Source organism: Humulus lupulus, chromosome 3 (assembly GCF_963169125.1).
Source record: "Humulus lupulus chromosome 3, drHumLupu1.1, whole genome shotgun sequence".
Classification (NCBI taxonomy): domain Eukaryota; kingdom Viridiplantae; phylum Streptophyta; class Magnoliopsida; order Rosales; family Cannabaceae; genus Humulus; species Humulus lupulus.
Genome location: NC_084795.1, coordinates 20,214,101 through 20,286,189, shown reverse-complemented (window position 1 = coordinate 20,286,189; position 72,089 = coordinate 20,214,101). Strand labels below are relative to the sequence as shown.

At 40.3% G+C, this 72,089-nt stretch overlaps 1 protein-coding gene across 1 annotated transcript; it reads right to left on the bottom strand.

Annotated features, from left to right (window-relative positions):
- Window positions 1–24,605: 24,605 nt before the first annotated feature.
- On the bottom strand, window positions 24,606–32,774 carry LOC133823751 (uncharacterized). Its single transcript, XM_062256602.1, has 5 exons — window positions 32,637–32,774; window positions 32,451–32,526; window positions 26,832–27,148; window positions 26,608–26,747; window positions 24,606–26,403 (listed from the first exon to the last, which is right to left on the bottom strand). Exons 1-5 carry the CDS (start codon window positions 32,772–32,774, stop codon window positions 24,606–24,608), a joined length of 2,469 nt encoding a protein of 822 aa, XP_062112586.1.
- Window positions 32,775–72,089: the final 39,315 nt, after the last annotated feature.

Below are 72,089 nucleotides of genomic sequence, written 5' to 3'. Positions count from 1 at the left end.
TTTCTCAGGAGAAAGGCTGGCCCCAACAGGGTCAATTAGACTCCCAATTACAGCAGGCACCGCACCTGCTAATAGGACATTACTCACTACTTTTATAGTAGTTGATTGTCCTTCGGCATACAACGCTGTAATTGGGAGACCAATTTTGGTCGACCTACGAGCTGTCACTTCGATATGGCACCTCGCCATGAAATTCCCAACGGACGCAGGGATAGGTTGCGTATTGGGAAACCAGAGGGAAGCGAGGGAGTGCTACAACACCTCGATCACCAAGGCGAAGAAGGGTGTATCGAGAGACGCTACCGGAAAGGAATTGCAAATGGCGACTGATGTTCAGGCCCACTCGGGTGATGATGTCACCAATTAGGGCATTGCCCAAAGTGAGGATAGGGACTTAGATCCTCTCTTTGGGGAGTTTTAAGAAGAAGTGGGACCGATCGAGGACCTTAAAGAGGTCCAACTCGATGAAGAAAACCTGACTAGAGTTGTGAAAGTCGGTAAAAACTTAGAGACAACAACAATTGGTGGAGTTTTTGAGGAACCAGGAGGTCTTTTCCTGGTCGCACAAAGACATGGTCAGCATAGATCCTACAGTCATCAGCCATGTCCTAAACATTGACAAGAGCTTTCCACCAGTGCAACAAAAAAGAAGGTTGCTCGACAAAGATAGATCAAAGGCTTTAAAAGAGGAAGTTGAGAAGCTGAAAGAGAATGGGTTCATCAGGGTGGCATTTTATCCATCGTGGGTTTCTAATCCCGTACTAGTGCCTAAGCCGAATGGCAAGTGGCGTACATGCGTGGATTTTACAGACCTGAATAAAGCCTACCCCAAAGATTGTTTCCCACTCCCAAGGATCGACCAGCTGGTCGATGCCACTGCAGGACATGAGATCCTCTCATTCATGGATGCATACTCCGGATATAATCAAATTAGTATGCACCCCCTGATGAAGATCACACTAGCTTTCGGACTGATATAGGGCTCTACTGTTACAAAGTGATGCCCTTCGGTTTGAAAAACACTGGTGCGACTTACCAGCGACTCGTCAACCACATGTTTAAGGAATTGGTTGGCACAAACATGGAGGTCTACGTCGACGGCATGCTGGTCAAGTTGAAGAAAGTAGAAGGGCATGTAAGGGATTTGCAGGAGTGCTTCAACGTCTTGAATAAATATCAGATGAAGCTAAATCCCCTTAAATGTTCCTTCGGAGTGGGATCAGGAAAGTTCTTGGGATTTATAGTTAACTCGAGGGGAATTGAAGCCAATCCTGAGAAAATTAAAGCTCTGATCGACATGAAATCGCCAGTAAAGATTAAGGATGTTCAAAGCTTAACCGGAAGAATTTCTGCTCTAAGTAGATTCATTTCAAAGTCAACAGATAAGTGCGTCCCATTTTTTTAATTTACTTAGAGGCAGTAAAAAGTTTGAATGGACAGGGGAGTGCGGACAGACATTTCAAGCACTAAAAACACATATGGCGCAACCACTCATCCTTTCAAATCCGGTCGATAAAGAAACTTTGTTCATCTACCTGGCGATCACGGAATACGCTGCTAGTGTCGTTTTAGTAAGGGAGGAAGAAGGCGTGCAAAAGGTTGTTTACTATGTAAGCAAAAGGCTTATTGGAGAAGAACAGTGGTACCCGCCCATCGAGAAGCTAGCCTATTGCCTAGTTTTGGCCTCCAGGAAGCTGCAGCCTTACTTTCAAGCTCATCCAATTACGGTCATGACCGACCAGCCTCTTCGACAAGTCCTGTAAAAACCAGAGGCTGCAGGTAAATTGTTCAAATGGGCAGTCGAACTTGGGCAGTTTGACATATCTTACTTGCCACGAGCAGCGGTAAAAGGACAAGCCCTGGCGGACTTCATTGTAGAATTCACTGAACTTACGAGTGGTGAGCAGATTGAAGAACCTAGGGAGCCTGAGTGTCAAAGCCATGCCCCCACATGGAAATTATTTACAGACGGTTCTTCTAACAAGTGCCACACTGGGGCAGCGGTGATATTGATAACGCCAGAGGGGCATCGATTTCACTGCGCAATCATATTTGACTTCACTGCTTCTAACAATGAGTCCGAGTATGAAGCACTGCTCGCTGGATTGTGGTTAGCCAGAGACATGAATATAAAAATGCTTGACATCTATAGTGATTCTCAGCTGGTGGTTAATCAGGTCCTGGGAGAATACTAGGTGCGAGGTTTAAAGATGGGTTCCTCTCTCAATAAAACAAAGGATTTATTGGCTTAGTTCGACAGATACAGTCTCCAGCAAGTACCTTGCGATCAGAATTCCAATGTAGACACTTTAGCCAAATTAGCAAGTGCGAAGGATGCCGATACTCTGAATATAGTGCCGGTTGAGCGGCTAACAATGCCAAGCATCCAAGCGGAGGAAACCACTCTAGTGATTCAGAGGGTGGATACGTGGATGGCTCCATATGTAGAGTATCTGATGCAAGGCGCATTACCAACAGACAAAAACAAAGCCAGGACCCTTCAGCGGTAAGCTGCTAGGTATATCCTGGTCGATGGAATCTTGTACCGAAGGGGATATTCAATGCCACTCCTCAGATGTATTACAAAGGAGAAAGCCAAATAATTGATGAAAGAGGTGCACGAAGGTTTTTGTGGAGACCATGCTGGGGGGCAGAGTTTGTCAAAAAAGATACTGAGGCAAGGATATTTCTGGCCCACAATGAATGAAGATTCGATGGAGTTTGTGCGAAAGTGTGACAAATGTCAGAGATACTCCAAAATCCCACTGGCAGCCCCTAATGAGCTTAAACAGATGCAAAGCCCATGGCCATTTGCAGTTTGGGGTATTGACCTAATCAGATCTTTGCCAGCGGGAAAAGGCGGTGTCAAATATGTTGTGGTTGTCGTCAACTATTTCACCAAGTGGGCCGAGACTGAACCGCTTGCAACCATAACAACCAAGAAAGTGTTGGATTTCGTGATAAAAAACATCATTTGTCGCTATGGATTGCCAAGGAAGATCGTCTCGGATAACGGCACCCAGTTTGACAGTGATTTATTCACGAACTTCTACGAGCGACATGGTATTATTAAGAGCTTCTCTTCAGTCGCTCATCCCCAAGAAAATGGACAAGTTGAAGCAGTCAACAAAACGTTGAAGGATACACTGAAGAAAAGACTAGAAGAAGCTAAGGGGGCATGGCCAAAACAATTGCCTGAAGTACTTTGGTCGTACAAAACTTCCCACCGAACAGCAACGGGTCATACTCCGTTCTCAGTGGCTTATGGATATGAAGCTATGGTACCTGTTGAGTTAGATCCGCCTTCACATCGTAGAATAATGTACGATCAAGGTTCGAATAGCCAGCTATTAATGGAATCCCTGGACTTGATCGATGAGAAATGTGAACAAGCCCAACTCTGAGTAGCTGCGTACCAGCAAAAAGTCGCCCGGTATTTCAACTCTAAAGTGCGAGAAAGAAAGTTCAGTGTTGGAGATATTGTACTCAGAAGAGTTTTTCTAAACACCCGTGACCAAGCTGCTGGAGTACTCGGACCTAATTGGGAAGGATCATACCAGATTGAAGAAGTCCTTCACCCAGGCACCTATGAACTTGCTCGCTTAAACGAAGATCTCATTGCTCACTATTAGAATGGAGAACACCTGCATAAGTACTACCAATAAACAATTCTTCTTAAAGAATTGGCTTGTATTAATTTTACTTTTTATAAGTTTTGAAAAAGGGTTGGTCATTTTATGTGACCGATCGCTTATAAGTGTAAGATCTTATTGATCACTCATACAGACATGTTTCGTCCATTTGTTACGAGAAATATAAGGGACTGTGCGCAGCCAATCATTTCTTGCCAATTATTGTATTTATTACAAGTATTTGATCATTACGTGTGTTGTTTTGCTGTATTACAATTTCAATTATTTTGCTCAGAGTAGCATTGTTCAAACAGGTTTTGGTCAAGGCAAGTGACCAAGGACCTAAAGCTCCTCGATGACTTGGGGGGCATATAAGGTACAAGTAAGCAAAGCATATCATTAAAAGGTATGTAAACACATGAGCAAAATAAGTGAAAGCATGCTAGGGTACTTAGAGTATTTTTCAAAAATTTTGTATTTTGTTAAATCAAACCAAAGTGCTATGCTAAGTTCGGTCATGCGAACAGATGTTATAATAAAATGAAAATGCATTATAATATCAAAAACGGATTACTTTACACCGCGAGTAGTACTGCTCGGATGTAATTGTCTGATTAAAAGGAAAATAGCTACCCGCGCAGCAATAAAAAATTAGTATCTTTACATCACGACCAGTAGGTCGTGTAATTAAAATATCAAAAGAAAAAAGGAAAAAGACTAAGGGGCTGGAGGTTCTTGAGGAATGTCCTGGTCAACATCTATGCCGGCTTCGTTGTCTGCACCATCTATCCCTGTTGCCAGAGAGATCTCCGAGGAAGCAGGTACTTTAGCTCTCTCTTCTTCCTCCAGGCGAATGGCACACTGAGCCATTATAGTCCGCCTCAGGCGTTCAGACAGATAGTTGAAGTTAGCGTCCCGGTTGTGCTTCCAGAACTCGTAGAAGCAAAGATGAGTGGCTTCCTTGTACTTCTCCAAGTTCTTGGCTTCACTTCCTCAAGCTCCTTCACGCGCTTTTCCAGCTCCTCCGTCTCCTACCTGCTCGCGATCAAATCAAGCTTAAGCTGTGCAGCTTGTTGGTAGTTGAGTTTGGCACTTTCCCTGAACTTTTATTTGTCTTCGTTGGATTTCTTCAAGCCGTCCCGAACTTCCAACAGCTCCTCGGTCAGAGTGGCTTTTTCCTCAAGTAGTTCCTCTTTATGCTTAAACAGCTCCGTACTCTTCTCAAGCAACTCGCCGTTCTGTTTGGTTAGCTCATTTTTCTTCTCGAGCAACTCGGCATTTTTCTCTTCGAGTGCTTTCTTAGCCTCAGTAAGCCTGATGTCGAAATTTTTGGCCCGGGACACCATCGCCCTAGCACGGCGCCAGCTAGCGGTCATGGTCAGTAATCCCTGTAATTAGATAAAAAAGGATAAAGCGATGGTAGAGAATCAAAAATAAATTATTCAGCATCAGGAGGTAGCTTACGCTAACTATTTCGTTCAGCCCTCGATTGAGTATTTGGTCAGGCTCCATGGAAATGGTTTCGGTAATAGACTATTGACTACGTTTTTATTTGGAGAGCTTGTATATCCTCTCCCTGGCTGAGCTGACCACGATGCTAGACACGAAGCCTTTGGGCTGAGTGCACTGTGTTTGGCTAGAAGGGACCTGAGGAGTAGGCTGCTGGTCGACGAGTGTTGAAGGAGTGGAATGTTGGTCGACCAAAGGAGTTAAGGCTGGCTGCTCAAGTTGTGATGGAGGTGGTGTGTTCTCCTTCGAAAGGACATTGGCTGGAGGGTCCTCGGTTCGAGCCTTCTTTGAGGCAGTTTTACTGCTCTCCCCTTAAGACCTCTGGCTATCCTTCTTCTTGCCAGAAGATGTAGCAGCAACCTTGTAATGCGAACACGTCTTCAGATGACATATCTGCACAAAAGGAAACAACACGAGCAGTGAGACAAGATATTTATACTGGGCTAAACATGAAAGTGAAGAGATTATAAGTAGAGTACCCGCGCTACAACTACTGGTCGCTACATTACTTACTGAACTACTTACTGCTTGGAAGAAATCTGAACTTAAGATTTGAGTATACTTAAAGTTGCTGTCCCCGTCAAAAAAGTGACAGGGAATTGGAAAACTATCTAAGAACGAAAGATCAGTACCATTCTCATCTGAAGATTCGTCGATGGGAGCGGGGGGTTCAGTGGCCTTCTTTTTTCCTTTTCCCTTTGGGGCAGGGGGAGCAGTAGCCCGCGGAGTGCCGGAAGGTTCCTTGATTTTTACTCTAGTGGCCCTCCTCGGAAGAGGCTGTTCCACGGCTGGGTGCTGCTCGGGAACCTCTCTGCCAGTAGCACTCCCTGCTGTTGACTCCCTCACATCCTCATGAGGGGCCAAAAGGCCGACCAACCTAAGGTTAGCCTCTGTGACCAGATGCTTGACGCTTTTCTCCACGTCGGTCATACTGGCCAAGAGTGCGGATCTTAACTCCATGTCTGGAGTGGGGTTTGGTCGCAACCATGGGCTTGAAAGGCACTAAAAATCTAAGAAAATGTAGAGAAAAAATTAGAGAAAGATTAATGATCAATGGTACAAAGGCATTACCTCCTTGAGTGAAGGCCAGGTTGTTCACGACCATGTCAATCGTGAGGAAGTATTCCTGGTAGTACCTCCCCACGTTCAATATGTGGGTGGTATCGGTCAAGAAGGTGCGCCCTGTTTCCTGATGACAAAAATGAAAGAACCCCATACCTTCTTGGTTGGGGTTAGACTTAAGGTCGAACAAGTAATTTACCTCATGGGGTGTTGGTACAGGCCATTTTTTGTGGCTATATAGGATATAGAGTGCTGTGAGCATTCTATACCCGTTGGGGGTTATTTGGAAAATAGCGACCCCGAAGTAGTTGGCCACCCCTTGGAAGAATGGATGAAGAGGCAAGGTAGCCCCTGCCTCAATATGGTATCTCGACCAGGCACTGAAAGCGCCTCCGGACAAGTTCGCCATTGGTCTTGGTTGGGTCGAACTAATGTCACCTCCGGGAGTCCATATTTCCTAATGTAGTTAGCGATCATCCTGATCGTCACCCGGCTTTCAGAGACAACATACCGTTCAACATCTGGTTGAATGGCATTTCAGGGTTGAGCATGAGTTTGGATATTGGGGTAAGGAGTATTTTCTGCTCGACCACTGGTCGAGGGAATTTCAGCCTGAGGAGCAGGCTGATTTGAAGGATTGGGAGTTTCTTTTTCTGGGATATAGTTTTTGCTCGAGCCATATTTTGAATAAGGATAGACGGAGTGTTTGAAGTGGCACATGAAAAGGGAATGTCAGGTATTAGCGATGACGGTTGCTTCTCGTCCTCAAGCAGCTGAGCCAATAATTCATCGTCGATGGGTCTTTCTCCTCCCACGGATCTTACATGAAAACTGCGAACAAAGAAAGGGGGAGATAAGACGTAAAGCTTCAAAGCTTGTGTTGAAAGTTGGAATAACGTTGCTCGCGTATACGACCAGCAGCATTCTAATAGAAACACTAAGTTCTATACGAGCAGTTTGAAAAACAGATTGAAAAGCGGAAGTAAAATTTTTTTAGAAAAAAGCTTTTTCGACTCCGGAGGGGCGGGAAAAACCCAGTTTTTCACCTAGCTTAAAAATCAAATTTTTACGTCGATTTTACGCCCTAGATCTACAATCTCGACTACCAAACTGGCTCTTAACTCATACGGAACAATATTTCACTACCCTATCAATCATCTGTCAACATGCAAACAATCCCCGTACATTTTCAGCCAAGAACATGAAAGGGTTCAGAGATGAAAGCAAGCATAATACAGTTTCGTATGATAACCCAAAAGACAAGAAAGTTCGTGAAACTTACTCAGATAAAGATTGAAGTCCAAAGGTGAAAGCTTTTGAACGTCCACGTGTAGATGTTTGAAAAGTTCTGGGCTCTGGAACACGAGTTCTTCAATGTTCTTCAGAAAGGCAAAAGTATGTAGAATGTGAAAAATGATTCTGAAGGGTCATTTATACTAGCGAGGAGCGGTTACCAAAGTAATCATTAAGAGTAATTTTTCAAGGAGTGGGAAAGCGTGATAGCCGTTGGACACATTCTTGGGAAACTGAAAGGACCTATTTAGACATGATTGGTCACCTTTTTCAAGAAAGCATGGGCGGTTCTAACAGATTTCGTGGGGTATTCGAAGAGTCAATTTCCTTAGTTTACTTATTGTTGGTCGCAATAAGTAAACTTGGGGGGCAAATGTTTACCCAAAAATGGTATTTGATGACGTGGCAAAGATTTCTTACACGTGGATTGACACGTGGCAAAATTGAAGGACAAAGGTGTTGTTCGGCCATCGACCAGGAGCAAATCTCATCATCAGCATTAATTTTTTGATACGACCAGGCTAATCGTGAAGCCTCATTTATTTCCTTCTTAAGTTGTAATCTAATATTAACTTCATTTGAATATTTCTTCATAATTATCCTTGATATGCGATTATTAAGGAAAGATAGGACACGTTAGCATGTGTAACCCTCCTTGAGCCTATAAATAAGCATGAAATAGCTCCAAGAATGGATCTTTGGGGGATTCATTAGCTTTTTTGCTTGATATTGAGAGAGAAAGAGCTATAGGGATTGTTCGTCATTCTATTGTAATCCTTTCAAGGTTTGTGAAACTCAAAGAACCCTAGTTTTTTTATCATGACTTTGAAGTTCAATAATAACAATACACTAAGTGGACGTAGGTTGTTACCAATCTTTGGGGCCGAACCACTATAATTCCTTGGTATTTTTTCCCTTTCCATTAGATTATCTTTTCAAGTGTCATTCCATATTTTGTCGTATGTTAGACTCCGTGTCGTTGGCTAATTCGAGGGTCAACAAGTAGGTATTTCATTAGAAATACTAAAAGGTCCAAAGGTTACATATTCTACTGTCCATCTTATAGCACTAGGATTGTTGAATCAAGAAGTGCAAAATTTCTTGAAAAATAACTTGATTAGTGGGAATGATCAATCAAAGGACTTAAATTATGAGAAATATCATTTAGAACCTTCCACCTTGGGAATAAGATTGATAGTGGTTCAAAACATCTCTCACGTTCAAACAGATGTTGAACAACCACAACAAGTCATTGAAAATCCACAAGTCGATGATGAAGTTCCAATAGATTAAGTTGTTCACGAATTACCTATAGTTGATGAACAACCAGTTGAACCACCTACTCCCTAAGAGCTTGCTTGTGTAGCCTTAAGAAGATCCACTAAAACGACAAAATTGGCAATTCATAGTGACTACAAGACTCTGACTACAATATTGGAGCCAGAAATGATTTAGAAATATTTTCACAAACCATGGATAGTCAAGAATTGAAATTGTGGTATAATGCCATGAATGAATAAATGACTTCTATAAAGAGCAACGAAGTCTGGGATCTTGTTGAGTTGCCTAATAGGGCGAGGATTATTGGGTTAGTGGGTCTTTGAAAAAAGAAAGATTCATTAGGCAACATTGAGAGACATAACGCGAGACTTGTTGCTAAGGTATTCACTCAGAAAGAAGGAATTGATTACACAGCGATCTTTTCTCATGTTTCTAAGATAGATTCCCTTAGAGTAATCATGGCATTAGTTGCTCATTTCAATTTAGAGCTATGGGAAAAGGATGTGAAATTTACTTTCCTAAATGGTGACCTAGAAGAAGAGGTATACATGAAAAAACCAGCAAGATTCTCCCCTAGTGATGGTGAGCACTTGGTATGCAAGCTTAAGAAGTCCATCTATGGATTAAAACAAGCGTTCCGTGAATGGTATTTAAGATTCCATGATGTCCTCTCTTCCTTTGGACTTGAAGAGAATGTCATGGATTAATGAATATACCAGAAGATTAGTAGAGTAAGAGTTGTTTTCTTATTTTATATATGGATGATATTTTTCTTGCAAGCAATGATAGGGGTTTCCTCCATGAGGTGAAAAAGTTCTTCTCAAATAACTTTGAGATGAAGGATATGTGTAACGCCCCAACTCCAGGGACCGCTACAGTGCACATTGCAAACAGTGCTAAACTCGCTAATCGAGTCGTTTAGCCATAAACGTGTAACTAAGCATGATTAGCGGTTTAGGGATTAAAAACTTTGGTTAAGATATAACGTTTCACTAGAACGTCTAATATATACATTGGAATCCCAAAAATATAATTTTAGAGTTTATTACAAGAAAGTGTTTACAACAAGCCGTTCTAAGCGGCAAAACAGGGTTCAGCCCTAGTTCCACTTTCAAACCTCGCCCAAGTATTGGTCGAGCAGCTGTATATGTACACGTCATCACCTAAGCTCTCCAACTCAAGGATGGTCCAGCTTTCATTTGCCTTTACTTGCACCACAAAGCACCCGTGAGCCGAAGCCCAACAAGAAAACTCATATGCTCATAAACAATCATATCATGATATCAAATCATATCTGGCATGCCTAGCAATCATAGCTCTATTCAGCATGCAAAAGAATTCCAACAAATGATGAGGAATCCAGGATAAGAAATCCTGGCCTTCTGACTAGAGGACTATCAAGTCAATCCTAATCAGATGAGTGTCGCAACACTTGAGGTTCCGATGGACCATGCTGAGTGACCAACAAGCGAGTCACTAATTCAAGTGGAAGGGTGGCTGTTGGGTAAGCTTCTAACCTTCAACAGGTTCTGGTAAACCATACTGAGTGACTGACAAGCAAGTCACTAATTCAAATGGAAGGGTGGCTGTTGGGTAAGCCTCTATCCTTCAATAAGTTCTGGTAAACCATGCTGAGTGACCAACAAGCAAGTCACTGGGGCCTCAGTGCCCAAAGCCATGCATATGATGATCAAGATGATCATACAGAGCTCATAGCTCTGATCAGATGAGTGAATATCACTTTGAGGTCCTGGTAAACCATATTGAGTGACTGACAACCAAGTCACTAGGGGCCCAGTGCCCATAGCCGTGTAACAACACCGTTACCTAGGCTTTCCTGCAATGGCTCTTATCAAATGAGTGACTGACAAGCATGTCACTAAGGGGCCAGTACCCATATCCATGTGACCTAATAGTCACGGGGCTCGCTGGCCCTGGCTCTAAATGATTAGCCTTTGGCTAGATAAACGCTTGTTTATATTCATCGAACTTGAGGTCGGTCCTGCATTAATGCTCTTTGAGTCATTCAATGCAGAGGGTCGATTAGGTCTAATCGACATAGCTTGCACTAAACACACTAGGGTTGTCATGACTAGTGAGTTAGCACAATGTGACCAGTGCCCAGTACCACTGCCGAACCTGACTAGTGAGTCACAGCTTCACAGTTGATACTAACACCTTTGCCAAATCTGACTAATTAGTCAGTACCATGCACAAGTAAGCAATGCTATCAATGTGTATCATATGCCAATTATCCAAAGTAGGGCATTCAGCATGCTTACCTAACAGTTGCCAACAAAACCATGATTGTGCACAAACACAGAGACTTAAGCTCTGACCAATCCCATATTCATCATTCATGGCATGCCCTAACCACATGGTTCTCGTGCATCACATGCATCACACTTAATCATCCAGCATGCCTCAATAACAATCATATACAAATGGGCAAGATTACCAAGCATTCATTATGCTATCAATGTTTACATTTAAACATCCAACATACATCAATCATAGCCATGCATGTCACACATGGGGTGCAGTTTTCTTACCTTGGGTTCGAGCAAGAATTAGTAAAATAACGACCCTTGAGAACGATCAATCCTTTGGTCCTTTAGTGGTCACCTAGTCATAACCAAATATGGAATCCCATCAATAAAATAAATCATAAAAAGGTTTACAATCTAAAACCTCACTCCTGGGATCCATCCCACACTCTCGGGGCTCTCAATCTACCCAAACGGGGTAAAGGAACCAACCCCCGAGCCTTAAAAGTCCTCCCGAGCCCTAAAATATGCTTGCTGGAAAGTGCACTAGCGTTGGGGCGCTGCCTAATGGCGCTGGGGCGCTGCCCCAAAGTCAGAGAGCTCCAGAAACAGCTCTGCCTAGCGCTGGGGCGCCATCAGCAGACCAGAAACTTTTCTGGTCTTCTCCCCTGCGATTTCCCTTGAAAAAAAAACCTCCAAATCAATCCCAAACATCATCAAAACATCAAACTCAACCCCCAAACCTCATCTACACCACACCCTCAACAAAACCCAAGCAACCACACTCAAGAACTTCAATTAATTCTCATAACTAACATCTCAAATTCCCAACTGAAAACTAACTTGAAAAACAGAGTAAAGCTTAAGTTCTTGGATGAAACCTTACCTCAAGTTGGATTTGAGTCCTCTTCAATGTTTGAACTAAGTTCCTAAGCTCCCACCTTTGATCTCCTAGCTTGGTTCTTCAAGTTGGCTTCAAAAATTCCAAAGGATGGAAGAGGAGAAATGGTGTACGGGAAAGAGAAATGGACTGAAGATGAGGATGCTCTGTTTTAAAATTTTCCACAGCCTTCTAAACTAAATGAGCTGATATATATCTTAGGGGTGAAATGACCATTTTGCCCCTAGGTCAAATAAAGCTTCTAAACACTCCCAAGGGTAAAACCATCCTTTCCCGCCTATCTCGTTAATTATAATTAACACCCTCCATTTCCCGTTATTCTCAAAATTATCAAATACCAATAAATCATATCCCATTACCCTTTTATTCTCGGTAATGTTCTAATCATCAAAATGACCCCGAGACTCACCCCGAGCCTCGAACTTAATCCCGTTATGACCAGACCGAAAACTTGCATTCCCATGATCGTCTCATGTCGAATGGCTCGAACCAATCCACATATGATGTGGTAAAATTATAATTCACCCATATGCATAAAATTACTCAATCACGCCCCCAACCGCCAAATTACCAAAATGCCCTTGCAATTAAAATATGAGCCCATATGCATGCATTCACCATCATATAATAATATAATTCACATAAACATGCATATAATCATTAAATACCATAATAAATCAATTATGGCCCTCCCAGCCTCCTAATCAAGGTCCTAAACCATATTAGGAAATTTGGGGCATTACAATATGGGTGATGCATCTTATGTCATTGGCATTAAGATCTATCGAGACAGATATCGCCTTTTAGGTTTATCTCAGGAAGCCTACATCAACAAAGTTTTACAGAGATTTTAGATGAAAGATTATTCACCAAGTGTTTCTCCTTTTATTAAGGGTGATAAATTAAATTTGATCCATTATTCAGATAGTGATCTTAAAAGGGAAGAAATGAAAAAACGTTCCTTATGTCAGATGCTAAGCTCAAAACATGACATTGCATTTGCTGATAGATTGATGGGATGATATTAGAATAACTTAGGTATAGACCACTTAAGAGCTACATATAAAGTGATGAGGTATCTTTATGATACCATGGATTACATGCAATTTTAGACGAACTAACAATGTGGAAATAGTTAATTAACATAATTTCATTATGTTTTATATTTACTGGTAGAGTTGTGTCATGGAAAACCCTAATTGCTACTTCCACTTTAGAAGTCGTATTCATTACTGTTTTGAGGATACATTGTATGGTGTATAATTTTAGAGTTCCAGGTCTTAGAAATTTAGAATATATTTCTAAAGCCATTAGGAAAAAAACTTGCAACAAATTCAGCTGCAGTATTTATGGCGTGAAAAATAACAATAATTGTAGTCGAAGCTAGCTTATCGACATTAAGTATTTAGCCATAAAGGAGCGTGTTAAAGAAAATGAAAGTGGTCACTAAGCACGCAAGCACTGAAATGAATGATCGCAAATCCCTTGACTAAAGACATGCCACTACATAAATTCAAGGATCATAAAGTGAATATATGGGATTTTGTTTCCCTTATGTAATTTTTCATTAAAATTATTAATGAAACTCTTATTTAGATATTTTCTCATATTCATGTGCATCTTAATTTCAATTGACAAAATTTATCTTCATTGGACCTGAATAAAAATAAGGTTTATTCATTAAGTTGTATTGCCACATAAAGTTTATTGTTGAGTAATAAATGCATTGTAATACATGGAAGATAATACTTGTCATAAAAAGAGGACCTATCACTATGATTCATGTGTTTGTTGCCTAACAAGGATAATCATTGGGCTTAAGTGGTACTTTAGTTTAAATGCAGATCAAGTGGGAGAATGTTATAATATATTATTATATTAATTAGATTTACCAAAAACCATTAATTCTAATTGAAATTGATTAAAGTCAATATTTGGATTAATTGACAAATATTCTCAATATGGTCAGCGTTTAAGGTAGTTACTCAATATTGAGTTACCCAATATTTCATATCCTATTGAATTTCAAATATTATGACATTAATTGTGGCAGAGATCTTGATGGAAGGTCTCACCTATATAAATATAGGGTTCTGGTCCCCAAACTCAACGCTTATTCTAATACTTCGTCTAAAGAGATAGTGAGAGCTTGGAAGTCCATTACTCTCTCTAATTCTCTTTTGTTTTTCTTTTGCAGATCTAAAGACTTTATATCGAGGTTATCAAATCAATGGTTGAAGGTATATTTAATCGATCTTCTTTATTTTTGTAACAATCCTATACAAGTTTATTTTGCACATTAGGATTGCCAATGCATCTAGATTTATATTAATCTTACAACTTTTATTTTTTTATTAATTAATTCTCCAATTAGATGCATAAAGGATATGTATATTTATATAATTATAGGGAAATGGTAGTAATTGCTACGTATATATTATATTACAAGAAGTGTTATGCGTTCCGCTTGAAGCTTCAACACAATCCAAATTGCAATTTGTGGTAGGTCCACCTTTCAAGCTTCCACCACATGGCACATTATTAAAAGAAAATCTCGTATCTCGATTTTAAAGTAAAGGGAAGGAAACATGTCACGACCCGAGCCCTAGGCTGTGGCAGATTTATAATATCCATAACTTCAGTGGTCAAAGGTCAAACTTTGACCCTTGGTGGAAAGTAGTCTTTATAAATGATCCTTTAGTTTATACTAGATAGTACTATAATTATAAGTCAAAAAAATGGAATAACTCATATAATTATATATAAAAATATTAGTGATAAAAGCATGATCATTTATCATTATACATAGAACAATAATATCCCCACAGTTATGAAGTCACCAAATAGATAAATTTAATAAGTCATAAAACACTCAAAATAATACTTATCATCTACTATTCCTCATTCCTAACTATTACATAGCTAATTTAGATATACAGACCATTAGGTTCTAAATTAAATACATATATAATGTTCAAAAGATAGGACTATGGCACAAAATACATTGGCTTCATCAATAATTCACCTTATCCACATTCGCGTCACTAGGCTCCTGGAATGGGAGAGATATAGGGGTGAGCTTATAAAGCCCAGTAGGAAAGTAACTAATATCATAGGACCCAAAAAGTTAAATAAAACCCCTCCATGGTTAGCTTTGAAAACAAAACATATATCATCATGTATAAACCAAAATAGAGAGAAACCACAAGTAATCATAAGAGCATTGCTACAAGTGCACATCACACCGTCCACTAGATCCCTAGTTCCCGTTACCCACCATAGAAAAACCAACATCCTAAACCGAGTAGCCGGACCTGATAACCACCACAAGGGGAGGCTCAGAACACTTCCTATATACAAATGCTAGGTCTTTACACCTACAAGTGAGTAGACACCTGATCTACCTATGATGACACAGAGACTAGGTCGTGAAACAACAACATGCACAAATCATGATCACTATGGCTCTCATCAGTATAACCAAATGCAGGTACACATGAAAAGAAAGAAACATATTCCCTTTATATTTTAGAAATTTGGGCAGCATAACACCTGCATTTGAATAAAACCCTAAAATCATAACTTGCATAAATAAATGAACAAAAATATATTTGGCACTCAGTGCCCTCAGAACAGAACAGAAAACATGCAAATTAAGTTTTCAATTTTCAAACATTTTATAAATATCAAAATTGGAATATGTTTAATGCAATTCAATACGAGTAAAATAAGTTCCATAGTCAAGTTGAGTCCCTACCTCCTTAGAATTTTCAATCCGAGCCCAAAGTGACACTCCAAGCTTAACGATGATCCTAGAGTGATTTAGTCCGATTTTTATATCATATTTTTCCTACATGCATCAAATGAGCAAACGATTATCATCATTTCATTCCTTATTCAAAATCGTGTCCAACGACATATAATATGACCATATTTAAAATTTCAAGTTCTTGAACCTCACCCAAGCGGTGCACAACAATAGTTGGTGGCGGCAATGAGCGGTGTACCAGAAACGTCAACGAATATATGCAATGCATATATCAAAATGATCCTCTCGATGAGTACAACACGGAAGTACAACTTCTTTGCCCAAATGACCTCCGATGTCGCCGGAAAATGCTTCCAAAGAGGTGGAGATACCCAAAATCTTGCAGGAGAAAAATGGCGACTTGACCGGAATGAATTAGTGGGAGATGTTCCTCTCACGATGTTGATTCCAACGGTGCCACCCACTCGCCAAATGGTAGTCAGAGTTCGCCGGAAAGTCACCTAAAATTTTTTACGGCAAAACTTCGGAGTGGCCGTACGGGATGCGCTCTTGCTCTGATGGTCACCAAACTTTGGGATTGCTGTGGTCGCTAGTCGGGGAAGCTACAGCACCGACGAGTGTTGAAAGTGGTGGCCGGTGGTGGTTGGGTTTGGTGCCCTTGTCATGGCTTGCCGAGAGAAAAGCAAGGAAGAAGAAGAAGAAAGAAGAAAAGTCGGGGAGGGAGAAGAAAAAGGGAAAAAAATCTGAATATTAATAAAAAAATAAATGGGTCCCACCACTTACATTTATAATTTATTTATTATTTTTTTTTTACTTTTCAACCTGAGAAGCCCTCAGGTTTCACATTCCTCCCTCCTTAAAGAAATTTCGTCCCGAAATTTTCATAGTACAACCTCAAGCAGAAAATTAAACAAATGATGATACTTCTCATACATCTCCGACTCTAACTCCCAAGTAGCTTTGTCTTCTCTATGGTTTCGCCATAAGACCTTGACTACGGGAATCTCTCTATTCCTCAGCACCTTTAACTCTCTCGCCAAGATTCTAATAGGTTATATTCTTCACATGTCACGTCCTCTTGAAGAGGGGTAGCCTCATACTCAATAATGTGCGATGGGTCTGGAGTATACTTCCTCAACATCGACACATGGAACACATTGTGAACATACCCTAACCGTGCTGGTAAGTTCAATTGATAAGCAACCTCCCCAACCCTCTCGATAACCTCGAAAGGTCCAATATGCCTTGGGGCTATCTTACCCTTCACTCTGAATCTCATCACACCACAAATGGGAGTAACTTTCAAGAAGACGTAGTCACCAACCTCAAACTCAACTTCTCGTCGGTGGAGATCGGCATAACTCTTCTAACGACTTTGAACAACCTTAAGTCTCTCTTAGATGTCTTTGATCTTCTCAGTGGGACTAGCAATAATTTGGGGTCTAATTGCGACATGTTAATCTGGTTTCTCCCAACACAAGGGTGATATGCATGGTCTCCCATATAAGGCCTCATGAGGAGCCATGCCTATACTGGCCTGGTAGCTATTATTATAAGTGAATTCCACCAATGACAAGTGTTCTCCCACTTACCTCCAAAATCCAAAATACAAGAACGAATCATGTCCTCAAAGGTTTGGATGGTCCTCTTAGACTGTCCATCTGTCTGAGGGTAGTGAGCGGTGCTCAAGTTAATTTCAGTTCCTAAAGCTTTTTGTAATGCTCGCCAAAACCTTGATGTAAATCAAGGATCTCTATCAGAAACAATGCTGTAAGGCAACCCATGCAGTTGAAGTATATTACCCACATAAAGTTGTGCTAGTTTAGAAACCTTATAATCCTTCCTAATTGGAATGAAATGAGCAGATTTGGTCAAACAATCGACAATCACCCGGACAGTGTCATGCTTTAATGGTGTTAATGCTAATCTTGCCACAAAGTCCATCATGATTTTATCCCACTTCCATCTTGGTATAGGTAAAGTTTGAAGCAACCCTGAAGGTCTCTCGTGCTCATCCTTAACCTGTTGACAAACCATGCACTTAGCTACAAAGCTAGCCATATCTCTCTTCATACTTTCCCACCAGAATTGTCTTTTCAAGTTTTGGTACATCTTTGTACTTCCAGGATGTACAGTAAATTTAGACCTATGAGCCTCGATCATAACATACGCTAAGATCAAGGATATTTGCAACGACCAATCTTCCCTTATGTTATAAGAATCCATCGCCATTTACTGTCCATCCATCTAACTGATCACCGTTTCAGATTCGATTCTAGATAAATCTCACTTTCTCATATTGCCATTGCCATTGCTTAACTTGCTGAAGTAGCACTGGTGTAACCACTACGTTTGAAACACAAACAATCGCTTTTCCTTCATAGTACTCTAATTCATAATCACCCACCATGGCCGTTCTCTTCCAATCCTCAAGAGCCAAACAAGCCAAAGTGCCATGAGGTTTTATACTTAATGCATCCGCGACCACATTTGCTTTTCTAGGATGATATTGCAAAGTGAAATCATAATCTTCCATGTACTTGACCCATCTTCTTTGCCTCAAAGTCAAGTCTCTTTGAGTAAAGAGATACTTTAAACTCTTATGATCATAATATAATTCAAACTTTGCCCCATATAAGTAACATCTCCAAATTTTCAAGGCAAAAATCACTGTTGCAAGTTCCAAGTTTTGTGTAGGGTAGTTCTTCTCATGTAGCTTCAATTGGAATTATATTGAATTAAAAAATTTACACTTTTTTCTACAAACCGGTATCATTATACATTCTACAATACAATAGAGAAAATATGATGATAAGTGAAGTAATTTTTGCTTCGAAAAAAGGATAAATATGTACAGTGATTAATTATATAATATGTTTAGATTTTAAAAAAAAAACTTTCTAATATCAGACCATGACGTTAATTCTTCTCTTCCACGAAAAGAAATCAAATCCCCCTACTGGTATCTTTTGTAACTTTACTGCTTGGATCTATTTCTAATGTGTATACAAAAATATATATATTTTTAAAAAAGCCAAGCTTGTGTACATTTATAAGGGAAGAAATTTATACAAATATTTTTTTCTTTTTTTTTTCCTGAAGATCAGTGCCCCATCAAACACAGGGAACCCGACGATAGATTAGTAAACGAAAAGTGGTACTAAAACAACAATCAAGCTAGCTAGATTAGTACAATCCGAACATAGAAACACTTAAGAAAACAGAGATTATGAGAAGCAGCAAACTAATAACACACAAAGCAACTACTAGACTACTCACTTGCAAGACCCACGAAGAGATAGGAAATATTCGTGATGCCTCGTTATTATTGACGCACACCCTCTTTCCTCAAGCACAACAGCCCGTTGACTCCACACTCATCCTCGTGCGGCCTCCTCCCTCACGACTTTACTACCCGACCAACGAAGGCCTCCTCCCCCATGACCCCAACTGGCAAAGGCCTACGGTGGTCGGTGGCTGGACCTGAACGTTTCCCAATAAAAACTATGGAGTCTTTCCTTTCGAAATTGTGGAAACTAGTTTTAGTTTTGGGCATTTTTTTTCAATAGAAAAAAAAAATTATTCTGTTAATTTTCACAAAGAAAGAAATAAGATGCAAAAAATTTCACATGGGCCCACGTAATAGTAGATTTTTATTTTAAAATAAACTAGTATTTTTTATTGTTATAAATTAGTAGGACCCACCGAAAATAATAGCCACCTAAGCTCGTGATTTTTTTCAATCGGGATTAATAGCATTTTTCATGGGAAATTTGATATAATATGCTAAAAAATTAAACAAGGTAACAAAAAATAAACATAGGAAAGTTATCCTACTTTTTCAATTTCTTCCCCAAATTACCCCTCACTTTTCAACTTCCCCCCATTTTCTCTAACTCCCTTCTCTCTCCTCCTTCTCGCCATCTCTCTATTCTACTCTTAGTTATAGTTGTGCATGGAACCCAGCCACCGAGCCGAACCCACCCACCCAGTCGAACCCAGCCATCAAGCCGAACCCAGCCACCCAGTCGAACCCAGCCACCCCGCAACGCCACACCGAACCCAGCCACCCCGCAACCCACACGAACACACCGAATCAAGCAACGAACCCACACGAACCCAGTGACCCACGCGGACCAAGGAACCTAGTGACCCACACCGAACCTACACGAACCCAGTGACCCACGCGGACCAAGGAACCCAGTGACCCACGCGGACCAAGGAACCCAGTGACCCACACGGAACCCAGCGACGAACCCACACGAACCCAGTGACCCACGCGGACCAAGGAACGAAAGGCCAGACCTCCGAGAACCGCACCAGTCTCCGATCACCGCCGCCACCACCATTTGAACCCACGGGAACCAAGGTTTGTTTTTTATATTTTTCTTTTAATTTCACTTTTTAATTTGAACCAAATTGGTGTATTTGAGGTTAGTTTGTTTTTTTAGAACTGAATTCTGTGATTAATGTTTAGATTTCTAATATTTTGTGTTTGGGGAAGAATCTTGGTATCGGGACATTGCTTTTTCTTTGGTTTCTTATAAATTTACGATATTAAGCAATGTTGTGCGATTTTGTGCGACTTATCATGACAAGTATGGTTGCTTGGCATTGTTTGTGTTTGCTTTGCGATTTTTGAACGACATTTGGGCGATATTGTGCGATTATTTAGGGAAAATAATGATAGTTTATGGCATTTGTGTTGTTTTGCGATATTGAGCGATATTGAGCTATTTGAGCGACAGTCAAGGTACTCATAGTTTTAGCGATCTGTGTGCGATGTTTGTGCGATTATATTGGATAGGTTTTGTGATTTTAATTTAAAAACCTTATACATTTTTTCTGTGATTCATTGCGATGTTTGTGCGATTCATAATTGTAGTTTTGCGAGTTTTTGCGAGTTCTTTTGCGACATTTGTGCGATTAATAATAATTCCTATTTTTAAAAATGCAGATGGCTCCAGAGTTCGTTCTCCCATTGTCCGAGCATTTTCTAGGGCGTATCAACCATAGAGGGAATGGGTACTTCATTGCTATAAAGGATAAGTTCGAAGCCTTTAAGTTGACTGATAAGGTGAAGGAAAGTCCCTTCGGATCTTTTTGGAATGCCAGTGTTCTTCAATTCTCCGGGGTGATTGTGCATCAACTGTTATTGAGGAAAAAGAAAGTCAGTGAAGTTAAAAACGATGAAGTGTGGTTTTACGTGGGTAAAACGGAAGCCAGATTTGGGAGGTCTAAGTTCGGTTTGATCACAGGCCTAAAGATGAGCGGTGGCCCCAAGACAGCAGAATTGAATACACAATGTGATTCTGATCGGATACTACGGGACTATTTCAACAATGCGAAAAGGGTGGCCTTCAAAACCCTTTTGGCTAGCTTTTGAGGCATGTGATGTTGAAGATGATGTTTACAAGCTGGGTTTATGTGCTTTTGTTGAAGGCGTTTTGTTGGCATGGTCCGAGGGTGTGTATATTTGGACTAATATGCTGAAGTTAGTTGAAAATGTAGATAACTTCTTCGAGTATCCTTGGGGCCTCCTTTCTTATCAGAAGCTGTTGTCTTCCACAGCTAAAAATATGCAACAACTACGGCAAAACTACCTGGATAAGTTGTCGAGCAAGAAAGATAAGAAGAAGAAGAAATCCAAGAAGGAGAAAAAAGTTACTCAACTAGAAGCGAAGTACAATGTGTACGGATATGCACCGGCCTTACAATATTGGGCGTTTGAGGTCATGCTAGATGTGGGGAAGAAGTATGGGCAGTGCAAAGGGAGCAGATTCCCTAGAATGTTGAACTGGAGCACCCCCGTTACTGTTACGAAACACGATGTGAAGCAAACTGATGTGGCACTGCTGTTTGAGAAAATGGTATGTAAATCTTTCTCTATTTCTCATTGTTGTTCTGATATATTTTGCTTTCAGTATTATTTGCGATATATGTGCGAGTTTTATGCGACATTTGTGCGATAACATTTTTCTTTATGCGATTTACATTATCTGTTTTGCGACATATTTGCGACATTATGCAATTTTTTTATTTTGTGATTTATATTTGATTTTGCGACATTGTGCGATGTTTATTCGATTATGTACGATATGTTCTCGATTTCTTTTAAAAAAAATTAGCGACATAATTGTGATTTCTTGCGACACAAATGCGATTTTTATTACTTTGTTGATATTATAATTTTGCGACATTATGCGATGTTTCTTCGAGTTTCTGCGATATTGATTGTTTTCTAATTTTTTGGTTATGCAGATGGTTGTTCTTCAAATCTTGTACCCTCGGAATTGGGAGGTTGAATACTGGAAGTCCAATTGTGAGGGTGAAGTCCCCACGGTGGATATGGGCTCAGATGAGATGGAAGAAATAGAAGCTGGAACACAAGATTCCACTCAATTCGAGACCCAAGCAAAACGGGTGGCGGAATATGTTCAAACTGCGAAAATCATTCCACTATCACCACCGAAAGAACAAACAGAGCCGTCCACATCAGGCACTGTGCCTCCAACCTTAACTCCTGCAGCCAATGACACCGACTACCTTGGGTTGGTGAAGAGATTGGAGAAGGTCGAAGCCCAACAAATAGCAATTCTAGCTGCACAGAATGAGATGAAGACTACGTTTGAGAGTAGTCAGGCTGAGATGAAGAAGCTTATCATGGATCAACTTGCGACCATGATAAGTTTGTTACAGAAGCAACCATCACAGCCAGCAAAGGATGAACGTCGTCAGTATAATTCTGGTTCTGAAGACGACGTGTACCCTGAAGATTGGGAACCCAACTTATGTCCATCGGAGATATGCAGTCTCAGGATGTGCAACAGTTGGATGGGCCACCAGCTGGAGTGGAATTTGTGAGGAGGGCAAAACAGAAGCTAGTGTATTTGAAGGACTACACTGCGGGGAAGAAGAAACAATGAACTGGTCCAGTTGAGGTTGATACTTTGAGGCCAGTAGACCCACGACTCTACAAATTTTTCAAAAGGTGGATTACTTACTCGAGGGACAACCGCCGTCCTAGAGAAGTGCACACTGGCATTGCCGATCGGAGTTGGTTTGTGAAGTTGGTGGTGGAGCACGAATGGATCGACGATGCTGTAAGTACTTGTTTCTTAACTGTTTAATTTAACTATTTTCTCATTTTGAACAATACATCATTTTATTTGCGATATTTAGTGATGTATAAGTTGATTGTTTGTTTAAATCGCAATTAAATCGCTTTAAGTCACTCATAAAATCGCGAAAATGGTACATTGGGATATGCGCGACGTTTTGCGATGTCTGTGCGACATAAAGCAATTTAATTACAGAAATTGTGTTTTATGCGACCTATATGCGACATGTTTGCGATATTAGCCTAGAAAATTTGTGTTTTGCAACTTATTTGCGACATTTGTGCGACTCTTTTGCGATACGATTCTAACCATTTTTATTTCAAATGCAGCAAATTGATGCCATATTCCACTTGTTGAGAAGAAGGAGGAAGCTCTTCCTTGAGGTGTACACTACGAATTGTGTGGTTCTGGACACATTTGCTCCACAAATATTTTCAATGTACTGGAATTGTCATGATGGTGACAGAAGCACATTTACCTGGGATGAGTCAGTTATTCATTATGTGAGGGGGATGGAGCATCGGTACTTGCCTTGTTGGGAGAACCAGGAGTACATCTACTTCACATTGAACCTTCCTGCTGAGAAGCATTGGGTGGCTGTTGAGGTAGATATTGAGAATTGGCATATTGTTGTATATGACTGTGATATCGGCGCCACGACTGAGGACAATATGAAGTCATTTTTGAAGCCTTATACCGAGATATTTGCATCCTTATTGCGGGCTTCTGGTTATTTTAAGACCAACAGTTATGTATTTCCGGTTGAAACAGGTGATCTCAACCAGCTCCCACCAATGCATTATAAACGAGCTACTCCGGAAGTTGTACCGCAAGTGGAAAGCAGGTAAATGTCTCTTTTTGTATTTATTTTATTTTGTACTCCATTACGAATTACTTTACTAAATTGTTACTAATAATTACCAATATCTTTTTATTTGCAGTGGCGATTGTGGAATGTATGCCATTGAATATGTGGAGCACCGAATGTTGGATCGGTCGTTTGAGAAAGTTAACGATGATAACATGCTCACCTTTAGACATAGGTTGTGTGTTGACTTATTTTACCATAATCTATAATATTTACGACACTATTATATTTTGTCAGATTAGTAAAATATGTTAGAAATCGTCTTTAATCGCTAATTTCGCTTTGAAAATCGCACATTGTCGCACAATTACATTGTCTGAAATCGCATTTATCGCACAAAAATCGCATACAAATCGCATAATTAATCTCCATAGTTTCTGGTGTAAATGTAAAAAAATCGCAAATATATCGCAAAAGAATCGCATAAAAATCACATAATTAATCTTCATAGATTCCTGGCGTGCAATAACTGAGCATCGGAAATATATCGCACAAAATCGCATACTAATCGCGTAATTAAACTTCATAGATTTCTGGTGTACATTAACTAAGCATCGCGAAAATATCGCTAATAATCGCAAATCATCGCTTTAAACGAAACAAGGATCTTGTAAATATTTATGTTCTAAATTGCCCAAAAATCGCGAACAAATCGCAAGAACTCTCACAAACATATCGCAGAAATATCGTTTGCTATCGCAAATAATCACGTATAATCGCAAAAACATCGCCAGATATTGCAAAATTGGAAAAAAAATCTACTTTGACCCTATTAAAAATTCTACATGGTTCACACATTCCTGTATAAAAAAAAAGGTTAAAAAACTGTAACAACAACCAGGAATACAACACAAAAATCCAGTCAAAAAATAAGTGCATTACAACTAATATAGATAAGTATACTAATAGAGAAAAGCTTCAAACTCGAGCTTTGCATGTAGCTCTGTTGTGCCCCGAACCACCGCAGTTAGTACAATGGCGAGGTTCCACAACCACTTGACCATTAGATGGGCGACGCTTCGTCGGTCTTCTACCTGCATTGCTCTTCCTAGGCCGACCCACCGGTTTTTATCCACTGGTACCCCGACTCTCATGTTCTTGATGTGTTCCGGTAGTACCCAATCATCCTCCTCGCCGACAACATTAATTGTTGCATCATAGGTCTTCTTCCACGTGTCTTTTGTGTAGTATGGGGAGCTAAGTGCGTACAGGCTAGCATTCTGACTAATTACTGCGGCACATGCATGAGGACAAGGGATTTTTAGCAATTGGAACATTCCGCATGTGCATGTTCTCTCGACTAAGTCCACATCACCACCTATCTGACCTTCAGGACTCGTACCAACATTAAATAATTGAGCACCATTACGATAGACACTCCTGAACCTACCATCTTCATGTTGTGCTTTTAAATCCTTCTCAAAAGTAGTTGCCAAAGGGGTAGTGCACTTACTTGCATTTTCGAGATGATCAACAAACCAATTTTGTAGTGTGAACCTGGTGAATTCAACCAAAGTAGTTATTGGATATTTCCTGAATTCTTCTGTCACGTTGTTGAAGCTTTCAGCGGCGTTGCTTGTCATTATGTTGTACCGATCGCCTGGACAATAAGGACGAGCCCACTTTTCAAGCCCTATTTGCTCGACGTATGTAGCAATGGGAGGATCCATCCGTTTGAGCACCTCAAAATGTCTATCACATTCAGTCTTCGACCATGCGTAGGCTGCCAGCCATATTTGCGTGTTACATACATCAGTCTTGAACTTGTGCGCGACATTCATAGTAATATGTTTAAAGCAAAAACATTTGCATGCTACGGGGAAAACGACCTCGAAAGCATGTTCAATGCTCTGATGCCTATCCGATACGAACACAAGGTTTTCAACCTCCCCAATGGCTTCCCTTAACTTCTGCAAGAAATACTTCCAAGAGTCGTGGTTCTCACTGTCGACAATTGCAAAGGCCATCAGAAACAATTGGTTGTTTGCACTGTATGCAACAGCAAGTAACATTGTGCCCCCATACTTTGTCTTCAAGAATGTTCCGTCAATACTAATCACAGGATGACAAAACTTAAATCCCCTCCTACAAGCATCCAGTGACCAAAAATAGTACTTGAACCGGTCGTCCTCTCTCACAATGTCAGTAATAGTACCCGAATTCTTCTGTTCCAGCATGTACAAGTAACCATATAACTTTGTATAAGATTCTGCTGGCGTACCACTCACATACGTAAGTGCCTTCTCTCTGCACCTCCAAGCCTTCTCATAACTAATCTTGATGCCATATTCCTTAAACATATCCCTCTGTATGTCTTTTTCCATGTACTTAGTTCCATCTGATGTGTACTTTTCCTTAATAATGTGGCCAATAACCCACAGTGCTGCTTGACGGTGATCAGAATTTCTAGAATCCAAGTTACATGTGTGTTCGTTGTGGAACACAGTAACCTCGAACATGTCACAACGTGCCTTCTTCCTCCCCCTTAATCTCCATTTACAATTTTGATCCTTGCAAGTAACATACAGCACATCAGTGCCAGACTTCCTCACCATCCACTCAAAATTCTTTTTCAGTGCATACCTTCCCACTACATTCTTAAATTCTTCCTTGTTTGTGTACAACTTGCCAAGATGTATCTCCCCTGAAGGCGTACCACTAAGAGATGTCGTATAGACATGATTTTCCTCTATGTCTTCCCTATTTTACATAAGAGGTTTGAATTTGGTACAAACTTCAAATTCAGAAGCAGGAGTACTAATGGAAGGACCTGGCCGACTGCTACTAGTTCCTAGTGTTTGGTGATTCTCACTACAGGGGGGTCTTCTTTGTCGCTCTGCTTGGTTGCTTGGAGTTAGTTCCAACCTCAAGGGAGGTACCTATACAGCTCCATCAACTTCCAACTCCACATCATCATCCTCATCCAAATCTACCACAGGATCATCGTTGTAATAGGGACCATCGAACTCATCTAAATGATCAAATGCGATATCGGCTCTGTGGTCATCTATATTAATAGGTAGTTGCTCATTCAAACCAACCCCCTGATCAGTTTCTGGGACAAAGGTCCCAACCACACTTCGAGGGGTTACACTTCAAGTAGGCTCCAAATTCACATTCTTCTTCACCTTAGTCACAAATAGTGGCAGCAAGTTGTCCACACTCATCTTTGCTTTCATGCTCAAAAACACTCGTAGTTGACTATCTTTCACTAAAACCTCCGGCGGAAACTTGGTGCCTTTCATGTACATGTAACAGACTTCTAATTTCAGTTCATACACCAAAGGATCCACATCCAACTCTTCATACAAAACTTCACTCAACTTTTCCAGAGTAGTGTCAATGTCAAACATCAACGTCTTACTTGTTGGGGAATTGAATACCCAGTTGAAACCCTCGACAGTCCAAACACCATCATACAATACAGGCACTAATACAGTTGAATCTGTCACAAACAAAAAAATTTAAAATTAGAAAAAAGTACAAATAAAGTCGTACAAATTTAAAATCGCACACATATCGTTCAATATCGCAAAAACATCGCACAAAGTCGCACAACTATCGCAAGAAATTTTGGACAAAATTAATACAGACAAAATCGCAATGATATCGCATAGGCATCGCACAAGTATCGTACACAGATAAAGTCGCCCACAATCGGAATGGCATCGTTCAAATGTCGCAGAGTTTCAACCCTAACCTCTGACTTTGGTAGAAATCGCACAAAATCGCAATTTATCGTTCAAAAATCGCAAAAAAACGAAAAACCCAGAAAAAAAACGCAGAAAATGGAGCATAGTCTACTTTCATTTCAGAACACAAAATGGACAAAATACAACCAACAATGTACAGATCCATACAACTTACACTAAATATAACAAAAGCCAACAATATTTTGCATAAAAAAACACTTACCCATTGCTTTTGGGTGAGAAAAATGAATGTGGAGGTCGGTTGAGTGTGTGGGAGGTCCGGCTGAGGTGGTGGTGGGTGGAGGTCCGGCTGACTGCAAGCCGTGGTGGTTTTTTTTGGTCTGAGAGAGAGAGAGAGCGAGAGATGGTGAGAAGGAGGAGAGAGAAGGGAGTTAGAGAAAATGGGGGGAAGTTGAAAAGTGAGGGGTAATTTGGGGAAGAAATTGAAAAAATAAGATAACTTTCCTATGTTTATTTTTTGGGTTTAATTTTTTAGCATATGATATCAAATTTCCCTCTTTCATTATCTTACTGTAGTAACAATTCAAAGTTATAAAAAAATGTGATTATTACAATTAAGTCATGCGACAATACTAACTGTTATTATAAGGTAATTATTTATTAACTATTTAATGGCCGGATAAAACGATATTCTTGAAAACATTAAAAATATTCTTATTTTTAAAATTCAATAATCGAGCGATCAATAAATATTATTTTGCTAAAAAGACACTTTATTTATTTTTACTTTGTTTTACATTGTAAATTAAGGTATTATATTCTCATTATTTGTAGTTATTGAAAAAGACACTAAATGTTGAATTGTGTTTAGCTAGCTAGCACTAAAATTTAAGCTCAGATTTATTATTATTAAAAAAAATAATAATATATGAGGTGATGATTTTATTATTTTCAAAATTCTAATAATTAAAACCTAGCCCAGCCCGCCTTCCCTATTAACTCGCTTATTTACATTCATAGTCGTCCTACGTAGTGTTACATCCACGAGGGCCGGCATACTCTTAATATATAAAGTATTGCTATATGGCATCGTGTTGACCAACATCACTTGGCACAATTTTTTTAGGGTTGGTACAATTAAATATCATGTTTTACTTTTTCTATTTTAAATTAAAATATATAAGATCTAATACTAAATTGCACCAATAATTATATATCATGATAGATAGTGTTGAGCATCATTGGTGCCAATTAACAATACTCTAATATATATTATAAATTTTGATAATACTATCATTTAAAGGCGAATATGAGGATTTCTGAAGTCGATTTAATTTTTTAGAAAAAAAATAAGGACTAAAGACAATTAAAAAAAATAAAAGGATTTAGATACTCTAGATATATATAATATAAATTTACTATCATTTATATTTAAAGATAGATAAATAGATATTTGGGATGACAAACTAGTGAAGCACAATGAGATGTACTGTCCTCCTTTCATCAAAATATTTAGTGCATGTTCCTTTAGATGTTTCAAGTGCGGATCTTCTCCTTGTTGGACCTTTCTCAAATAGTCCACCTCCACCATTCTCACCGCTTTCCGCATTTGCGTCACCATCTCATAACCGCACTCTTCCCATGGCGCACTACTTAATATTATGATGACATACCAGTTAATGTTCCAGACTAATGTTCTGGAAGCAGCAGATTATATTTGGGACAAATATTCACCAGAAGAACTATCAAGTTGCCTTTCTCGGCTGATACGACAGAACCTTTTATGGTTGCGAGCGCGAAACGATTGAATATGAAAGCTGATAAAGCCTCAACTCATGAGGACTGACATTTCTGGGCATCACAGAGGTGTCGAACACAAACCTCTTTGCTATGATCTTGTTCGTGACCATGACTGTTGGGTCGTACATGGGCTCATTAATGAGCGGGAATAGTCTCCACTACAAGAAAAAGTACCATTAGTGTAACGCCATACTACCCTAGAATCGTTACCATGTTATTTTAAAATGTGTCATTAGCTCGCTAATTAAGGTTTTAGACCGTAAAGTATAATTAAATAAAGTAAAGACTCATTTAAATAAGAGTTCAATATAAAAGTTTGGATATTCATTAAAATTATAAAAGTGTTTTATTGGGATCCCAAAATATTTTTCTAAAACATATTCACAACTCAAAAGCTAGTTATAGTCGACCTAGGCAACAAAATCGATCATTTACACAACGTTCCTCAAAACTACCCTAGTCGCGGCGGCCAAGTAGGCCAAACATGTACGCACCGCTCCATTCCCTCCAACTCCCGTGAGCCGAGGCACAACAAGAAAACAGCACAACATATAATAATTTATTTGAATAATGCATAACTAATCAAACATAATAGACAAACTACAAGTTTCTACTAAAATTCACCACAGTGCCCTACGTCGGTCAGGTTGCGTTACTAGGCACCAAGTTCATGGTCTTAACCGAGCGGGTGAGTACGGTACCCTTAGAGGGTCTCGCCCTGACGGCCTGCATTTAGCATGCTTAATGCTGATCCCGACCTTTGTCGTTCCCGATCTTTGTCATCCAGTCATAAACACATGTATGGCGTAATAGTTACAAACAACTTACACATAAATATAGGCACAATGTAAGGACACATAATCGGGTTATGCCCTACTCTACGGGAAAAATAATTTTCTTACCTTGAGTCCCGAGCTGACAGCACAAGGCAACCCCGAGCCTTAGAAGTAAAACCTAGTTACAATGTAATAATAAATAACCATCACAACCTAAATCAATTAAACACTTCGGAATAATATACTAGCATCTATGACCTCGAATTCTACTAAACCGGGTAGTAGAATCCTTCCCGAGCCTTTAGATTTGAGTTCTCGAGCTTAAAACCCTTAATCAGCCAATATTCTCTATTTGAGTCATAATCTCGAGGCTCTCATCTGAGGGGAAATAGGTCGCGGTGCGCCCTAACCTGTGCCGCGGGACCTGTGCGATTTTAGGGACCCCTAATGCCTCTAGGTTAATGCAGGCCGCAATGCCCCAGAATAATGCTGTTGCGCGACCCCGCGAACCCAGAAACTTCAGCATTTTTCCGAGCTAAACTCACCAAAATTCAGTATAAGACACACACTAAAGTCATAATTGCGTCTAGGACCCTCAATAACACATCCTAGACAGCATAAGCAACCAGAAATCTAGATCAAATCCCTAACCCCACTCAAAAACAAAACCAGAACAAAACACAGTCAAATCCTAAACTAACTAAAGAATTCATAGAAAAAAACCACGTTGTAAAGCTTACCTTAGAAAGGATTTCAACTCTTGAGCTAAGTCCTCAATCAGGTTAGCCTCAATCTTCAATTTCCTAAGCCTAGTTTCTCAAGAATTCCAAAATCTTCCAAAACACCAAGAAGGGAAGAGATAAACGAGAGAGAGAGAGAGAGAGAGAGAACTGAGAGATTGTTTTGGTTTTCTTTGGTTTCTAGTTGTTTCTTATGTCTCCTAAGTCTATCCTAAGCCTAGGGAATGACCAAAATGTCACTAGACTTACCTTAGCCTCTTAATGCCTTTAAGGGAAATCCCATCATTTAACACACTTCTCGCTAATTCCTCGAGTAGTCCTATAAGTCCCCACCCGGCATACCCAAATAATCGCTAAATAGCTACCCGTTACCCGGTAAATCCCGAACACACACCAAGTTCCCAAAATATCCCTAGGCTCACCCTGAGCTAGGTATTGGACCCCGTTGTGACTATTTCGCTAATACGCTCACTAGGATCGTCTCGGACCACACATCTCAAATATATCCCCATAACACATACATAATGCAAATATACCCTCAACGTGTCAAAAATTACAGATATGCCCCACTTTACAGAAATAGGCCCACATGAATATTTAATACACATGAACATGCATATCTAGTCACATTACCACACAAATTATTTATACCGCATAATCACACATATATTAAATTAAATCCACATATAAACTCGATTATGTCCTCCTGGCACAGTAACCAAGGCACTCAGCCTTAATAGAAAATTTTGAACGTTACAAATATCCCCTCCTTATTGAAATTTTGCCCTCGAAATTTATTGAAACATCTCGGGATACTAATCCCGCACATCTGACTCTAAATTCGGAGTCATGTTATTTGCCCTGTAACTTCCTTGTAACACCCTCACTATAGTGACAGTCTTATTCCGTAAGATTTTATCTCATTTGTCCAAAATTCCACTGACTTTTCCTTGCACAATAATTCCACTTAAATTCTAGGGTCTCTTCGCCCAATCAGGGGTAGTACTCAATACCCTTCCCTTAACATTGGCACTGGTAACACCTTATGAACCTCTACCTATGCTGGGGGTAAGGCTAATATGTAGGCCCCTTGCCTAATCCTTATTAGGATCTCACAAGTCTATCAAATCTAGAGTCAAATCTCCTCTTTCTTTCCCAAACTATCTTACCCCTTTTTTTGTCCACAATACTCGAAGAAATACAAAGTCTCCAATCTGGGAACTCACGTTCCCATGTTCAAATTTGTGAATTCTTATGTCCTTTCAAATAAGCAGACACCCATTCCCTAACAATCCTTAGTAACTTCATTAGTCATTCGAACTAATTCTGAACAAGAATACTTCTTGTCCCTCATTTCATTTCCCTGAATGAGTACTTCTCATTTCCTTTCTCACAATATCTTATTCAGAGTCACACTAGATGTCGACCAATATTCATCACCGTGACAATCCAATCAAGGGACCGTATTTGCCTCAATGTCCTGAAAACTTATATATTCGAGGTAAAGTACTTAAAGTATGAGTCGTTCCTTCAGGTTATCATTCTGTCTTAAGGTAACCAATAATTCCAAATTCCAATCTTATGCTCATCACCCTCTATGACCCTTTTCAGAACATAGGAAATAAAAGGTCTCACTCTAACGCTATCGACTTCGGTGTCCCACGGAGACGTACGGTCTCCCTTCGCACATACTCATTCCTATGATAACTTGTTCACGCAAACCAGAGTGTGCTAATCTAATATGTCAAATAATCACTTCTATCATCCACTCATCTCACCAGCAATCTGAGGTGATCCACCCTTACGGTCCATAACTATATTTCTCCATACTGGAGGATTAGGCAGTGCACCTCCCTAGAGTCATGACAGCCCTTCTAGCTTATGTTTATCATTTCTCACTTACTGGAGGATTAGGCAGTGCACCTCCCCGTATACAAATTTTAGGTCTTAACGCCCATTCAAACTTCCTGGATACGACAATCATAAGGGATAGTATAAGATTCATCCAGAATTTCTACCTCGACACCAGAAACCATTGGATCTTTCATCTGATCCTCATATCTTAACCTATCCATGCCAAAAGTGTTAGGATTCTTAACCATTCCTACAAGATCCTTCTTTTGTATTTCATTCTTCAAAGAGGTATATCTGCTAATTATCAATCACAGGTTCTATATCAATTCTGGTCGTTACCTCACCCTAACCGAGGCTAACTAGCATTACTATCAACTTAAACTCCCATGTAGAGCATCTATGTTCTTCTTCCTTTATCCACCGTGAAGCACGAACAATCACCTTTTCAGTCTACACATGGGCGCACCCTAATCCTTGACGCACCGCACTAATACTCCATGTTTAAGCAAGGACAATGTCTTTTGAACTGTCCTCCTATGCCAGTCCATCACATGCGTATTCTAATACCATGGCATGTGAATCAACCCTTATTTCAATTTCTGAGAATTTGATACACAACTATCCATTCAGACAAACTTTACATTTCTACGTTGCTTCAGTCAAGCGTACGACGATCCTCGAATACGCTTCAAGTAAAATCCAATGTGTCTCACCAATCTCACTGTGCTTCTAACCCGTAAGGCGTTCTTTTAACAATTGCCTTATGACTTCTATCTTAATTGAATCATATGAAATCCTATCACTTCCCATAATGTGCCCATGAATATCATTTGAAGAAATTGGAACTTATCCCTTCTGGAACCTTACCTGTAATCCTCACTTCTCCAGCCTTAGTAGTATTAGTGGAAGTGTTATTTGTGTTCTGTTCTTGACTGGAAGTAGTCCAAAATATTCTCGATAGACCCAAATACGACTTGTAACGACCCAAAAATGCTAATAGGGTTTAGTGCCTTAACTAGTGTGTCGAGAGGGCATAATTGGATGTATGTGTGATTAATTGATTAAATGCGTAACTATGTGGCATGCATGATTTATATGATTATATGAATGTATATTTATATGCTTGTTTATGAGTATTAAATATGCATGTGGGCCCGTTCTTGTTTATAAAGGCATATCTGTAATTTTGGTCCGTTAAGGGCATAAATGTGAATATATGTGTTTAATGATTGCGAGCACATTATTATGTGGATATATTTGCATTATACGGCTCAAGGCGATCTTAGTGAGCGGATTAGCGAAATAGTCACAGTAGGGTTCAATACCCGGCTCGGGGTGAGCCTAGGGGTATTTTGGGAAATATAACATATATTTGGGATTTATCGAGTAACGAGTAAATGTTTGGTGATTAGTTGGGCATGTCAGGATTAATTGGGAATTTGTAGGATGATTCGAGGAATTAGCAGGAATTGGGGTTAATGACCATTTTTCCCATAAGGGTAATTAGGAGGCTGGGTTAGTACAAGGGGCATTTTGGTCATTCTAATTATAGTGATATAGTTAGGAAATATCAGAACTTAGTAGAACAAGTTAGAAATCTCTGAAGCACTCTCTCCCTCTCCCTCTTACACGTTCACTATCTCTCCCTCTCTTGTGCTTTGAAGCTGAAGGAAAAATTTGAAGAGAGGCTTGGATTTGGGTTGGGAAATCTCAAGAATTGAGGCTAGGAGTAGACAAGAAATAGTTGGGGGATTCGAGCCACTAATAGATTTAAAGTTTCAAGTCTTAAATTATTGAATTCTGATTAAGTTTCAATATGCTTGGGGATAATTGGGTTAGCTATTGAGTTTAGGATTTATGGGAATTTGAGTTGGTATTTTAGGTTATATGGTTTTTCTTTGAAGTAGTACTGAGAATTCTGAACCTGGTTTTGATTGGGGTGTGTATTAAGGTGGGATTTTGGGACTGAGAGTTGGGAAAAAACATTGGAAACCCATGGATTTTTGGGTTCACGGGGGCGCGCCGCGGCCCACGTGCCCAGAAGGCCTTGGGAGGGCTTACTGATTTGTGGGCGCACCGCGACCCTAGGGGCAAGTCACGGCCCGCTCCCCCCTGAACAAAAGGCTGATGCATCTAACTTGAGGCATACCATGACCCTTAAGGTCAGTTCGCGGCGTGCCTAAGTAGCCATAGCCTAGGTTGGTTTGTTTTAGGCTCCAAGATTCAAACCTAAGAGCTCGAGACGAATTCTACTACCCGGTTTAGTAGAATTCGAGGTCCCAGAGGCTGGTATTTTTTTCCAAAACATTTAGTTGGATTAAAATTTGATAGATATCCATTGTTGCTTGTAACTAGGGTTACCATTAAGGCTCAGGACTGAGGTTCGTGCTCATGACCGCTCTTTATCCTTTGCTCGGGACGTGAGGTAAGAAAACTGTACCCAAGTGGTTATGAATGAGACTGAGGTTTCCTGTAATTGAACATATGTCTTCTGTAATTTATATATTTGTTATGTGTGATGTAAAAGTACAACCTAAGGGAGCCAGGGCTGATGATAAATGTACTGAATGCGACTCGGCCTAAGCAAGTCGTGATCAACTAAATAACTAGAAGGCTCGGCCTAAGGGCGCCGACACCTACATATTGTTTTAAAGGTTGAATTATATGTTTAGAAGTATATGTGTTTATCGTTGCCTAGCTTAGTACTTGTATTCTTCTGATTAATTGAATTGATTGGACTAAAGTTTGTTATATGCACTTGTTGCTGTCTATGCTTGTTGATTATGGTTTTCTTGCTGAGCCTTGGCTCACGGGTGCTATGTGGTGCAGGTAAAGGCAAGGAAAATATGGACCAACCATGAGTTGGAGAGCTTTGGGGCGGAGTGTACATCGACAGCTACTCGACCGCCATGGCCAAGGGAATTACAGGAACTAGAGCTCAAACTCGTATTTTTCCATTTAGACTACCTACTGCTTGTTGACGTCGTTTTTCGTCAACAGTGAAAGAAGAGCAGGAAACAATAATCAGTAATGGCCAATAGAAATACGATAATACAAATGAGATTTTTACGTGGTTCAGCAGTTAAGTCTGCCTAGTCCACGAGTCTTTGTTATTAAACTTGAGATGATCTCTAAAAATTCTCCAAGGATGAATTCTCCAGAGTTTTCCCTCAAGATCACAAAAATTCGGGTCCTTTACAATGGTACATGACCTATCTATTTATAGAGAAGATTTCAGAATACTATCCCACATATTTCAGGAAGTTATTCTGTATATGCAAATAAATTAAATGGAATTTATCACAAAAATGCCTGCAATCCGATATACAAGGAAACTTCCCCTGAAGATCAGGGGGCGTATAACTGAACAAATAATATCCCTTGATTGTAGGGGATTTATAGTAATCAATGTAGACCGTGTCTCTTATAGATGACTCATTAGGATATTCAAAGTTATTATCCTGCATCACCAAGGCCCTATTTACCCAGGTTTCTTGTTGACTTTCGAGCTATAGCATCTTCCCGAGGCCACATGACTTCGAGCTCATACGCGCGTCAAGCTCGGAGCCCTGATCTGAGGCCATCCCGAGAACAGATGTACGTTGGGGTCTATCTTTCGAGCTTGTGAGGATTTCGAGGCTATCATCTTCGAAGTCGTCTCTGCTCCGCAGGCTCGACGCTTAGATTTCAGACATATTCCAGACTTTACGAGTTCATTCATTATGAATCCAGCTTTCGAGGTCACAATTCTCATGGCTCGAAATCTGGGTGTAACATCTTGCCCCCTCAAAAGTATTTGTTCGAATCCTATGAGAAGGAAACTTTTGAACTACTTTCTTCGGGAACCGCACCGTCACATTCTTGAGAATGGACACGTGTCAGTTGGGTATTGCCCATTCAGGGTACTCAAGTACCTTGGAAATCTGCCCACGATCGTTCGTCTGCCACCTTTCTGGTACCATCATATCATTAATCCCTATCCATTGGATTTTGCAAGGGTTTTATTCACTGGCTCAGATTAACCCCCTTTTTCCATCTATATATAAGACCCCATTCATCGTCTTCCTTTTTATTTTTCGCTCATCAGAAGAAAGAAAAGAAGAAGAACCAGAAACTATCCCTGAGAACTTCTTGCTTGTGCATGTTTTCTCAACCGAAGAAACAGAGGACCACCAGTTTGTTCGAGACTGTATGCTCATATCTGCAGCCTCTCCTTCACTCGACGATTTTTCTGCAATCACCATCATTGTGTAAGTGTCCGATTGCCTTTTTGTTTGCCTTTATACTAGTTTCTGTCTATATTGTTCTTGTTATTTCTGGGAATGCGCAGACATATTTTCTTAGTATGATACGCTAGGAAATTTTTTACCGATAGACTTTCACGTTTAAGTCTCCATACTAGGTTTTAAGTTACTGGTTCCAAATTCAGTTTTGGTGTAGAACAAGGTATCTTTTTTCTGGGTTTCAAAATTTGAAAGACATATCTTGCACACCAAGATATCGGGTACTAAATCTTGGTTTTAAAGAACACACGATACCCAAGATTACCCTTTCTGAATAACCGCCACCTTTTTTCCCTGATATTTCGGGATTTTCAAAAAATTATATCCACTCTCCTCCTTTCTCTCGTAGAATACACATTCCGACTCTTTAATAAGGGTCTTAGTTTCAAGCTCATTTCGTTCTTAAGTTCCGAGCTTGTCTTGTCAAGCTCGCAATTATTGAACTCTTGCATGCATGGCCCTCACCATTTTTTCTTTCTCGCTAAATGTCACAGAATCTGGAAAGATGGTGGGGGTTGCTGCTGGCAATCCCTTACTCACCCAAAACCCCGAGCCTGGAGTCGCTGTTTGCTCGGAATCAACGTCGAATTCACGAGTACGATCTCGCGCGCGAACAAGAGGAGATTCGAGCTCATTATCGCCGCCAAATTGACAAGGTCATAGAGAGGAAGAGGAGAACCCTTCAGGAGGCTCTTTATCCAGAACCTGATTCTGGACCTAGGTCGATTCCCCTCGACCCTAAATGAAAAGTGACCGTTGCGTATAGCCCGGGAGAGCTCCAATTCTCGCTCATGTGGGGGCCATCTACCTCGCAACCGAGGAGGGAGTTCTTCGAAGCCGAACACTACTGGAGCTCGATTACCTCACTAGGCCAGATAGCTGATATCCTGGCTTTCCATGGCCTTAGGCTGTCAAGCACCCTAAGGTGTCGAGCTCCTACCCCCAGTGAGCGAAGCTGCCGCGCCCCGGGAGATGGAAATCCCAAGCTGAGGTATGCGGCCTGGAGCCAAGAGCATATGAAGGCAGGAGCGTTACTGCCTTTGAAGTCGTTTTTCAAGGACTTCACGGATTTTGTTCGGCTGGCTCCATTCCAGCTCAACACCAATTCTTACAGGGTTCTATCTGCCTTGAGGTCGCTATACCACGAGCTGAAGTGGGAAGGACCTTCACCACAGGAGATCTTATACCTCTTCTGTTTGAAAAGTAACCGCTCCCGAGCTCGGGGAGGAGATGTCTTTTACTATCTTTCGAGCTACCCCAAAGAGAAAGAGGTGTTTGAGGATCTTCCTAATCATCCACCTGATTTTAAGAAAGCCTTCTTCTGGACAGATGGCTTGTCCTCGTCTCGATGCTACTCATTCAGACGGATTCGTAAGTATTCCAACCTTCTTTATCTCTGTGCTCGGGATTTTATTTGTAAATCTGTACTTAGTCGAAATGTGTCTTATTTTCCAGCCAATTTTCACCTTCCTACTCCCGACGACGCAATGAAGGAGCATAGAGAGACTCTGCTCCAACTCCCATACGGCAGGAGGTCTCTCTCATACCTTTTACATGAGAGCAAGCTCCGAGCTTGCGGGCTTTTGGGAGATGGCCAGTCCACCTCGGATTGGTTCAATAAAAAGTACGACCGTTGGGAGCAGGTGCCTTTTCCCACAGGCATCCTCCCTCCAAGGAGAGAGGTGAGGCCTCCACCCCCAGCTCACCGAAGAAGCCCGCCATCGGGGAATGAGGCTAACGATGAAGCCTCGAGTTCAAACTCGGATGATCGAGGTAAAGTCATCCTTAGCTCGAGAATGTGGTCCCCCACCTTATTTAAGCACCAACCCAATAGGTTAGTCTTGTGCCCATATGATAGGGATCACTTCTATATATGGACTTGGGTAGACGACCGAGTTCATAGGTTCGATAGTTGGCTCGGGAAGTATGATACCATGTACAATCTGAACGAGGTGTGGGACGGGATAGCCGTCCAATATGGGACCAATGATTATAGGGACCTTTCGAGGTTGACGTCCACGTATAGGGAAGGTACTCCCCCCGCCTTTTCTGAAGATGGGGGAATTTCATGGTCCCCGAGCTCGAGCTCGGGGGAGAGTTCCAGTTAGGTTTCTTCTATCATTACTTTGTATATCAATGTGATACTGAATAACCTTATATACTATTCCCTCTTTTTGTTATGACTCACAATGTGGCGTGACTGTGCAGGCAAGATGGATTCCGACCTTGAAAACATCATCAAGAGTGTCGGTGCCAAGAGGAGCAAGCATCCCAGGGCAGGGTCGCGAAAGGCTGATCGGCCCACCAAGGTCCCCAGGAGGTCCGAGAAAACTCCTCCCCCGACTCCGCCTGTTACGAGCTCCGTCGTGGGGACGACTTCGCAGCTTGGTGCTTCCACCGTGGCGCCGACTTCACAAGTCGATGTCTCTACTATGGCCGAGCCCCAACTTCCTGTAGTGGTCCAGCCATCACTTGGTCCACCTCCTAGAAAGCCTTCTGCTTCTCGAGCTCAGAAGCTGTCAGTTTCTACTCACGTCGAGGAGTATGTAATTGACAACGCGGCTGGTCCCCATGGGTCTATGTTGTGTTCAGATGTTATGTCCCGAATCGGCCAGAGCTTTAGCAGTCTCGAGGCTCCTCAATGGCAATACTTGAAAAATGCCCGAGACTACACTGCCCTCTATGAGAAGAGTATCGAGCTCGCTACGGCGGTAAGCTTTCTTCTACTTCTTAGTTATATTTACACAGTCCTGGTGTTAATGGCGATTTTTTCTTTTTAGTCTCTTGCCTTTACTGCCCAGCTCAACTAGAGGTTGAATAACGAGATCCACTCGAGCAAGTCTTATGCTCAGGAGGCAAAGGATCTTCAACTCAAGGCGAGTGACGACCTGAAGGCGGCGAATAAAAAGCTTGAGGCAGGAGCTGAGGAGCTTAAGGCCAAAGCGTCCGAGCTTGAGAAGCTGAATACAAGGCTTGCGGAGCTCGAGAAAGAGAATGCCAGGCTCGCGGAGCTTGAGAAGGAGAATGATCGGCTCCAAGAGGCTAACAAAAAGCTCGAAGAAGATCAGGCCGCTACCTTTAACATAATTGAGGGCGAGAAGGCTCGTCTCCTTGATGAGTATAAGGAGAAGAAGGACCAGGCGGTTGATTCGGCCATGTATAGAATGTGGGCCAACAATGAAGACCTAGATACTAGCTTCTTAGGTCCTCATGAGGCGAAGCTTCGGGATAAGTGGAATGCTCAGCTCGAGGCGGAAGAGGCTGCTCGAGAGGCCGCCTCCGAAGGTGCTCAGGAGGATAGTCATGCTATTCGTCCTGAGGGGTCCAGTGCTGCTGATGCTGAGAAGGCCAAGGAGACTCCTCCTTCTTGAATCTGATCTCGGGGAAATCTTATCTTGGGGCTGCGTCCCCTTATTTTTGTAATAGTTTTAATTTATGCCCGTAGGGCTGATACAATTTTTTATATTAATACATATGTTTTACATTTCTTGGTTCGAAATATTTTGCATATATTATATTAATGAATCATTTATGTTTATTTATTCATACAAACATAGTTTGGATTTAGGCTCGAAACTCAACGCATTCGTGCGTCGTTTGCTCAAATTATCCGCTTCTGATCTCGTTATTTATCAAGGTCGGATATTACTTTAACCATGAACCTGAAAGTATTTCCCAAATGGCGCTTCTAGCATCTAGTGCACTCTGGATAGCTCCTCCATGTCTCACCGCCTCCCAGGGTGGCCGCCAGGGAGGCGGTGAGACATGGAGGAGCTATCCAGAGTGCACTAGATGCTAGAAGCGCCATTTGGGAAAATTCCTGGAAAAGGCTTGTTACTTGTGCGAGGTGGTTGGATACCTCAAGAAAGATTGCCCGACATTGAAGAATGAGGAACTAGGGAAGGCAGACATCTTGACTCCAGCTCGAGTGTTCGCCTTGACACAGGAAGAGGCTGAGGTTAGTCCCTCGGTAGTGATAGGTCAAATTTCTAGCGCTAGCTCTTCATATACTGCATTGATTGACTCTAGTGATACACATTCATTTGTTTATAGTAAAGTGATTAATAGATTATGTATGCCTAGTGAGTATTATACTGCGGGTTTTGGACTATACTTCCTACAGGGGAACTGGTAGTTTCTAGGATATGGATTAGAGCACTGCTAGTGATGGTGGATAGTAGGGAACTATCAGTGGATTTTATTGAGTTGGGTATGGATGATTTTGATATGATTTTGGGGATGGATTGGCTAGTCAGATATGGGGCCTCTATAGATTGTAGGAAGAAGATGGTGACTTTTGAGCCTGCGGGTGAGGACCCCTTTGTTTTTGTGGGTGCTATGGATGGACCTCACATCCCTATGATATCGATGTTAAAGGCTAGGGACCTATTACAAGGACATTGTATAGGTTTTCTAGCTAGTGTGGTGGACACCACTAGAGTTACACTAGTAAAGCTGGGAGAGACTTCTATGTGAGTTCTTAGACGTGTTTCCTGAGGACTTACCGAGACTATCGTCACACAGGGAAATTTAGTTTGTCATTGAGTTAGCGCTAGGTACAAAGCCAGTGTCGAGGGCACCATATATGATGGCTCCATTAGTGCTAAAGGAGTTGAAGATACAGTTGCAAGAGCTTCTAGATTTGGGGTTTATCAGACCTAGCTTCTCATCATGAAGTGCTTCGGTTTTATTTGTGAAGAAAAAGGATGGGACTCTGAGAATGTGTATAGATGTTTAACGCCCAAAATGTGCATCCACTAAGCGGTGGTTGTAGTATAGATCGGGCGGTCGATTCCACAAGGAGGCAAAGAAATAAAGTTAATCAATAAATAAATGTTAGAGATAAATAATATGAAGAAAATAGAACAAGTGATATTTTTTCTTGTTTTTGAGATTTAAAGATTAAAAATAAAGATAGAATAAAGTGTAATGTAACAATAGGTAACAAGTAGGAAGGATAAAGAGTCACCAATATGCATACTTATTTATTTGGATCTTTGATTCACAAAAATTACACAAATGGATAGTTCACATCCCAACTATTCATTTGGAAGATTTAACATTAAAACACAAATATATTTCACAAAAATGTATTCAAGTGATTATTATTCTTTACCATGGAAGGATGAGATAAATCTTATGAGATATCTAAAAAATACATTATACCATTGGCCATAATGCAATTAAAGATTGGACATAAAACCTAACACAAATATTACTTTTACTATTTATAAAATACATAGAAAGAGCATGACTAATTCTATATAGATTTTAGCAAAAGTACATATATATGAGTGAGATGGAGAAAATGATAAAGATATTATCTATATTATTTTTACTAATTTGATAATACATAGAAAGTGCTTGAAAAAATCTATATACTATTAGTAAACATAAATAAAGATAATAAGATGAAGGAATAGAGATGAAAGAAAATAAATCACTCAAATATTTAAGCTTTAAGTACATGGTGAATCAAAAATACCAAACAAAGTCATAGTGCATATAGGATCATCCTAACCTTCCTAAGAAGGTTAGCCTATTATGCTAGATATTCTCATGAAATTCTAGAGAGAAAATATGAGAAATGAGACTAAAATTTGGTAGAGTTTTGCTACCTAAAAATTGCATAGAAAATGTGAAGAAAGAGTCCCTATTTATAGAGGGAGAAAGGACTAAAAAGAAATTAAACAACAATTTGGGGTTTACAAAATAAATCTGAAATATTAATAATAAAATATGATTTTTAAAAATCAAATCTTATTATAAATATTAACCTAGTTATTTTGGTGTATGGTCAATATGCCCTTTTTCAAAAACACCAAAAAAAATGAGCTTTAAATTTCAAAATGGAAATTTGCATGGCCCAAGGTGCATAAAAGGTTGGGCCAAATGTTGCTGGTGGCAGCTGGGCCATTGACCAATCCCAGCCAATCAGAGGAGGCCACGTAGGCAGATGGAGCTAAAGGAAGAAGGCTGGTTGACTGGGTGTTGGGCAGTTGGGGAGTTGGGCCTTCGTTGGGGTGCACTGGGCAGCTGGGGAGTTGGGCCTTTGTTGGGGTGCACTGGGCTTGGAGGCTACGTTGAAGGAGATGGCTGAAGCTACGTTGGATGGATTGAAGACTAACAGCTGAAGGAGGCTGGTCACGTTGGAGGAAAAGCCATGTATTGATGGACACGTGTCGTGTGGGAGAAGATGCCACTTGGCACTGCAGGTGGAAGGAGAGAAGAGGTGGATTGGGCTTGCGGTCTTTTGGGCCAAATCTTGGACTTCATGTTGCAAAAATGCCAACTTTTCCCCATTTCTTCAATTTTATTTATTTATTTATTTCTTCTTTATTTTCTTTTTGACAAATGCATCTTTAATTCCTACAAAATAACAATAAATTAAATCATAAGTAAATATTTTCATTTATAAAATAAATCATATTAATTCCATGAAAATATTAATTAAAACTTAATTTATTTTGACAATTAAAATCAACAAATGTGCATTTTTCACCACTAATCAATAGACTATAGGGAGTTGAACAAGTTGACTATCAAGAAAAAGTACCCCTTACCGAGGGTAGATGACATGTTCGATCAGTTGTAGGGTAAGACGGTATTATTGAAGATTGATCTTCGATCTGGTTATCACCAGCTGAGAATCAAGGACGAGGATATTCCGAAGACGACCTTCCGTACGAGATATGGGCATTATGAGTTCCTAGTCATGTCGTTTGGTTTGACCAATGCCCTAGCAATGTTTATGGATTTGATTAACAGGGTGTTCAAGGACTTCTTAGACCAGTTTGTGATTTTCCTCATCGACGACATCCTAATTTACTCCAGTTCAGAGGCAGAGCATGAGCAGCATCTCCAACTGGTATTGCAATGATTGAGAGAGCATTAGTTGTATCCTAAGTTTAAGAAGTGTGAGTTCTAGCTACTAGAAGTGACATTCCTTGGACACATTGTTAGTGGAGATGGGATTAAGGTAGATCCGGCCAAGGTAGAGTAAGTTAGGGATTGGTCGAGGCCTAGGAACACCTCGAAGGTTAGGAGCTTCCTTGGGCTAGCAAGATATTATAGACGGTTCATTGAAGGGTTTTTAAAGATTGCCACACCATTGACTGAGTTGACAAGGAAGAAACTGAAGTTCACCTGGTTAGACAAATGTGACGGTAGCTTCCAGGAGTTAAAGCGACGGTTAATTTATGCTCCTATGCTGAGACTCCCTTCGGAGGGAGGGAAGTTTGTAGTGTACTGTGACGTGTTGAGACTGGGATTGGGATGCGTGTGGATGCAGAATAAGAAGGTTATTTCCTATGCATTGCAATAGTTGAAGGATTATGAACAGCGGTATCCTACCCATGATTTGGAATTAGTAGCGATGGTATTCGCACTAAAATTATGGCGACATTATTTGTACGGGGAGAAGTGCGAGATATACACCGATCATAAGAGTTTGAAGCATTTCTTCACCCAGAAGGACTTAAACATGAGACAGAGATGTTGGCTAGAATTGGTGAAGGACTACAACTATGAAATGCTTTACCACTCAGGAAAAGCCAATGTAGTGGCAGATGCGCTGAGCAGGAGGGGCCCGAGATAGTTGTTTAATTTGAAACAAATATTGAAGGAATTAACTGAGGAGATGACTAGAGCGAGAATAGAGTTGGTGGTGGGCCAGTTGGCCAATATTACATTACAGTCTACCCTTCTAAAGAGAATAAAAGAGGGTTAGGTGGGTGACATACAGTTACAGGAGGTTAGAGGAAATGTCCTAGCTGAAGTGGCTAAGGATTATTCCATTTCACAGATAGGTTTACTACAGTATAAGGATCATATATGTGTTCCGATGGATATGGGGATTAGACGAGAGATACTTGATGAATCCCATACTACACCATACTCACTCCATCCAGGCACCAAGAAGATGTATCAGGATCCATAGACTTTATATTGGTGGCCTGGGATGAAGAAGGAAGTGGTTGAATATGTAAACAAGTGTTTAACCTGTCAGCAAGTAAAGACTGAACATCAGCGACCAACGGGGTTGTTACAGCCTTTGGGTATTCTCGAGTGAAAGTGGGAATACATTACCATGGATTTCGTGGGAGGGTTACCCAGGACGGTGGGGCTACATGACTCGGTGTGGGTGATAGTTGACAAATACACAAAGTTAGCTCACTTTCTGCTAGTGAGGATGACCTATACTGTAGATCAGTACGTGGAGTTATATGTGAGGTAGTTTGTACGTCTCCTTAGAGTTCTTAAATCTACAGTATCGAACTGGGATCCCATATTCACCTCCAAGTTTTGGGGTAGTTTGTAGAAGGATATTGGAACTTAGCTGAAGTTCAATACAACCGTTCATCCTTAGACAGACGGGCAGTGTGAGAGGACAATTCAGATATTGGAGGACATGCTTAGGGCGTGTGTGCTAGATTTTGAGAGATCTTGGAGTAAGTACCTCCCGTTGATTGAGTTTTCTTGCAACAAAAGTTATCAATCAACGATTGGAGTAGCTTCAAATGAGATGTTATATGGAAGGAAATGTAGATCGCCCATTCATTGGGATCAGATGGGGGAAAGGAAGTATTTGGGATCGGAGATGGTTCAGAAGACTAATGAAGTTATTGAGAATATCCGAGATCGAATGCTCGCTTCGTAGAGCAGACAGAAAAGCTACACTGATCTTAAGCATAGAGACGTGGAGTTCCAGGTTGGGGACCACGTGTTTCAGCGAGTTTCACCATTGTGAGAAGTGAGGAGATTTAGGAAAAAGGGCAAGTTGAGCCCTAGATTCATAAGACCTTTTGAGATCTTGGAGAGGATCGGGCAGGTAGCCTATAGATTGGCTCTGCCACCGTCATTATCAGGAGTTCACGATGTGTTCCACATCTCTATGCTTTGGAAGTACGTCTCAGATATGACTCATGTATTGGGATATGAGAATCTAAAGCTACAAACCGATTTATCGCATGAGAAGCGACCGGTTCAAATCCTAGATAGGAAGGATAAAGTTTTGAGGAACAAGATGATTCCTCTAGTCAAAGTCTTATGGAGGAATAGCAAGGTCGAGGAAGCGACCTAGGAGCTTGAGTCAGCTATGTAGGATCAGTATCTTGAGCTATTCAGGTAAATTTCGAGGACAAAATTCTCAATAGGAGGGGATAGTTGTAACGACCCAAAATGCTTATAGGGTTTAGTGCATTGACTAGAGTGTCAGGAGGGCATAATTGGATATATGTGTGATTAATTGATTAAATTGGTGACTATGTGGCATGCATGATTTATATGATGATATGAATATATATATATATTTATATGCATGTTTATGAGTATTAAATATGCATGTGGGCCAGTTCTTGTTTACAAGAGCATCTCTGTAATTTTGGCCCGTTAAGGGCATAATTGTGATTATATATTTTTAATGACTGAGAGCACATTACTATGTGGATATATTTGCAGTATATGACTAAAGGCGATTATAGTGAGCAGATTAGCGGAATAGTCACAGCAGGGTTCAATACCTGGCTCGGGGTGAGCCTAGGTGTATTTTGGGAAACTTAACATATATTTGAGACTTATCGAGTAATGATTAAATGTTTGGTGATTAGTTGGGCATGTTATGATTAATTGAGAATTTGTAGGATGACTCGAGGAATTAGCGGGAATTGGGGTTAATGACCATTTTGCCCATAAGGCAATTAGGAGGCTGGGTTAGTACAAGGGGCATTTTGGTCATTCTAATTATAGAGATATAGTTAGGAAATATTAGAACTTAGTAGAACAAGTTATAAATCCCTGAAGCACTCTCGCCCTCTCCCTCTTACACGTTCACTATCTCTCCCTCTCTTGTGCTTTGAAGCTGAAGGAAAACTTTGAAGAGAAGCTTGGATTTGGGCTGGGAAATCTCGAGAATTGAGGCTAGGAGTAGACAAGGAATAGTTAGGGGATTCAAGCCACTAACAGATGTAAGGTTTCAGGTCCTAAATGGTTGAATTCTTATTAGGTTTGAATATGCTATGGGATAATTGGGTTAGCTATTGAGTTTAGGATTTAAGGGAATTTGAATTGGTGTTTTAGGTTATATGGATTGTCTTTGAATTAGTACTGAGAATTCTTAACCTGGGTTTGACTGGGGCGTGTATTAAGGTGGGATTTTGGGACTGAGAGTTGGGAAACAACACTGGAAACCCAGAGATTGTTAGGTTCGCTAGGGCGCTTCGCGACCTAGTTCATGGGTGCCGCGACCCACATGCCCAGAAGGCTCTGGGAGGGCTTGCTGATTTGTGAACGCATCGCGAGCCTAGGGGGCAAGTTGCTGCCCGCTCCCCTTGAAAAAAATGCTGGTGCATCTGACTTGAGGCACGCAGTGACCCTTAGGGCTAGGTCGCAGCGCACCTAGGCAGCCATAGCCTAGGTTGGTTTATTTTAGGCTCGAGGATTCAAACCTAGGAGCTCGGGACGAATTCTACTACCTTGTTTAGTAGAATTTGAGGTCCTAAAGGCTGGTATTTATTTCCAAAATATTTAATTGGATTAAAATTTGATAGTTATCCATTGTTGCTTGTGACTAGGGTTACCGTTAAGGCTCAGGACTGAGGTTTGTGCTCGAGACTTGAGATTAGAAAATTGCACCCAAATGATTGTGAAAGGGATTGAGATTCTCTGTAATTTAACATAAATGTTTTGTAATATATATATATGTTATGTGTGAAGTAAAAGTACAACCTAAGGGAGTCAGGGCTGATGATAAGCCTATTGAACGCAGCTCTTCCTAAGCGAGTCATGATTAGCTAAATAATCAGAAGGCTCGGCCTAAGGGTGCCGACATCTACATATTGTTTTAAAGGTTGAATTATATGTGTTTCTCGTTGCCTAGCTTAGTGCTTGTATTCTACTGATTAATTGAACTGATTGGACTAAAGTTTATTATATACACTTGTTGCTGTCTATGCTTGTAGATTATGATTTTCTTGCCGAGCCTTGGCTCACAGGTGCTACGTGGAGCAAGTAAAGGCAAGGGAAAGCTGGACCAACCATGAGTTGGAGAGCTTTTGGGGAGGAGTGTACATCGACAGCTACTCGACCACCACAGCCGAGGGAATTACAGGAACTAGAGCTAATACTCGTATTTTTCCATTTAGACTGGCTACTGCTGTATTAACTTTTGAGAGTAGTTTCTGCCATGTAAACCTTATTTTTGGGTTCTCATGTATCAAACTATTATCTTAATGAAAATCAATCATTTTATGATCAAAATCTTTTAACCCTAACATGTCTCTTGACTCTAGAAACACATTTATATTCAAATGACTTGATTAGCGAGTCTTGCACTATTTTAAACACATAGTGTAACGGTCTTGGTTACCCAGGGCGTTACAAGACTTGTCCACACCATTTATGTACTCTCTACTTGCTGAGTTTACGTGGGCCATTGAAATGTTTGTCAGTTCGAAAGCCTTCACTAAAAACTCATCACATCATACTTGGCATGAGTGGAAAGTCTTGAAATGTTTCTTTCCTTAATCCTCAGCTGGTAATAACGAGATCGAGGGTAAATTCTTGAGAGCACTGTCCTACCTTGCAACCAGGAGAATGCATCCTCCATTCTTGGCAATGGACACCTATTCTTTGAAATTAATTTATTTGGGTATCCATATGCGGTACACATTCTCACAGACTTGGCCTTCTTCTTAATAAATGGTGTTGACATGTTCCATGATGAAATACTCCGTCTGATCAATCCCTAAAGTCAAATAAACATCTTTGACTGAACCTTTAATTCGTTCTTCTCAGCTAGGTCATTCTTCCTTATGTCCCTGATACTGGTTCTATCCTTGCCTTGATCCCGTGGCACACTCAATTTCTTAGTAGTGATAGAAATCTTAGTGAATCCTTATAAACCTATCTAAAATCTCACTGACCAATTTAGTTTCCCTCTTGTCTAACTGATATAATCCCTCATGGTATCCACCATAATAGCTAGGCATCTCGTGAATGCAACCGGGTCCTTTCCTTTTAAACCCGGAAGTCACCATCCTCTCTTATAGTCCATGGTTGTCCCTTATTTGGCAAACTAATCCATACGTAGGATCATACCGAGATCCTTATATAATCATCTTAATCAATTATTACTGCTAACTTTCTACCCATAATATTCTAATCCATTTCCTGGAAATTACCAATTTTCCCTAGCAAACACAAGATCTCAAGCCCCATAGCCTAATAGTCATACAGTACATATCACATATCTATGTCTCTATTAAGAGATACGTAGCACCAAACTTAATATGCACAATATAAATGAACGAAAACTAGAAATCGAACCTGTCATCAATGAGGAACCAGCCTCAAGCTCTGACTATATTTAGGCAGACACTCGAGCCGGAGTCAGGCTATCCACACTCCTTGGTTCTCCCATCTTTGATCTCGGACATTCCCTCTTGAAGTGCCTAACTATTCCACATAGAAGACATTCCTTCACTCGACATTCTCCCAGATGGCGTCTCCTACACCTGGTGCACACTGGATAACGTCTCTAGACCTCGTTGTCACCCTGGCGGCCACCCCGAATACTATAACCCCTCCTACTAGGACCAGAAGTGGTAGAAGAATCATGGGTCTTTCTTTTCTGGTTACTGGTGCCTCTGCCCCTACCTGATCCCGCAAATGGAGGTACCATTATCTGAGCTTCCTGCCCTATGACACACTCGCTCCATATCTCACCTCCTACGTTCTCTGTAGCAAAGACCCTCCCTACCGCCAGAGCGTAGGTCAAAATCTCATCCACTGGAGCGATCCTAACTCTTTGGGCTACCCCTGAGTTCAGTCCTTCAATGAATCGTTCCTTCCGGGCCACATCCGTTGGTCCCAAATCAAAAAGGAATTTGGCTAACCAATCAAATTCATTTTCATACTCTGTCACTGTCTTCCTACCTTGAACCAAGTTCATAAACTCACTAGTATTCCCAACTCAAACTATGTCACAGTAGTATCTTTCATTGAACAATTGTCTAAATTCCTCCCAACCCATTATGGCAACATTCCAGGTCTGGGATACAACTTCCCACCATGTTCGAGCATCCTCCGACAACATGTACGTTGCACAAGCCACTCTATCATTGCCTAAGGCTCTTATATAGTCAAGGATGGAGCTAATCACGCCCATCCACTCTTCATCTCTGAACGGATCCAAGCCTCCCTTGAAAACTGGAGGATAATGTTTCTGGAAGCTTTCATACAGTAATTCCCATCTATTCCTACCCTCTAGTGGAACAAAAACTGGTGCCATTGCTGTCAAAACACACAAGGCAGCGTTCCCTAACAAAACTCGTTGTTTCCACTACCTAATCTCTTCCTCATGCTTTTGCAATCTTGCTTGCATACCAGTAAACATTTGCTCCAAATCCCAGGGGGCAGCTGGAGGATTCTGGCCCCGACTATCATTCGCAACCCCGGTATTAACAATGCCTGGTCCATTTGATAGCCTTGGATACATAACTTCTGAATCTGTCTGTAGTCAATGACTTCACCTATCAGGCATGATGATCATATCCAAAACTACTCCATGAGCAGATCCAAACAACACAATTACACATATAATAAGCATACCAAGACACAAGTCTATAATGTTCATGCTCTATACATTAACAAGTAGATAAGGAAATTCACATAAGCAATTAGACAAATATTTCACTTAATACATATTAACCCTGAGTCGAGCTTGTCTTTCGCAACGAGCGTACATGTTCGGTCAATCTCTAGGTACCATAAACCTTGGCTTGCTCGGATACCAAGTTGTAAAGACTTAGCTCGCTAATCGAGGTTTTAGACAAAAAAATGTGATTAAACAAAGTAAAGACTTCATAATGTCATTTAAATAAGAATTCAGTATAAAAGTTTGGACATTCATTAAGATTATAAAAGTGTTACATTGGGATCCCAAAATATTGTTCTAAAATATATTTACAACTCAAAAGCTAGTTACAGTTGACCTAGGCGACAAAACCAATAATTTACACAACGTTCCTCAAAACTACCCCTACCGTGGCAGCCAGGTAGGCCAAACATGTACGCATCGCTCCATACCCTCCAACTCATGGTTGGTCGACCTTTTCCTTGCCCTTACCTCACCATAGAGCACCCGTGAGGCAAGGCCCAACAAGAAAACTTCACAACACAACATATAATAATTTATTTCAATAAATGCATAACTAATCAAACATAACAGACAAACTACAAGTTTCTACTAAATTGACAACAGCGGCCTACGCCGGTCAGGGTGCATAACCAAGCACCAAGTCTTAATCGAGCGGGTGAATATAGCACCCTTAGAGGGTCTCGCCCTGACAGCCTGCATTCAACATGCTTAATGTCGATCCCAACCTTTGCCATTCCTAGCCTTTGTTGTTCCCAACCTTTGTCGCTCCCGACCTTTCTTGATCCCAACCTTTGCTGCTCCCAGTCTTTGCCGTTCCCAGCCTTTGCCGTTCCGACACAAACACACGTATGATGTAATAGTTACAAACAATTTACACATAAATCTAGGAACAATGTAAGCACAGATAATTGGGTCATGCCCTGCTCTACGTGCACATACAGTTTTCTTACCTTTAGTCTCGAGCTGACAACACAAGGCGATCCCGAGCACGATCCCTTATCCAGACCCTTAGCGGTAAAACCTAGTCACAACGTATTAATAAATAACCATCACAAACTAAATCAATTAAACACTTTAGAATAATATACTAGCCTCCGAGACCTCGAATTCTACTAAATCGAGTAGTAGAATCCTTCCCAAGCCTTTTAGATTTGAGTTCCCGAGCTTAAAATCATTATTTGGCCAATATTCTATATTTGAGTCGCGACCCTCCTCAGAGGCACCGCGACTCTCTACAAGTCAGAGAGCTTGAGGATTTCACCCAGGGGACACATGCCGTGGCGCGCCCTAATCTGCGCCGTGGTGCTTGTGCGATTTCAGGGACCCCTAAGGCCTTCTAGGTTCATGCAAGTCGCGACAGCCAAGAATAGCGCCGCGACGTGACCCTGTGAACCTAGAAACTTCAACATTTTTCCTATGTTTTTCCCAAGCTAAACTCACCAGAATTTAGTATAGACACACACTAAAGTCACAATTGCGTTTAGGACCCTTAATAACACATTCTAGACACACACAAACAACCTGAAATCTAGATCAAATTCCTAACCCCACTCAAAACCAAAACTAGAATAAAACACAGTCAAATCCTAAACTAATAAGAGAATTCATAGAAAAAATCAAGTTGTAAAGCTTACCTTAGAAAGATTTTGACCCCTTAGCTAAATCCTCAATCAATTTAGCCTTAATCTTCAATTTCCTAAGCACAACTTCTCAAGAATTCAAAAATCTTCCAAAGAACCAAGAAGGGAAGAGAGAAACGAGAGAGAGAGAGAGAGAGAGAGAGAGAGAGAGTTGAGAGATTGTTTTGTTTTCTTTGGTTTTTGGTTGTTTCTTAGGACTCCTAAGTCTTTATTAAGCCTAGGCAATGACCAAAACATCGCTAGACTTATCCTTAGCCTCTTAATGCCTGTAAGGGAAAACCTGTCATTTACCACATTTCTCGCTAATTCCTCGAGTAGTCCTATTAGTCCCCAATTAATCCCGGCATACCCAAATAATCGCTAAATAGCTACCCATTACTCGATAAATCCCGAGCACATGCCAAGTTCCCAAAATGTCCCTAGGCTCACCCCGAGTCGGTTATTGGACCCCGTTGTGGCTATTCCGCTAATCCACTCATTAGGATTGTCTCAAACCACACATCTCAAATATATCCACATAACACTGGGGTCTCACTCACAACACATACATAATGTAAATATACCCTCAATGGGTCAAAAATTACAAATATGCCTCAATTTACATAAATGAGTCATCATGCATATTTAATACACATAAACATGCATATCTAGTCACATTACCAAACAAATCATTTATACCTCATAATCACACATATATTAAATTAATTCCACATATAAACCCGATTATGCCGTCCTGGCACAGTAATCAAGGCACTCAGCCTTAATAGCAAATTTGAGACGACGGATGTCGCCCCTAATAACGCCAAAAGTCAACCATAAACAATTGCCCCTAATAAGTCGACCCTAATATTCATTATTAGCAGCAACAAAGTTAGTCGCCCTTAACAATCAAACATTAGGGGTGGCATTTTCACCCCCAATACTTTGACAGTCGCCCCTAATAATGGTGTTCTCATAATCAATTTTTGCCCCTAATTTTCAAACATCACCTCTAATAACACATTATTAGGGGGCAAAAATGCCCCTAATACTTTAAAAGTTGCCCCTAGTGATGGTGTTCCCCTAATCAATGTTCGCCCCTATTAATACAACATTAGGGGTGAAAAAATTCGCCCCTAATAGATTTATACAAATAAAAAATATATTTATTGAAATAAAGTATAATTTTTTAAAATCATATTTCTTAATTCATAAAAATAATAATTTTTTCAGATTACAAAACTAATATCCATGTATTAATTAAAAGTAATTGTGTAATATTAAGATCTAATCTCTCAAATCCATAGTGTCGTCTATATTGTCCCCTTCCGAAGCCTGCGTCGTCTGCCAAGTCTGCGTTGACTGTGGAGGTATCGGCCACAGATACTGTGGAGGTAACGATGATCCTCCAACTCCATACATGTATGGATAAGGATAGGGCCGAGGTTGAGATGATGGTCCACTCATATGAAGAGTCGGAGGTTGAGACGATAGTCTACTCATACAAGGAGGTGGGGATTGAGACGAAGGTCCACTCATATGAGGAGGATACACTACTACAAAAAAGGCTTTAACTTTGGTTTTTTCGCTTGTTATTCTTCGGATCTCACGGAGATATTAATCGAAGTTAATCCGAGCAAAGTTAAAAGTTAAAGGTATTTTTTCCTAAATAAATATATTTATTTTTTTATATTATTATTTTGGTTTTTTATAAAATATTTTAATAATTATTTTTTTAATTCTATTTGCAATTATTTTAATATTAATAAATATATTTGAACATTCCAATAAACTTAAACAAAATAAAATTCACAAACTTTATAAACTTAGTGTACATATATATACACATTCATACAGAAATAAAAGCTAAGTACCACATAAACACCTAAAGTGTTCATACAACTAAACATGTGAAGTTTACCTAACTAATTATTTGAAATATTAAAATTTCTTAAGTATTAAATATTTTTCAAAAAATTTAGTAGAATTTTCCCTATAAATAGGACTACCCAAACCTGTTGACATTCAATTTACAACTAAAATTTGTAACAATTCACAGAGCAGAAAAGCATAATCATGTCAAATTTATCAGAATTTGGAGGAAGACCACATACCAAAAAGCAAAGCTTAGTCTCCAATTACAATAGAACTCATGTTAATTCATTTTCCATCTTGAATGCTTGCCTTGAATTTTGACGGTATCCATAAGTCCTGTAGTTCAAAGTAACTGTATCTAGTCAAGAGGCATGATAAAGTTACTTAAAACTAGAGACTTATGGTTATCACCGCAGCACACAAATTCTCAATATCTACCGCCAAACCTAAAAAGTTTAAATTATAACTCTATGAATAAATACTACATATTTAAAAAAGTGTTAAATTATTAAATCCTAAAAAGTTGGCAGAGTTTCCTCTGTTCTTATAACATATCCCAATTTCATAAGTACCTATTAATTCAATACAAAGAAAAACAACAATCAACATGCATAATTTCATCCTTATACCACCGCAACACAAAAAGTTTCCAGAACCTACTTCACTAATTTTCAAACTTAATTTGCACTAAATTCAATATGAATTAACTATAATTCTATAAATATGTGCAACAGTAATAAATAAAACTAAAATACTTACCTTCAAATTAATCTTCAAGTTAGTAACTGCCAATTCAAAACCAAAATATTGCCAAAACAATAATCGTCCTAAAAAGTTTAAACAAAAATAAAGTATTAAAACTATTGAGTTTATATATAACTAGTACCAAACATATTTAATATTTAATACAAACTAAACATTAAAATATATTTATACAAATGACTCTTTGAACAAAATATTAACTTGATTTTTTTTATAACAACAACATATTAATTAATTTGTTTTTATTCAACAGCCAAATATCGATTGATTAATACACCAAATAATTATTATAAATAATAATATTTTTTAAAATAACAAAAAATTATAAATTTATTAATATAATAATATTAAATTTAGATTAATAAAGAAAATGATCATAAACACATATTTGGAAGATTCATATATTTTTAAATAGTCAAATGCAACTCCAAATCAAGATTATCAACCTTAAAACCCTATACATTATCAATATATTATAAAAAATATAATAAATCCAAAATAATAAGAAAAAATATAATAAATCATACGAACTAATATTTAACGATCCATGCCTATTTAAAAGCTCGAAAACGTGTTTGAATGTTGAAAATTCATTCAAAAACTCAAAACAATGGGTATTTTCGACCACCACTCACACCCATTATAAAATCAACAACGTTTTCCTCTCAACAATAAATATAATCAGTTTTCTATGATTTAGATGAGTTTTTTTTTTTTTTTTTGCAAAAATGATGGAAGAAAACAAGAAAAATGATGGAAAATAGGTGAATCCTTTTTCTCTATCATGGTGGTAATGGGGGTTTTCAGGTCTGTTTTGTGTTTCAGAATGAGGAGATGTGCAGGTGGAAAAGGGTTTTAAAGACCTTTAACTTTAGTTATTATAAAAATATCGAAGTTAAAGGCTACCTTTTAACGTCGCTTTTCTTTAAAAAATATCTAAGTTAAAAGGTGCATTTTAACTTCGGTTATTATGAAAAGACTGAAGTTAAAGGGTACCTTTTAACTTCGTTTTTTTTTTTTAAAACCAAAGTTAAAAGCTTCGTTCTACTTATCTTTAATAAAACCGAAGTAATAGGTTAATTCCTTTGGGTGCCAAACAAAAAAGCAATGTTAAAAGTCGGTTAAAAGCTTTAACTTCTATTTTTATGTATTTTCCATCAATTCTATGTATAAATACCAAAGTTAAAGCCTATTTTTGTAGTAGTGATAGCCTGAGGGTACGGAGGCATCGACCATTGATACATGTATGGATGAGCTGGCCATGATGGTGGAGGCATCTAGAGATGACCTTGTGAAGGCTAAGAAGGTGATCCTTAAGACATGTGGGGTGTCTGTGGTTCAGAAGATGAATCTACATACATCTGGTAAAATTAATTATTGACATGTATTGTGTATCTCTATCTCCATGTTTGTTGTTGGATATTTTTTCAGGTGGAATTTGTTGATACATGTACCGAAGTTGCTCATTTATGCTCATTACCATATCAACCAATTCACGTATATCATCAGCCGACTGGTGAGGTGTATTAGAAGGCACAGGTTGACGCTTATTACCCTTTAACTTGCGACCAACCTCTCCTCGCTCGTGGCCACACCTTTCACCAAGAACTTGATGTAGTATCTTCATTTGATCGACCGAGGAAGAATCATCAGTAACAGATTCAACTGTTTGCTGAGTCTCAACTTCAAGAGCTAACTTTAACATTTCTTATTTTAGAAAAACATTATAAACAAACAAAAATATGATTATTTGAATTGGCATATAACAAAGATACTTACATAGTCTCGTTCAGCATCCCGTCGACAAACTTCTTGTTCTTTTACGTCCAGTGATATTCCTTCCATTCCTAAGCGAGGTTCGGGTTCAACTAATAAAGAAAATGATAATATTAGAGAACTTATAATTTAATACAACTTAATTAAGTTGATATTTTCACTTACTTTTTCGTGACAAGTGGTCGCTAATGATTTCGTCCCTTGTGTTACAGAGTACTTTATTTGATCTCAGTTGATTCATTCTTTTGTGTGCGTGCAATAAACGCTGGAGTCGTGAAAAACTCACAAATTTATTTCCAGATTTTGAGCTATGTTAAAAATGACCTCGAAAGGTGGATTCGCAGCAATTGGACTCATAAGGTTTGAAGTATGCTCCAGGATTGAATATCGAGCCTGCAAGACATAGACGACCTCGAATGTCGTGACCTCGAAGTATTCATGACCTCAAAAGGTAGCTCCGGAGACGCATCCATCCTCAGGGATGACCTCGGATCAGGGGTCCCGAGCTCGACGCACATATAGTCTCGAAAGCCACGTGACCTCGGGAGGTGTCTCTAGTTCGAAAGATGACGAGAAACCTGGGAAGCAAAAGCCTTGGAGATATATGATAACCACCTTGAATATCTATAAGTGTTGTCCATATGAGATGTAATCCTCATTTATTACTGTAAATCCCCTAGAATCGTGGGATATTATTTGGTCAGTTATATGTCCCCTGGTCTTCAGGGGACGTTTCCTTTTATATCTGATTATAGGCATTTAAAGCCATTTATTTTATTCACACAAAAAGAGTAACTACCCAAAATATGTGGGATAGTATTCTACAGCCTTCTCTATAAATAGAGAGGTCATGCACCATTGTAATGGACCGAAATTCTGAACCTTGAGAGAAAACTCTGAAGAATTCATGCTTAAGGATTTTCAGAGATAATCTTGAGTTTAATAACAGAGACTCGTGGACTAGGCAGATTTAACTGCTGAACCACATAAAAATCGTGTGTTTGTGTTGTCATATTTAAATTGGCCATTATCAGTTATTGTTTACGTGCTCTCCTTTCACTGTTGACGAAAAACGGCGTCAACAGTTTGGTGCTTTCATTGAGAGCCTTAAGCATTCATCCCTGAGAAAATCAGGGCCGCAAACAATCAGAACATACCTAAGGAAAATTACCCAAGACGTCCTGGAAAACATCCAATGGAGAATCCGGATGTTGAAGAGAGAAGTGGGTCTTCTGATTCCCGGGGACCACCTCCTCCACCAAGAGATAAGGATATGTACTACAATCCTGAGAGGTATGTTCCTATCGTAGAGCTTGAAAATCGGCAATTGAAGCAGCTGTTGGCAGAGGCCAACAAACGGAATGAGGAGTTGACAAGGATAGCCACAGAGGTGTAGGTGGCTCAGCCCCCACCTCCGCGCGAAAACCAAGTCCCTCCTCCAAGGGACGTGCATGTTCCTCCTAGGAGACCCCGTGGGCGTCCACGAAAAGATGCTGCCACAAGGAGACCGGCTCAACCTCCGGCACCAGTAGAGCCATCCGCTCCACCTAGGCCCCAGAGAAGTACTCGGGCTCGGGCCCCGGCTAACCCGCCTGTGGAAGTGCCTGCAGGAGCTGAGAATAACCGAACCCCTGCAGAGGCTCGGACTCAGGTACCTGGGAGCGCACCAAATGAGACCGACCCATCTCGGGCAAATTCTGGACCCTCTAGGCCGCGACAAGGGTGGCAGCCACCGTCGCCTATACGGTTTCCTCCGTCACCCATAAAATATCCTTCGCCCCCCCGCAGGAACGCTCAACCTGTTCGAGATCAGAATGAAGGGCGTGCGGGGGAAAGACAAGAAAACAGGGAGACTTTCCAGGAGCGGAGAGGCGCTCCATCTGAGAAAAGTCAAACGTCTCGGTCTCGCACGGCGGAGACGAGGCGACAAAGAAAGAATCCATCACGGAATAACCGAGCAATGAGCTTCACCAGTGATGAGTCCGGAGAGACTAGGTCCGTTAGTAAACATGACCGAGATCGTAATAACACTGGAAGCTGCAAGAATCGTCCCGACCTGCGAAATCACCTGAACCAAAGTCAGGGTAATGGAGATCAAACAAATCCAGACCTGAGGGATCGCTTGAATAAGCGTAGAGATTCCTTGTGGAGACGCGAGCCTGGAATCACGATCAATGACAATCAATTCCAGACAGCACTTCCTACTGACCCAGTCCAAGAAATAATCGATCAGCTCGAAAGAGCCTTTAGGCTTTTAAAGAATGAACGAGGAAATGGTCGATATGAGGACTCTGATGAGGAGCTCGAGCCGTCTGCTCCCCATATTTCCAACACTCAGTTTCCTCAGGGGTTTCGGATTCCTCACGTCCCAACGTTTGAAGGAAAAACCGACCCGAGTAGTCACCTAAGCACGTTCAACACTATCATGAGAGCCAGTAACGTGGGTTACGAGCTCAGGTGCATGTTGTTTCCAACATCATTGGCAGGACCTGCCAAAAGTTGGTTCGAAAAATATAAGAGACACTCAATAACCTCATGGGAGCAGTTGTCTAAAGACTTTAAGAAGCAGTTCAGAGCAATGGTAGGGGTCAGACCAGAAGCATCCACCTTAACTAACGTTCGGCAGCAACCGGGCGAAACATTGAAAAGTTACCTAACGAGATTTAATCTGGAAGTAGCCCAAGCCCGGGACGTGGATGACAGTGGGCACCTAATGGCTATCTGAGCTGGTGTAATACCGGGAAGTGCCCTTTGGGACGACATGCAAGGGAAACCGGTAAGGTCAATAACCGAGTTTAACAGACGAGCGCAGAGGTTTGTCAATGTAGAGGAAGCGAGTTCGACGCTCAAAGCGACCTCCCAGTCCAAAACTACAATGATAAACATCAAATCTGCCTCAACCTCGGCGGACCCAGTAGCTCCAAAGCCTGCCACGGAGAACCCCTCCAAGAGGAAAAAGAACGAAGGAAGTAACCCCGAAGCTGAGGGAGGAAAGAAAAAGAAAGGGGAGAGGTATTTCTCCATATATAGAGTATACACTGAGCTCAATGAGTCTCGGGAGAACATATACCTGGCTAATGAGAACCAGGTCCCCTTTAGACGCCCAGACCCGATGAGAAATCAAAAATCCAAGCGGGATTCCAGTAAATATTGTCGGTTCCACAGAGACACCGGACATACAACCGATGAATGTCGACAACTGAAGGACGAGATCGAAGGGTTGATCTCGAGAGGTTACTTCCGGCATTATGTCAAAAACCAGAGTACTAGTCAGGCGGCCGCGAGCCAGAGAGTAGCCGCACCTCCAACCACACAAAACAATAACTCCCGAGCTCGGGAAGAAGACAGGCCCTCGCCGATAGATGGAGAGGATGTAATAACCATCTCGAGAGGGCCTCACCTCGCAGGAGGGGGCAGGAATGCCCAAAAGAGGTATGTTAACGAGTTGAAGACAGAGGACGGGTCTCCTTATGAACCCGAACCTAGGGCACCAAAAAGCTAGAGGATTGAAACACAACCGATAACCTTCACCGAGGAAGACGCCTCCCATGTCCAGTTCCCTCATCATGATCCGCTAGTCATTACTCTTCAACTGGCCAATAAAAGGGTCCACCGGGTTCTCATAAATAATGGGAGCTCAGTCAACATCCTTTATAAAGCAACCCTCGAGAAGATGGGACTCTCCCTTCGCGACCTGAAAGCATGTGCAGCTACTTTGTACGGATTTTCAGGAGAAGGAACTGCCTGTATGGGATCCATCGAGTTCCCCGTGACCTTGGGAGACTATCCAGTCTCGGTGACCAAGATAATGGAGTTCGTGGTAGTAGACTTACCATCTGCCTACAATGTGCTGCTCGGGAGACCCGCCCTGGTCGGGCTGGGGGCAGTTTCATCAGTGAGGCATCTAGCCCTTAAGTTCCCAACCCCTAGCGGAGTCGGGACATTAAAAGGAGACCAATTGGCAGGGAGGGAATGCGATAGCATCTCCTTGAGGGGAAAGAAACAAACGAACGCTCAAGCACTCGTCATCGTACAAAACAAAGACGGAACGGTCTTAGAGATTGACGAAGAGATCGATCCAAGGATTGAGGAGAAATTTGACCTCGAACCCTTAGCGGAGCTTGAAGAAATTCAGCTCGAGGAAGCTGATCCCTCGAAAAAGGTGAAGGTCGGAAAACACCTCCAAGACGAGGCAAAATAGCAATTAATTTGTTTATTGAAGAAAAACCAGGATGTCTTCGCGTGGTCGCACTCAGACATGGTGGGGATAAGCCCAAATGTAGCAAGCCACGCACTAAACATAGACAAAAGCTTTCCTCCAAAGCAACAAAAGCGAAGACAGCTGGACGAAGACAAAAAGAAGGCGCTAAAGGAGGAGGTTGACAGGTTGAAGGCGAACCGATTCATTAGGGATGCCTTTTACCCTGACTGGGTAGCCAATCCGGTGTTGGTCCCAAAGCCCAATGGGACGTGGAGAACCTGTATTGACTACTCAGATCTCAACAAAGCTTGCCCAAAAAACTATTTTCCGTTACCAAGGATTGACCAGCTCGTAGATGCCACGGTGGGGCACGGCCTGATGTCGTTCATGGATGCCTATTCTGGATATAACCAGATTCCCATGCATGCCCCCGACCAAGAACATACGAACTTCATCACAGATAAAGGGCCATATTGCTATAATGTCATGCCATTCGGGCTCAAGAATGCTGGAGCCACATACCAGCGGCTCGTAAACATGATGTTTTCAGAACAAATAGGGAACAACATGGAGGTTTATGTTGATGACATGCTTGTAAAGTCTCGACTCAACAAGAACCATGTTGATGACCTCGAAGAGTGCTTCGGCGTGCTCAGGAAGTATAACATGAAGCTAAATCCTCAGAAGTGCACTTTCGGGGTATCTTCAGGAAAATTTCTGGGCTTTATTGTGAACTCTCGTGGAATCGAGGCTAACCCCGACAAGATCAAGACCCTGATTGACATGCCCTCACCTCGAAGGCACAAAGATGTCCAAAGTCTGACCGGCAGGATGGCAGCCCTAAGCAGATTCATCTCGAAATCTACGGATCGTGGTCTTCCATTTTTCAACTTACTAAGGGGAGGTAAGAAGTTTGAATGGACAGAGGAATGCGAGCTGGCCTTTCAGGAGCTCAAAAAGCACCTTGCGGAACCACCCATCCTGTCAAAGCCTAAAACGGAGGAAATACTGTACCTATACCTTTCAACTACCGAACACGCGATAAGTGCAGTGCTCGTCCGAGAAGAAGAGAGGGTGCAAAAACCCGTTTACTACATCAGTAAAAGATTACTGGGGGCAGAGTCAAAATATCCATTGATGGAGAAACTCGCGCTCAGTCTAATTCATTCATCCCGTAAGCTCCGCCCCTACTTTCAGGCACATCCCATCCATGTACTGACTGATCAACCACTTAGGCAAGTCCTGTCTAAACCAGAAGCTTCAGGTCGACTTCTTAAATGGGCTGTTGAGCTCGGTCAGTTCGAGATCACCTACCACCCGAGAACGACCATTAAGGCACAGGTATTGGCGGACTTTATAGTGGAATGTACTGGTATAGCCGACGACGAGGTAATAACCACGGCCCACGAGCTGTGGAAACTTTACGTCGACGGCTCGTCAAATGAAAATGGAGCGGGGGCAAGGGTCATTTTAGTTACCCCCGCAGGAAGCAGATTTCCCTCTGCCCTAAGATTTGGCTTCAAAGCGTCGAATAATGAGGCCGAATACGAGGCTTTACTCATAGGACTTCGTATAGCTAAGGAGCTCAAAGCTAAAGTTATACATTGCTACAGTGACTCCCAGCTAGTGGTTAATCAAATCTTGGGTGAATACCAAGCTCGCGGCACAAGAATGGCAGCTTATTTGGAGAAGGCAAAATCCGCGTTAGAGTGTTTCGAATTCTATACAATCGAACAGGTTCCCCGCGAGCAGAACTCGAATGCAGATGCCTTAGCTCGACTCGCCACGTCCGCCGAAAATGAAGAGCTGAATGTTGTACCCATAGAACACCTATCAGCACCTAGCATTAACGAGCCAGAAGAGGAAGATGTGTGTATGATCGAAACAGAGCCGACCTGGATGACCCCGATAGTTGATTATCTCGAAAAGGGAGTTCTTCCAAAAGATCGGAACCAAGCTCGAAAGTTGATGTATCAACTTCCCCGTTACACAATTTTGGATGGAAGGCTGTACCGAAGGGGATATTCCATGCCGTTACTCAGGTTCGTAACCCCTCCCGAAGCTAAGAAAATCATTGAAGAAATTCATGAAGGGTTCTACGGAGATCACACCGGGGGGCATAGCCTGTCCAAGAAAATCATACGCCAGGGATATTTCTGGCCAACCATTAAAACGGATTCTTTCGAGTATGTGAAGAAATGCGACAAATGCCAGAGATTCGCCACGATACCTCGAGCCCCACCATCCGAGCTGACCATGTTGACATCCCCATGGCCTTTCGCGGTATGGGGCATCGACCTCATAGGCTCACTCCCAACTGGCAAAAGCGGAGTGAAATATGCTGTAGTCGCCGTGGATTACTTCACAAAATGGACGGAGGCTGAACCATTGGCAACTATAACCTCGAAGAAGATCCTTGATTTCGTTGTAAAGAGCATCGTGTGCCGATACGGAGTGCCGAGGAAGATCGTGTCCGACAACGGAACCCAGTTCGATTGCGACTTGTTCACCAACTTTTGTGAAAAGAACGGTATAATAAAGAGTTTTTCATCAGTGGCTCACCCTCAAGCGAATGGCCAAGTCGAAGCTGTGAACAAAACTCTCAAGAGTTATATAAAGAAAAAGTTGGAGGAAGCAAAGGGACGGTGGCCCGAAGAATTTCCCCAAGTCCTTTGGGGATACAGGACCACGGCTCGGACCTCAACAGGACATACCCCGTTCTCTCTAGCATATGGCTGTGAGGGAATGTTGCCCATAGAAGTCAAAATCCCAACGATCCGAACTCAGATTTACGACCAAAGTTCAAACCATACTCAGCTCGAGGAAACCTTAGACTTGATTGAAGAAAAAAGAGAAGAGGCTTAGCTGAGAAATGCTGCCTACCAGCAACGAACTACCAGATATTTCAACAAGAGGGTTCGAGATCGAAAGTTCGGAATGGGAGATCTGGTGTTAAGACGCGTATTCCTGGCAACTCAAGATCCAGCAGCTGGAGTGCTCGGGCCGAACTGGGAAGGACCGTACCAGATAGAATCAATCATCCGTCCTGGTGTGTACAAACTTGCGAGATTGGACGGGAGCCTAGTACCACGAGCATGGAATGGCGAACACCTTAGACCTTACTATCAGTAGTGTTGGAAAAGTGTTGCCTATAACCATGAGCTTCTATTTGTATTAGTTTGTTTGTCTTTTGATTACCACCAAATAAATATTTATTTCATTCAGTATATTATCTCTGTTTATTTTTTATTTTTGCAATCTCTCTTAATTTAATAACCTATGGTCACAGTCATAGAATATTAAGGGGGCATCATTGGTATATATACCATCAGCTTAAAAAATAAAAAATATATGAAGTATTTGGATGTAACCAAATACGCGAGCTTAGATAGTTCAGACATAACCGAATTATCAAAAACATATAAAGTATTTGGATATAACCAGATACGCGAGCTTAGATAGTTTGGACATAACCGAATTATCAAAAACATAAAAAGTATTTGGATGTAACCAGATACGCGAGCTTAGATAGTTCGGACATAACCGAATTATCAAAAACATATAAAGTATTTGGATGTAACCAGATACGCGAGCTTAGATAGTTCGGACATAACCGAATTATCAAAAACCGAAAACGTTTGGAGTTAACCAGATGTGCAAACTTAACAGGTTTGGAACAAACCAGCCAAAAAACTAATCGATGGTAAGTAGGAACCTAAACCTATTTCGAAATAAGTCGATATCGAGGCTGGAATATCTTAAAGAAAAATAGTTTCGAACTCTTAACCTTGGAGCAAAAACTGAGGATGAGGAAAAGTGACTAAGCAAAAAAGATATAACCAAATCGTTCACATTACATACCATATAAGTACTTTTGGGTTCATGGTTAAAGTAATATCCGACTTTGAAGAATAACGAGGTCAGAAGCGGATAATTTGAACAAACTGTGCATGAATGCATTGAGCTTCGAACCTAAATCCACAATATGTTTGTATGAATAAATAAACATAAATGGTTCATCCATAAAAAATGTGCAAAATATTTCGAGCCAAGAAATGTAAAGCATATATAAGTAATATTTAAAGAAATTGTATCAGCCCCGAGAGAATAAATTAGAATAATTACAAAATAAGGGGACGCAGCCCCAATAGATGGTTTCCCCGAGATCAGATTTAAGGAAGAGGAGTCTCCTTGGCCTTCTCAGCATCAGCAGCACCGGATTCCTCAGGACGAATAGCATGGCTGTCCTCCTGGGCTCCCTCCGAAACAGCATCCCGAGCAGCCTTTTCCTTCTCGAGTTGATAAGCCTCTTCCTTCTCGAGCCGAGCATTCCACATGTCAAGAAGAGTCGCCTCATGAGGACCTAAGAAGCTGGTGTCCAGATCTTCATTGTAGGCCCACATTCGGTACATGGCCGAGTCAACCGCTTGTTCCTTCTTCTCTTTGTACTCAGCAAGGAGACGAGCTTTTGCATCCTCCATGATGTCAAAGGTGGCAGTCTTTTCCTCTTCAAGCTTCTTGTTGATCTCCTGAAGCAGGGTGATCTCCGTCTTATGCTCCTCGAGCTCAGTTTTTAGCTTCCCAAGCTCGGTGGCCATGTCCTCACGTTCCTTGGCTCCTGCCTCAAGCTTCGCATTCACTGCCTTCAGATCATCGCTCGCTTTGAGATGGAGATTCTTCGCCTCTTGGGCATGATACTTGCTCGAATGAATCTCGTTGTTCAACTTATAATTGAGCTGGGCGGTAAAGGCAAGAGACTGAAAAAGGAAAAGTCATCATTAACACCAAGTCTGTGTGATTGTAACCAAGAAGGACTATAGAAGGATACTTACCGCGGCAGCGAGCTCGATACTCTTCTCATAGAGGACAGTGCAGTCTTGGGTATCGTTCAAGCATTGCCATTGGGGAGCTTCGAGACTGCCAAAGCTCTGGCCGATCCGGGACATGACATCCGAGACCAGCGTAGATCCATGGGACCCAGCGGCATTGTCGACCACATATGCATCCATATGGGTGGAAACTGATAGCCTCTGTGCTCGAGAAGCAGAAGGCCTTCTACAAGGCAGACCTAAGGATGACTGAACCACCACAGGAGGTTGGGACTCAACCATAGCGGAGGGACCGACCAGCGAAGTCGGCGCCACTGCAGAGGCGACGACCTGCGAGGACGGCGCCGTTGTGGAAGCGCCGGCCTGGGAAGTCGCCGCAGCGATGGAGCTTGAAACCGGCGGAGCAGGAGGATGGGTTTTCTTGGACCTCTTGGGGCCTTTACCCGGCCGGTCGATCTTCAGCGACCCCGCTCTGGGACGCTTGCTCCTCTTGGCGCCGACACCATCGATGATGTTGTCGAGGTTGGAGTCCATCTTGCCTGCACAAGTCACAACACAGAGTGAGTTAATAAAAGAGAAGCATACAAGTTTTTTCAGTATCACAGACATATAAAGTGATGATAGAAGAAACCTAACTGGAACTCTCCCCCGAGCTCAAACTTAGGGACCATGAAATTCCCCCGTCTTCAGAGGAGGCGGGGGGAGTGCCTTCCCTATATGTGGGTGATAACCTCGAAAGGTCCCTATAATCGTTGGTCCCGTACTGAACAGCTATCCCGTTCCACATCTCGTCTGTGGTATACATGGTGTCGTATTTCCCGAGCCCACTATCAAACCTATGGACACAGTCATCTACCCAACTCCATATGTAGAAGTGGTATCTATCCTGTGGGCACGAGACTAACCTATTGGGCTTATGCTTTAGTAGAGTGGGGGACCACATTCTCGAGGTAGGGAGGACTTTACCTTCATCTGAATCTGAGCTCGAGGCTTCATCATTAGCCTCATTCCCCGACTGCGGACTCCTCAAGCGAACTGGAAGTGGTGGCCTCATTTCTCTCCTCGGAGGAAGGGCGCCTGTGGGCAGGGGCACCTGCTCCCAGCGTTCATATTTTTTATTGGACCAGTCAAAGGTGGACTGGCCCTCCCCCAAAAGTCCACACTTTCGGAGCTTATCCTCGTGTAAAAGGTATAAGAGAGACCTCTTGCCATGGGGGAGTTGGAGTAGGGTCTCTCTATGCTCCTTCATTGTCTCGTCAGGAGTGGGACGCTAAAAATTGGCTGAAAGACAACATATTTCTACTAAGTACGGATCTAAGAACTAAAGTCACGAGCACAGAAATAAAGATAATGGGAATACTTACGAATCTGCCTGAACGAATAGTGTCGAGATGGGGACAGGCCGTCCATCCAGAAGAAGGCCCTTTTGAAATCAGGCGGATGATTGGGAAGATCTTCAAAGACCTTCTTCTCCTTGGGATAGCTCGAGAGATAATAAAAGCCATCCCCTCCCCGAGCTCGGGAGGGGTGACTTTTCAGACAAAAGAGATACAAGATATCTTGAGGCGAAGGTCCTTTCCACCCCATCTCGTGGTATAAGGACCTCAGGGCAGACAGTACCCTGTAAGAGTTGGTGTTGAGTTGGAACGGGGCCAACCCAACGAAATCCGTGAAGTCCTTGAAAAAAGACTTCAAGGGCAACAGTGCTCCTGCCCTCATATGTTCCTGACTCCACGCCGCGTATTTCACATTGGCGTCGCGGCCCCTAGGGGCGAGGCAGCTTCGTTCATGGTCGACCGGAGCTCGACAGTTCAAGGAGCCTGACAGGCTGAGGCCGTGGAAAGCCAGGATGTCAGTTATCTGACTAGTTGTGGTAACCGAGCTCCAGTAGTGCTCGGCCTCAAACATTTCTCTCCTCGGCTGCGAGGAATAAGGTTCCCCCATTAGTGAAAATTTGAGCTCTCCTGGATGGTATGCGACAGTGACCTTTAACGCAGGATCGAGAGGAATCGGCCTAGGTCCTGAATTGGATTCCGGATAGAGGGCCTCCCGAAGAACTCTCCTCTTCCCCTCTATGACCTCGTCTATCTGGCGGCGGTAATGAGCTCGAATGTCCTCCTACTCGCGAGCAAGCTCGTGCTCCCTTATCCGACGTTGATTCCGGGCGAACAGCGATTCTGGGCTCGGAGATTTTGGCTCGTAAGGGATTGCCAGCAACGACCCCCACCGTCTTTCCAGATTCTGTGACATCTAGCGAGAAAGAAAAAATGGTGAGGGCCATGCATGCGAGAGTTTCGAGCTCGAAGTTACGAGCTCGGGGTTTAGGAACAAAACAAGCTACATATTAAGGCCCTTATTAAAGAGTCAGGACGTGCGTTCCACGGAAAAGGAAGGAGAGTGGATAATTTTTTGAAAATCCCGAAAATCAAGGGAAAAAAGAGTGGCGGTTAACCAGAAAAGGTAGCCTTGGGTTTCGTGCATTTGTCAAGGCCCATGTTTTTTACCCGAAATCTTGGTGCACAAGAAAAGTCTCTTAAAATTTTAAAACCCAGAAAACAGGAACCTTGTTCAAACATCAAAACTGGGTATGAACCAGTGATGTAAATTCTATGTTAGGAGTCTATAAAAGCACAAGAGCCTATCGGACAGAAATCTCTTATCGTATTATGCTAAGGATGTAAACTAGTATATACACATACACAGCAAGAACAGCATGATCAAAAACTAACAAAATGAAAAACAAAGATTGCATACTTACACAATAATGGCGATTGCAGAGAGATCGTTGACTGAAGAAGAGGTTGCAAATAAGAACTCACGGACTCGAACAAACCAGGGTTTCTTTGTTTCTTTGGCTGAGAAAACATGCACAGAATAGAAAACTTTATAGGAAGGTCTCTGGTTTTGTTTTTCTTCTTTTCTTGCTTTTGGTGAACGAAGGTAAAAAATAAGATGAAGAGTGGGATCTTGTATATATAGATGGAAAAAGGGGGATTAATCCGGGGCGTTGAATGAAATCCTTGCTAGATCCAACGGATGGGGATCAGTGACAAGATGGCGCCGAAAAGGTGACAGACGGGTGATCGTGGGCATATTTCCAAGGTACTCAAGTACCAAAAATGAGCAATACCCAGCTGACGCGTGTCCATTTTCAAAAGTGTATGACGGTACAGTTCTCAAAGAAAGTAGTTCAAAAGTTTCCTTCTCTTAGGATTCGAACAAATACTTTTGAGGGGGCAAGATGTTATACCCAGATTTCGAGCTATGTTAAAAATGACCTCGAAAGGTGGATTCGCAGCAATTGGACTCATAAGGTTTGAAGTATGCTCCAGGATTGAATATCGAGCCTGCAAGACATAGACGACCTCGAATGTCGTGACCTCGATGTATTCACGACCTCGAAAGGTAGCTCCGGAGACGCATCCATCCTCAGGGATGACCTCGGATCAGGGGTCCCGAGCTCGACGCACATATAGTCTCGAAAGCCACGTGACCTCGGGAGGTGTCTCTAGTTCGAAAGATGACGAGAAACCTGGGAAGCAAAAGCCTTGGAGATATATGATAACCACCTTGAATATCTATAAGTGTTGTCCATATGAGATGTAATCCTCATTTATTACTGTAAATCCCCTAGAATCGTGGGATATTATTTGGTCAGTTATACGTCCCTTGGTCTTCAGGGGACGTTTCCTTTTATATCTGATTATAGGCATTTAAAGTCATTTATTTTATTCACACAAAAAGAGTAACTACCCAAAATATGTGGGATAGTATTCTACAGCCTTCTCTATAAATAGAGAGGTCATGCACCATTGTAATGGACCGAAATTCTGAACCTTGAGAGAAAACTCTGAAGAATTCATGCTTAAGGATTTTCAGAGATAATCTTGAGTTTAATAACAGAGACTCGTGGACTAGGCAGATTTAACTGCTGAACCACGTAAAAATCGTGTGTTTGTATTGTCATATTTAAATTGGCCATTATCAGTTATTGTTTACGTGCTCTCCTTTCACTGTTGACGGAAAACGGCGTCAACAATTTATATATGTTTATATATATATATATTTCGGTTTATATATATATATTTATTTCGGTTTATATATATATATATATTTATATCTGATTATATATATTTATTTAGGTTTATATATATATATATTTATATCTGATTATATATATATATTTATATGTCCGTATATATATATATATATGCATATTTAAATTTGTCTATTTTTTTATATGTATATATGTTTGTTTATGTATATATGTTTATATGTATATATGTAAATGTGTGTGTACATATGTTTATTTAATGTTAAATTTTTTTAGAAAATTGATTAATATATATGTATGTGTGTGATATTTGGTATTATAATTATATTTTTCTATTAAAAAAAACAAATAAATATGTGTAGTTTTAGAAAAATGAGATTAATAATGAAAAAAAAATATGGTTTTAGTATTTATTAAAATAAACTTATTTGAGTATGTATATTTTTTAATTTTAATGCTTAATATGTATATTAAAAAATAGATTAGATTATGTATATTAAAAATATATATATTATATTTTTTTATATTAAATATTATTTGTTTATAGATATTTACTAAATAAATTGTTTTGATGTTACTGATATAAAAAGATTTGATATATGTTATTAATCTTGGTTTATGTTGTGCATGCTATGAGAATATTATGTATATTGCTCTGGGAATATTTTGTATATTGTGTGTAGTTTGCAGGTTTTATAAAATCTTGGGATAGTTTAAAATATAGACGTTATGCTGGCCAAATTTCGTTAGTCTTAGGAAAATTAACATTAATTACAAAAATTATAGCCATTAACATTAATTTTTATTTTAATGCTTTATATTTATTTGTTTCTCTTAATAACAACTATTTTTAAGATATTTTTATAATATGTGTTTTTTGTATTTATTAATTTTTTTTGTAAAATAAAAAAAACAGATTTGAATATGTATTTTTTTTATTTGAATGCTTTATATGTATTTGTTTATTTTTGCTTGTTAATATATATATATATTTTTTTTTTATCAAGAATGGAAAATTATATGTATTTGCTTGTTAATATTTATTATATGTATTTTGTGATATATATATATTAGTTAAAGTATGAACTTAAAAAAAAGTAAGATTAAGAATGTATGTTTATATTTTTAAATTGTTTTATATTAAATGCGATATGTTTGTAATATGTATTTAATAATTTTTTTGTATTAATATAAAAATCAGTTTTAGTATATGTCTTTTTTTGGTTAAATATTTTTTAATGTATATATATAATGTATGATCTGAGAATATTCTGGTTATATATGTATTTAATTTGTAGGTTTTTCAATTTTTGGGATAGTTTGAAATATAATCGTTATGCGGCCCAAATTTTTTTAGAGTTAGTAAAATTAATAAAAGTTTAATAATTAATTAAATAAAAATTTAAGTATAATTAAAAATTCATCAAAAAAATAATTTTTAACTAGAATTTAAATAAAATAAAATTACCAATCATAATAATTAATAATTAATTTTAACATTAATATTAGATGTTTTGTAATTGAAAAAGTTAAAAATATAAATGATTTAATAAAATATAAATATAATAAAATTGTTATTGATTAAGTAAATAATCCAATACAAATTGAAGAATTTAATAAAAAATTACAAAATGAAATTAATGTATAATTAAATTAATTTTAAATTAAAAGTAATAAATATGTAAATGTTAAAGTAGACTAGTCAAAGGACACGTGGCACTACATGATTGGTCCACATTGTTATTATTCTTAAAATAATTTTCAATTTATTTTTTAATTTAACAAAAAATAAAATTTACATTTTTTAAAAAAAAAATTCAAACTTTTTTTCAATTTAAGATTAAGTATGAAAAATACATTTTTTTTTAATTTAATTTTTTATTGTTAATATCCTCAAATTTATTATTATTATTATTATTATTATTATTATTATTATTATTATTATTATTATTATTATTATTATTATTATTAAAATCTTCCTATTTATCATTTTTTCTACTTTTTTTCAATTAAAGATTAAATAATTTTGTTTAAAATCCAAGCAATAATTTAAGATTAAATATATTTTTTTACTTAATCTTAAATAATTGATTAAAAGCAACAAATTTGATTTTTTTTCGAAAAAAATGAGAAAAAATTATTTTTTGTTACTTTTAAATTGAAAAACAATAAATTTGATTTTTTTTTTAAAAATTAAAAATATAAAATGATATTTTTTATGAAAAATTATTTAAAATAATAATAATAATGTGTACCAATTATGTGGTGCCACGTGTCATTTAAGTGTTAGTAAGTTGTACGTTTGAGTATTTTAGCCGCAAATATCCCTATAAATAATTAGTTTTGCCAGAGATAGGATATTATTATCAGTTAGTGATAATTAGAGAGACAAACAGTCATGAAATACTTTGACTATCATTTCCCTCATTTTAAGACAATTATTAATATTTTATTAATTATTTCACTTAAAGATGGCGAGCGACAGAAGCTGGATGAGTGCGAGGAAT

Excerpts from the sequence above, each read along its gene's own strand:
- LOC133823751 (XM_062256602.1), bottom strand. The coding sequence starts at position 32,774 with ATGGTTAAGAATCCTAACACTTTTGGCATGGATAGGTTAAGATATGAG. Across the intron at positions 32,527-32,636 it reads ATGATTGTCGTATCCAGGAA|GGAGGTGCACTGCCTAATCC; the intron begins GTTTGAATGGGC and ends TCATGACTCTAG. Across the intron at positions 26,748-26,831 it reads TGCCACTATTTGTGACTAAG|GGGGTTGGTTTGAATGAGCA; the intron begins GTGAAGAAGAAT and ends GAAACTGATCAG.